At 43.3% G+C, this 60,948-nt stretch overlaps 3 protein-coding genes across 8 annotated transcripts; all 3 read left to right on the forward strand.

Moving 5' to 3' along the window:
* The first annotated feature begins 301 nt into the window (after nt 1-301).
* LOC131105271 (A disintegrin and metalloproteinase with thrombospondin motifs 16) lies at nt 302-40,251 on the forward strand. 5 transcript variants are annotated; one of them, XM_058053221.1, is made up of 24 exons: nt 302-487; nt 638-725; nt 3,998-4,353; nt 10,005-10,401; nt 11,470-11,672; nt 14,044-14,127; nt 14,513-14,672; nt 15,803-15,908; nt 15,991-16,128; nt 19,074-19,227; nt 22,171-22,266; nt 25,754-25,902; nt 26,875-27,047; nt 27,262-27,392; nt 27,576-27,699; nt 28,052-28,296; nt 28,441-28,576; nt 29,588-29,714; nt 36,329-36,533; nt 37,520-37,714; nt 37,789-37,845; nt 37,947-38,150; nt 38,540-38,687; nt 39,029-40,251. In XM_058053221.1, the coding sequence occupies exons 1-24, from the start codon at nt 395-397 to the stop codon at nt 39,142-39,144; spliced, it is 3,885 nt and encodes a 1,294-aa protein (XP_057909204.1). In that variant the 5' UTR covers nt 302-394; the 3' UTR covers nt 39,145-40,251. The 5 variants fall into 5 exon arrangements, with proteins under 5 accessions (XP_057909204.1, XP_057909207.1, XP_057909208.1 ...); XM_058053224.1 differs by lacking the exons at nt 302-487; nt 638-725 and having other exon boundaries at nt 4,218-4,353; nt 10,005-10,405; XM_058053225.1 differs by lacking the exons at nt 302-487; nt 638-725; nt 3,998-4,353 and adding an exon at nt 6,678-6,826 and having other exon boundaries at nt 10,005-10,405.
* A 1,981-nt stretch (nt 40,252-42,232) lies between these two features.
* ice1 (KIAA0947-like (H. sapiens)) lies at nt 42,233-50,808 on the forward strand. Of its 2 annotated transcripts, XM_058052765.1 has the most exons (20): nt 42,233-42,443; nt 42,576-42,634; nt 42,804-42,915; nt 43,166-43,242; nt 43,318-43,355; nt 43,427-43,509; nt 43,585-43,661; nt 43,997-44,034; nt 44,129-44,211; nt 44,530-44,566; nt 44,647-44,703; nt 44,790-44,873; nt 44,994-45,349; nt 45,436-47,763; nt 48,469-48,631; nt 48,893-49,053; nt 49,225-49,415; nt 49,662-49,762; nt 49,864-49,962; nt 50,031-50,808. In XM_058052765.1, the coding sequence occupies exons 1-20, from the start codon at nt 42,357-42,359 to the stop codon at nt 50,213-50,215; spliced, it is 4,416 nt and encodes a 1,471-aa protein (XP_057908748.1). In that variant the 5' UTR covers nt 42,233-42,356; the 3' UTR covers nt 50,216-50,808. The 2 variants fall into 2 exon arrangements, 1 of the variants encoding a protein (XP_057908748.1); XR_009119867.1 differs by lacking the exons at nt 48,893-49,053; nt 49,225-49,415; nt 49,662-49,762; nt 49,864-49,962; nt 50,031-50,808 and adding an exon at nt 48,251-48,374 and having other exon boundaries at nt 48,469-48,606.
* Nucleotides 50,809-51,285: 477 nt separating this feature from the next.
* Nucleotides 51,286-58,092, forward strand: LOC131105056 (terminal nucleotidyltransferase 4A-like). Its single transcript, XM_058052769.1, has 12 exons — nt 51,286-52,196; nt 52,632-52,755; nt 53,425-53,471; nt 53,738-53,858; nt 53,934-54,041; nt 54,312-54,440; nt 54,697-54,907; nt 55,002-55,128; nt 55,217-55,320; nt 55,542-55,732; nt 55,825-55,947; nt 56,068-58,092. The coding sequence occupies exons 1-12, from the start codon at nt 51,511-51,513 to the stop codon at nt 56,455-56,457; spliced, it is 2,361 nt and encodes a 786-aa protein (XP_057908752.1). The 5' UTR covers nt 51,286-51,510; the 3' UTR covers nt 56,458-58,092.
* The last annotated feature ends 2,856 nt before the right edge of the window (nt 58,093-60,948 follow it).

Genomic DNA, 60,948 nt, shown 5'->3' on the forward strand with positions numbered 1-60,948 from the left:
AGGTCACAAAAGGGGTCCCCTTGAAGTTTTCAGGAATAGATTGTGCTGGGTGAGCGCAGGTTGATGCCATATCTGGTAGAAGCAGTTAGTGGCTCAGTACTACGGAGGTGTGCTCATAGCAGTACTGACGACTGTTTAAGACCTTCACTGATTATAGTGGGAGTCAAAAGGGTGCGGGGATAGCAGGATAGAGAGAGAGAGGGTGGGGGGAGAGAGAGAGAGGGAGAGAGAGGCTTGCCGGGAGAGCTTGAGAATACAACTCTTGGAAATGAAAGGGGGGACAAAGTGGGACAGGGAGAAGAACTCTGCATGTGAAGGCTCTGCAGGTTTGTGTCATTCCTTGACACCTTGAAACATCTCATGAAGTGACAGGAAATTGGGGGCATCAGGAGACATGGTGGCTTTGTTCCGGACCTTTCCAAAGACAATGGCTCTGTTGAGGACGGTGTTCTTTTTCCATTTGGCTTGCAGTGCTGCACTGAGTCAAGTAAGTCACTTGAATGCACCATTTCTGCAGACGTATGCTGAGCTCCTAAAGTTGTCGACTCATCAATGACAAGGTGTCATGTTAGGATTAAACTGGCTGTGCTTACATTTCAGCCTAACATATTAAATCCTCATTTCTGTTGCTTTACAGGGTGTTCTTTTAAATGTTGGGGCGGCCAATGTTGAATCTCCCGGCACTTCAGCTGTACTTCACTCTCTCGGTTTACCTCAGGACACAGGTATGATACATTTTTCATTCGTATGGCTGGTATAATTAATATGATAGGAGGAACTTTACTTGCCCACATATTAATATAGATTTTTTTCATGGAACATGCATTGCATCCTTTTCAGTATCTAACGATGCTCACATATGTCATGTAGTGTCTCTCTTCGCCGCTGTGGGGCGCTATTCACACTGATTAGCTGCAGTCTGTAACTTTGATAGCATAATTGATTGTCCATGTTTGTCTTCTATCATACAATAGGAATGACGTCATATATTTGCACTGATGCTATTGACAGTCATCTGTTTTTGCTTCTTCATCGCAAACGGGTGGTTTGCTGCATCAGCAACTGTTTTGGCCATGCAGCCTCCATTCCATTAGTAGTTTATTTTCCAGTTGGCATGATAAGCAGAGCCTGTGCCAAGTAAGCCATTCAAAATGCTTCTCAATGCAAAAGTTGATGTGATTCAGGAACCTTCGGTCAGGGATGGTGTCTAACCCTCATACGAGATTGCTAAAGTGGGTTTTGAAAGAGGTCACATGTCGAGTGTGTTAAAACTAAACCAGGGTACCCACTAGTGAGACCTCGTATCAGCGGGCCCACTAATGGCACTCAGGAGCCACTAAACCAACAAACTAACCACTGCAGGATCTCGTCTCGGTCCATCAGACAAGATATGTGTGTGCTTGTGTGCTCAGTTCCCGCAGCTCTTTGTTTGTATACTGTCAGACACGGGTCACTGCAGATGGTTTTTGAGTTAAGGGCGGGTGTGGGACAAACAAGAGTGGACTTAAATGTGTTTGGGGGAAGGTGGATCAAGATAGGAAGGATATTCTGTGTTTTACCTAAGTGCCTTCATGTCTGCAAAGTAGACGCTTCAGACTTGAAGTATTTGATTGCTCCTTGGGGTCTTTGTGGTTAGATCACAGGGCGACAACACTTCAAGGGCTGGAGATGAGCTCCACGCTGTGACCACCCGTGTTCAAAATTTCAGTATAGCGCCCTGCTTAAAAATAAATGTAGCCATGAATAAGCATCGGTCATGCTGAGAGGATGTGCTTCATGTCAACATGAAGATGCACCTTCGTTCCAAACACGCTGATGACACGCTGTCGCTGCCCCTGCGCTATTTTTAATCAATATGTGGGCTTCTTCAAACAGGCCATAATTTGCAGTAACTGAGACCGGCTTTTGTTGACCGCCAAGTCCAAGGTTGCTGCCATATTTACGTTGGCTTTTAGCTGATAATTCTACTGTGTATCGCTTTCCTGTTGCATGACACTGGCACAGCAAGGCGACGGTGAAATTGAATATGTTTGCTTGTTGGTGACTCACAGGCCCAAAGTTCATCAAGTGCATGAAGGTTTTGATAGCTTCTACTACCAGACACACACCATTAACACTCCAGAATGGTTGATAGCATCTCCCCAGGCATCGGTCACATCAATCTTTGCATGTAAGCGTCTTAAAGACAAGGATTAAGTTACTGGCTGCCCGACTTACTGGCGAGCGCAAAGTTACTATACCATGGAGTGGAATGGTGTCCACCTCTGGAAAAGCCATTGTGGAGTGGTCCAAAAGGTTAACTACACTTTTGGTTCAATTACCGGGAGCCATTAGGGATGTAGCGGCCCTGCGAGGGCATGCCCGGGACCATCTGCCTTTATGACCTGCAGTTACTTGACCTCAGCTATGGTAAAAACTGTAGTAAAACAGGAGGTCAAACATGATCCACTTTCTGCTAAAGTGTCTCCATCCCTTCCGTTGCTTGTAACTCTTCTTTGACCCTCCCAGCAAAACTAGGCGAGACATGATGGGGAGAAGTCCTAGTGGCAATGTAGAGGTCTATGTCACTAAACTGATGAATGCCAGTAGATCCTCTTATTGTTTTGAAGACTTCACCTAATAGCATAGCGTTTTTTTATCCACTGGTACAGGTTTGCTTATTACGAGGACAAGAAGATAATATTTCACAATCATTGTTTGGGCATCTCTGCATGTTTTACCTGTGCTTGTGTTTTCTGTGGGTGCTCCGGTTCTCCTCCCCCATTCCAAAAACATTTTAGCTTCATCGGCCACTTCAAATTGTCCAAAGGTATGAATGTGGGTGTTACCGTTGTTTGTCTATATGTGCCCTGCCATTGGCCGACCACCAGTCCAGGGTCTACATTGCCTCCCGCCCAGTCGGCTGGGATAGGCTTTAGTGAGTATAAGCCGCATAGAAAATAGGCGTGGGGTGGTTCATCACCATTAAATATACCAAATTTGACTCTATGTATTGAACAGAAAGATCAATGCCAGGACAGGGTATCAATCTGGGTATGTATTAACATCTCCAAATGAACTGAATAGGCCAACCAGGCTAAAAGATACCACACAAGTCCAAAAATCCATTTGTCCAACACTTGTCTCTTTAATAGTAGCAGAACATTTGAATCACACAAGTTGCGTTCATAGACATCACGTAATTTAAGTAAAATTTTTTCAGTGTATTATTCCAGCATAGTACTTACATTTTGTAAATTGTACATCCGAATTACGAAAAGAGTAATAAAAATATTCACTTCATGTTTTTCTTCATCTTTGTGTTAATTTACTCACACGGACACGTGATAAAGCTGTTGTGGTGTTTTGAGTGTCCGTGAATGCATCTCATATGCGTGGAATGAGAATGACAAAGCGTCGTTCCCAGGATGAATGGACTGGAGATGTGTGTTTGTTGGCGATACATGCAGCACGACGTTGGGATGTCGCTGCTGCTGATGCGTTCAGGTCCGAAAGAAGCTATGAAACAGTGAAGACTGAGACGTTCACTGCCCTCCTCTCAGCTTTCTGTCCCATTGTCCCCATGAGTTGGAATTACTGTATGTGGCAGTTGTTCAAAACTGTAGCGATACGGGCTGTAAATGGCCGTAATGAGGTGAAAACCAAGACATATGAAAGAAAGACATTAAAAAAACCTTCAAGTGGAATAAGACGCCGACTCCCAAATATTCCAAACACCAAGGAAAGACTGTGATCTCTGGACCTTGACTATCTGAGCTAGTCAAGCGCATCGGGTCATTACAAAGCAGAGAACCATTGTGAATATATTCCGTAAGTATTTTGGCACACGCTTGGGCTCGATGTAAATCAATCTCAAATTCCCTTTCTACATCCAGTTCCTTGAATAGGTACTCAATAGGTACAACAATATACCATAGAAGGATGTAATATAATATATGTATAGAAGATTGTTGTTCTTGACTCAATTATGAAACTATTATTCTCTAATCCCGACCAGAATATGAGCTGGTATCTCCTTATGAGGTGGACCACCAAGGTGTGTACGTCTCCCACGAGATTGCCCACCACCAGCGCAGACGACGCAGATCCTTGTCTCCAGATGCATCCTCGTCAAACGCTGATGGCGGCAGCGAAACGACTTACTTCCGTGTGAGCGGCTTGGGGCAGGACTTCCACATGGAGCTGAAGGAGACCTGGAAGAGCTTGATTGCACCTGGCTTCACCGTCCAGGTCCTGGGAAACAACGGCACCAAGAGCCTGAGGGCTTACCACCAGGACGACCTCTGCTTTTACCAGGGGTCACTGAGGTTGAGGGTCAATTCGTCGGTGGCGCTGTCGACATGCATGGGGATGGTGAGTCTGAACGTGCCCGGGGTCGGATTGCAGGAGGGTCTGAATGAGTGGTGGGGGTCCAAGAGCCAGGTCTCTCGGTCACTCAGAACATTTCCGTACGCAAAGCATTTGATGTACGAGTGATTCATAAGCCAGCCATATTTGTTCAGTTTGTCAGTGACAGTGTAAACATTCGTTGGATGTTCGCTTTCAATCTCTGGATTCCCACAAAAATAGAAACTATTTGGAGATATTGAAGACTAAATTACAAATTAGCTGCTGATCTGATTTGGGATTAGGCAGGACAGATTAAGAAGGAAACCGGGTTTAGCCTTGATGATATAAATACTATATATCCAGAAGCTTTGGTTAAATAGGAAAAGAGTGAAAAGCTACGAATTGACTGCATTGAAATGGATGAAGGTGTACGTATGTGCGTGTCTTCATCTGACGCATTTGGCTTATTGCTGCTCAGGCAAATCCTAGCCTCCATCCCCTTGTTTTGTTCTGTGGAGACACCTGGCAGAGGTTCAGTTCTTTCCTTGGTGGTCCTGTTTGCTGCGTAAAAATAATGAGGGAATGACAATAATTGAGCTTAAGTGAAGCAGCTCCACCATAAGACCACAAGTTGCAATGCTAGTCCTCTTAGCATTGAAGGGAACAAAGGACTACATTAATACAAGTGTAATCCGCTCAGCATTGAACTGACATTCACAGTAGGCTGATCAATTCCACAATGTTATTTTTTTCAAGTTCAAGTTGAAGTACAAAGCAGAAGACATGTCATTCCAATTATTTCCAGACAGTGTGAAGCAGTCTGACCACATTTCCATTCATTCCCATTCTGTTGTTTTTTTTATTGACTTTATTTCACTGGATTTCAATAGATTCCATGCTGGCCTCTGCTAGTTTGGGATTATCGTTGGGAAAAACCACTGCCATGTCTGGGAATGACCCTCTATAACCCCGGAGAATGGCACTCCGGGGATGCTTCTTTGTGTGTGTCAGCATTGAAAACACTAAAGGATCCTTTCAAAAGGCAGATGCTGTAAATGCAGTTCAGGTGGTCCTCGGCTTACGTGTGAGTTCCGCTCCTGGACTGTGATGGAAATGGAGGTTTGGTGCAAATCGGATATTTGACCAAAATTGCCTAATAAATCCCACTGTACAAGGAATTAAGACCATAAGAACATACAATTCAGGAATATAAGCACAAATAATTAAATGAAAGAGGAGGACGGCTGCATACACAGAGGACAGTTAAGGTTTTTGATGTTTTGACAGAAGTAGTAGAAGTAGACGTTTTCTTTCTGCAATAACGAGATTGTTGATCGACTGCTTCCTCGCTATCCTTACAACACCCAGACAGATGTTAAAATACGATCTTTATCCTTAGTAATGGCGGCATGTATTATTCTGCTGTGCACCACACAAACTGATTCTCAAGCGAGTCCTGGGATTTCTGACCGATATTATCTTTTACATGAATGGGAACGTGGTTGAATTAATAATATGCAGTACTTTATACTGGTCACTAGGTGTCAGTGATGTTCAGATTCCATCGCTGGAACAAGAGGCTTTTAGTGTAGGTTTGACTTGCCTGACAACAGCCACAATAATCCCGAATATACGTATATATAAAACATATTAAGAAAACAGGTTTTCTTTGGTCTAACTACGACAACACTCAATTTATTGGTAAGGAATCTTGGCAGAAATCCACTTATCACGTTTTGCTGCAACAAATGAGATATTACTGTAGTACTAATAGCCCTGCATACTGTTTACTGTTTAGTAACAAAATGTTCACCAAAGAACTAAAAGAGGACCGTGAACTTTGGTTTGGTAAATATTGACCAGAGGGACCAAAACCAATATTGGTGTACGTGCAAGCCTGCACTTGCAAATACCAGGTGAGACCATTCAGGTATCTTTTCTGTAATTAACTATGGGAACTGCTTTACCATCGTTAGCATCAATTGATAATATGGTAGAAATGGAGGTCGTACAAAGAAAGTTGCATTAGATTGAAACCGTACACTGCACTTTGTTCATTCGTGTTTTGATTGGGTGCCTGATGGGGGGAGAATGGAGCCCCTTTTGGTCAGTACTTCCTGATGGGACTTTTAGTGCGGTTTTAGTGCTCTGCTGGGTGTCCACCGTTTGTTTATTTCAGCTTTTTTGAAACTAAGGACTTCAACCACAAAGGCTTTGACACTTTAAAGCAAAGAATGGTGAGAATAAAAGAGGCTGATGACTCCGCCCATGCTAGTCCAAGTCCCTGACTTAGACCTACTGTGATAATTGACTTGGGTAAAGAGGAGTAGGGACAGGATGGTGTTCCCATTCCCGTTCCCATTCCCAATCCTACCATCGTGTGTGATGAGTATGATGTGAGCCAATGTTCCCCACATGGTAGCCTTCATTTGACTGTGAACCCGCCTCCTTCATACATCGCTGCGGTTCTTGGAAGTCTTTGGTGTCTTTTAACAATGTGAGTCCAGAGTATTTGTTGATAATTTATTATTTCAACACAGCATGAATCAACAATCCATAAAGACAGGAAGCGGAGCATGCGTGCCTGAGGAATAACATAACTTTATGCCGAGTACATTTGATGCTGTGCAGTTTCTGAGATCACAGTGGCGTCCATATTGGCGTTTTACTCTCACCTCATAATTTTCAAATTTACTGGTCTGTCGTCCCGATATTCTCTGATCCTTTTGACACTCCGGAAAGATGAAAAGATGCTAAATGGCGTTCATCAGAGCCAACCTAATTATTTGCCTGAAAAGTGACGTAAAAATCTAAAATTTCCTCGTTTGTTCTTCTGGAAATCCACAAATCACGTGGAGGTCTTGTGCTTTCCTCTTGTAAAAGGATGGGTATGTTTCTTGCTGCAGGGCTCATATTGGTTGTAATGACAGATTGGTACGTACTCATCCAACGTCTGGGATTCCCAGGAATATCCATAATCAGCCTTATGATGTGACGGATGCAGCTTTGAAAAGCAGAGGACCGGTGGCCTCAGTCTTTTTGCAAAACGTGCAAGATCACTGAAATGATGAAAGTCAGTTGGAAACGTTAGATGATGGGTCTCCATGTGGTCTCATGTGTGTTCGAGGGTGAGCCAACATATGGCCAATTGCACTGACATCAGCAAGAATTGTGCGGCGTCAATGAGCCTTGTCAATGCAATGAATGCTTAAATTTAGCATTGTTAGCCCGACTTGGAGGGTACATCTGGGTTGCATAAATTATGCTCAAACAACGGCCGTTCTTTCGCTGCCAAATCAACAATTCAACGTGTTTTTGATATGTATATATATGCCGAGAGGAAGAAATGACTCCACACATGGTCAGGTGCACTTTTTAATGCACTAAATACTTCCTTACTGAGTTCCGTTTTTAAGCACCCCCCCCACCCCCTTCCTGTTGCTGCTTGTCTGGATGTGCCTGACTCCATAGAGTCCAGCTGTTTGTGCCCTCCCAAGTAGTGTTTCAGCATTTTATGACTGCTATTTGCACCTAGTACAGTGCAGCGTGTAATCTGATGACTTCGCCAGGAAAGGCAATGGAGTGACCTAATCTCTTAACATAGGGACTTGGTGGGCTCGGTGAAGGAGCGGATGCATGTTGTTTTGCGAAAGACAGTGCTTAAACATACAGTCTGAACAGAGGAAGGCATCATAACTATTGTCTTCGCCAAGAAAAATTGAATGGGACCTTTCAATTTGCAGTTGTTTACTGACGGTAGTAGACTCACTGGCCTCTGTGCAAACAAAAACAGGATTTATTTTAAAAACATACTGTGAAGTTTATGGAATTGTTTGTTATTAGTTAAAAATATGCATATTAAAGCAAATTGCATTTATTTTTTGCGTAGACTTCCTGTCTTTGTGAGAGTGATATAAGTTTTGCACTCTGCAAAATGTACATCAAAAAATGTCTCCATGCAGACACTATGCAGCACTTTTAGTGCAGGAGGAACTTTCGTTGTGTGCGGGGCTGCGTCGGATGACGTGTGACAGCGGGCCCAATGCAACCAGTTCGGACTCCATGGTGGGTGCACGTCAGTCTCGGCACTTCCCCGTTTCGGCTGTCCAGCTTACGTGAACAAGTGATCGTTTGCGCTGTGTTTGAAACCCGCATTGTGCACACGGATTTAAGAAGCGGTTTTGTTCATGTTCTGGTAAAACTAGCATATTGGATTGTTTGGCCTGAAATAAGCTATGAAAATAAATGTAGCTCTTGGCCATTTTCATTTTCTAAAAGTAGCTCTGACAAGAAAAAACCTTGGTGACGCCTAATTTAGTCAGTAGTACATTTAAACATTTACACTGCTTTACCAATACCGATCACATGCATGGAGTGTAAATGTTTAAATTTGTAAGGTCTTTACTCTTGAGGCACATGTATGCATTGTTGATGCACCCATTTTTGTTTTTTTTTATGCACATTAACCTACACGAATGAAAGAGCAATGCTACTTGTGAGGCTAATAAGTAACATGCAGTAAATACAGTGTGTATCAATGACTGTATCCTGTATTAGTATATTGGTATATGAGCTGCAGCCCTACACAACTGCAGCTTGTATTTTGAGGCAATTATTTTTACACACACAGCCAGACGCTGAGAGTCAATGTTCATTAAATGAGAGAAGTCAGGATCCAGATATAGCGATGCCCTGGCATGACTGCCTGGTATATATATATATATCATATACAGACACTAGTATGTATCCACACATAGTACATGCATACTATGCATACTAAGGTTTCTGCTGAACTGCAAACCCAGACGTGTCCGCTGGTTATATACTGCACTCTGTGGGTCAGCTGCTACTATGGAAGGCTGTTACGCTTTTGAAAAGCAATTCACACTTTATCCGCAGATGAAGGTGATGAAATGGGCGAGCATCCAAGTAAACAGTACGTTTGAGGAAACACTACCCACTGCAGTGGCAGATGGAATTCTATTTTTTTATTACAAAATATCCCAGAATAAGACATACTATGCTACCAGTACTGAGTATTTTTTGTGTGAGGTTATTTGAAGCAACAAAGTCCCGTGAACTGGGAGCATACAATAAGGGTATATACCATGCGTCCTCGCATCACTGTCTTTCAACTGACAACCTTATTTAGATTTTGAGATAAGGTCTAACTCTGAGCAGATGTTGAACACGAAGAAACATAGCCAGTAATTGTGGCGCGCCAAGTTGAATCTTGACTAATTGCCGCCAGAGACAGATAGGGAGGTTGGAGGAATAGCTGGAGAAGGTTGGGAGAAGGTTTGTGTGGAATATGTGACTGCTGCCCTGAGGGCTACTTTCCATGTCTGCTTGGAGACGACGGATGCTTCTGCTTCAGAAAGACAGAAAATCAAACAAAGATAAAGCTTTTGTTAAGACTGTGATATTCATATCGCTACACTATCGGGGGTGTCCAAAGTATAGCCTGGGTGTCATTCTCTATTAGTCCTCAGCATATTTAAAAAAGCTAATGAATGAAATATATGACTATATCTCCTATAACCAAACCTAATATCTCAATGTTTGCTCATATATCATATATATATATATATTATAGCATATACTGCCCTACCATGCATTGGTGGTAACTCAACTCGCTCATTTTAGAATAACTGGACTTTGCATGTTGCCTCCAGACAGGTTTGATCCGCACTCAGGATGCAGACTACTTCCTGAGGCCAGTATCCCGCCACTTTGCCCATGGAGAGAACTTCACGGCACCTTCCAGCCACCAGCCCCACATCCTGTACAAAGGTGACAGGGACGCCTGGGCAGGGGACGGCGGCCATCACCCTCGGGTGCTTCAGAAGAGATCGCCAGATTCGGCTCCTCACCAGTCTGAAAGGAGCTTGCAGGCAGATGAAGAAGACCCGCAGGGAAACCAGCGGAGTGAACCTGGCGGCAATAATGGCAGACGTGACGACCAGCGGGAGCATGACGCTGGAGGCTATTACCATAACAGCCATTGGCCAGATGATGACTACACACACAAGGACAGGCAGAGGCAGCACTTCTGCGGAAGACGGAAGAAATGTATGTAAGGGAATTTTTCCGTTTTATTATGTGACAATATTTTACCACAATTCCTATCATAGTCGTTATTACTGTTGTCATAAAATATGCTGCATATGCTTTTGTTAGTATTAACATGCTTCAGAATCATAGAATGGCGTTGTCACTTCTTCATAGAGACTGAGTCACCAAGGCGTCTATGTTTTGTTTGGGGACTTGATTCGGCAAAATGATACACAAGAAACAATGTTACCTTCTTTGTTCAATGCAATCCTTGGGAAAACCACCACCGCCACCATCGTATGTGGTGACAGCTTTCCACCAAGTCCAAGTATCTCCATTCATGTTTTGGTTGACATGACCTGCCTAGGGTTATGGGAACTACACGTATTTTTGAAATATTCACTTTACACCGTGATTCATGTTTTTACTGGAGCAACGACCTCAATATCAGTTAACATTGGCCGTGTCATAGAAGTCTGAACGGGTACCGCCGCCATTGACCTGCACAACTCCAGCTGCCGGTCCCTGGTGAAAACACGCCGCATGTTTTCATTCCCTCAGGGTGACATCAGTGAACACCTGCATGGTGTTTTAGTCACAAAGCCGCATCAGCTGCTCACCTGCCTACTGCCGACATCAGCAAATGTTGGAGACCATCCGATTAAGGAGGATCGTTTTGTATTAATAATTGCTGGAGTTGTGCTCATAATGTGGTGATGGGCACGGATTAAAATGAATGTTTTTCCTCAGATTTGAATTTGAAGCAGATGTCTCTCTTGAGTATTGTTGTTGCACAAACCTATTACCCGTTCACACCCGTAAAGATATAATGTGCAGCACCTTGCATACTGTACAATACATAACTGTAGGCTTCAACAAAGTTATAAAGTCAAATCAATGTTATCAACTCAATGAACGTTAAACATATTGTATCACAATTTTTCCAAACCTACAGAGATGTTTAGTATCTTCTATTTGGTTTGACAAATGTTATTTATTCTTACAACTTAGTCAAAGCTAAAACAAAATCATTTGGAAGGAACTTCCTCTTGCTTGGCTAATGGATGTCCGTCCATGTTTTTCCAGACATGCCCAAACCTCCAACTGAGGACCTCTTCCTATTTCCAGATGAGTACAAGTTCATTCCCAGGAACAGGAGGGCAGTTTTCATGAAGAACCAAAGCAACCAAAAGCTCAATGTGGAAACTCTGGTGGTAGTAGACAGAAAGATGATGGACAGCCATGGCCATGAGAACATTACCACCTATGTTCTAACTGTGCTCAATATGGTGAGAAGAAACCTTCTTGTCCCAACAAAAATGCATTGATTGAGTTGGAACTTTGTTACCAGGTTGCTAATGCGGCCCCTGGAGGACCTGACGCAGTTCATAGAGTTTTAGTTTAGTGACCGCAATTTTAGAAAAGAGTCATAGAAAAAAAAATACCATACCATCTCGTTTCTGAAAAGTCTTTTGATGCCTGGCACAATTTAAGGTACATTTGTTTGGGTAAATGTGGTGATGACAACAAAATAGCTAATTAGACTTTCATTTAAGAGTTGACATCTCGACATTTCTTTGTCTTGAGAAAAATCCAAATTACTAAACTTCTTTAATTGCGATAGAATTGTACGACCAAAAAATTTTTTTGTTGTCATTATTATATTTGTGGCTCAGGAGGTCATCCAGAAACTGTAAGGTTGGTGGTTTGATCCCCACTTCCTCCATCCTAGTCGCAGTTGTCCTTTGGCACGACACTTCTCCTTTGCTGTGCCTCTTGTGGTGCCCACGCTGGTGATTGAATGTGAACGAATGTTTGATGGAGGTCGGAGAGGTCGCAGGAACGAATTGACTGCCGCGTTTCCATCAGTCTATCCCAGGGCAGCTGTGGCTACAGATGGAGTTCATCACCATCGGCGTGAATGAATACCATGTTGGCTACCGTATAGAAATCTAATCCAAATGTACCTTTTGTTGTACCAGGCATTGCAATGGAGAAACAGGGTGGTCTCATCATTTTTTCCATGACTGTATTTACATACTTTTTGGGGTTTGTGGGTCAAAGGTCAAATCAGTTCATTGTCACCTCATGACAGCTCTTCAAATTGGTTGAAAGGATTTAGCTTCTGGTCTTCCCGATTTTGAATGTTGTCAGGTCCAACTTACTTGCGGTGGCTGGGGTCGGAGGTCAAAATGTTGCATGTTTCTTGTCAGCGCTCAAGCAGTTGCGACTTTCAAGAGATTGTCCTCACCGCTACTTGGAGATAGCGTCCTGTTGATGACAGGCTGTCATCTGCTAATTTTCTACTTGGGGGACACGGATATTGACTTTTTAGTAAAGTCAAGTTCTTTGGCTTTTCATCTTGGCGTAAACGTCGGTACGCAATTTCAAAATGAATTTTAACTTGTAGTTTGACATTAAAAAAAATGATACATGAAGTCATGCTAACTTTTGCTTGCTTTAAAGTTTGGTGCAAGGAGACAACCGTATGTACTATGACTCTAATTTGGGGTCAAGTGACTGCCATTCTCACTTATCAGAGAGAACCCATCTAAAAACACGACACTGATATCGGGTGAGCTCATGACGGCCGAGCTCAAAGTGTCATCTCGTCACTCTCAGCTGATCTGCAAGCAAATTCCATCACGCTCATTTGGCCCCTTAATGACTGACTGACAAACCCAAAGATAATCCATCTATTTTGAAAACATGGCTCCCACGTCCATACCCGGTTAGAGCAATCGCAGCCTGCCTCAACGCGGGATGGAGTTTCACAGACAGCAACTGACCCTGACCTCACCGATTCCCATTCGTCCATAAAAGTTCATCAATGTTTGATAATCCATTCCCTCGATTGCAAAGTTACATCATGATTGCTAGGACACAAATAAGATTTCATGTACATTTATTTTGGTAATCACCTTTAAAACAAGAACACGGTTAAAGGTAAACCTTGATTAGTCCCATAAAACGGCGGGCTGAGTGAAAACGATGTGATCCACTGGAGCTGTTTAGGAATTTGATGGTCTGTCTTGTGTTTCAGGAGATCTCAGCTTTAGGTAAATGGTTTTGATTGCCTCTTTGACCTCAGAGTTTTCGCTTCAATTCGGTAACAAAACACAGTCCTGAGTCAATCCATGTGTCAGTGCAAGAAGACTAGGAACGTAAGGAACATAAGGAAGGAATGAGTGTTTCCCATGAGATAAAGAAGAGTGACAGGTACCTGTGGTTTTCACTCAGCCTGACTGAAGGACAAGGTGAGGGACCGAGAGACCATTTAAGTGAGGGCCACATACAGTACCTGCACACTTAAGGGGCCACTGTAGTTTCCTTGTCAAATTTGCTGATTTTTGATTTGACAAAAGTGTATGAAATGTAGTATTTTACATTCGTCATTAGGTGTCAGTCATGTTACTGTAATGTTCGATGAGACACACAGTAGCCTTGACAGCCAGTCCAACAGGCTTTTATTGCAGATTTGCATTGGATGTACCCAATCCCAGAGTGATAGGACGTGACAACCTGTGGACCAATCGTAAGAATCCTACTTCACTGAAATTCACTTACGTATCAGATGGAAACAATAAACTTTTTGTTGTCTATGTCGGTAAACAGTCAGTGATTTACTTTTTTACTAGTATTTGTCTGCATGTCTTGTAGGTGTCCAGTCTCTTTAAAGACGGTACCATAGGAGGAAGCATCAACATCGTAATAGTGGGACTTGTGCTTCTCGATGAAGAGCAGGTGAGAACATTTTGAACACGTAACACAGAAGAAAACATTTTCTGGCACTGAGTACCAAAGCGGTGTCAGTGAAACATTTATTTAGTAAGTCTCGGAGGAAAGAAGCAGATTCAGGTTTTCATTCATAGAAGAAGTCTACAAGGATGCTAAGACAACGTTTTGTGATAGAAATACATTGAGGACACTGTTGGACGTCAACCTACTAAAAGGCGTCATGGGGTGGAACTCATTCATAGCGTACTCATCAATACATACGGTACTTTCTACCTCTGCATAGATAGCGTAAATAATGCAGGTTTACTGTCCTCCACTGGTGCTCTCATTCTCATTTCCAGTGTCTTCATGAAGAACTACTTCATTTCTCCTACCTCTGGTTATGTCACAGGACGGATTGGTGATCAGCCACCATGCAGACCACACACTGAACAGCTTTTGCCAGTGGCAGTCCACTCTTGGAGGCCGAGAGGGTCAACGTCATGACCACGCCATCCTTCTCACAGGACTGGACATCTGCTCCTGGAAGAATGAACCCTGTGACACCCTGGGTTCGTATTCTGGTCTACGATACATCACGTATATTTCCTTTATGTTCCAGACGTCAATGTAGAACAATGCAAAGGCTTGTTTTGATAAGGCAGCATGAATATCAACTCCTCTCATTGGATTGGTTTTATTGTTCTTGCACCACAAGCATTTATCCATTCTGCCCCCCCCCTTCTGGGAATATGCCCCTGTCCTTTGTCACACGGTGTGACACACAAAAACAGATGCTGAAAATAATTGCTGCGATTCAAAGAATCGGAATCTGAGTTTGACCTCAACTTCATGCTGGAGATAACTAATTAGTTCCAGACTTTTCCAGACTAATGTCTACGAGACGTGTTAAACCAAGACAGGGATCATAGAAATTGGAATTATTATCGCTTTTACTTGGATTAATGTTTTTTTTTATCTGCTATTCAATGTGTTCATACACAAACAATGGCTGAATGCAGCAGCTCCTTTGGCGGTCATGGCAATCCTACCACATTGTTGTTCTTCACACTGTCAGAAAAGCCGTTCATTTTGGGTTCCTGGGGGGCGGCCACACGTGTGTACACACACACACACACACACACACAGATTCAGTTTGGACTTGGAAGTGTTGAGGCTCAGAAGAAAAGTTCAAAGGTGTCTTTGACTCTTTGCATGTTCATTTGGACATATGATATTCTTAAATGCTGAAGGCCAATTACGGAAGGAGTTAGTAGCGTTGCAAAAAGGGAGAGAAGGGTCAAACGGTAGTTCTCATGATGAATGACCTGCTGATTTTAAATGTCCTGACCTGGGGCGATAGAACCTTGGTAGTTTTGCTGCCCCCACTGGTCTGAAAAGGCACCCGCCCGTAACTGCACTGACCTGTCCGCCTTCATTCGATAATTCTTTAAAGTCGCTTTTATGCTTCCATCCTCATCAACTATTCTCATTTTAACGCTAGAATTGATATTTTCTGCATTGTATTGTTTTATTGTATATTGTATTGATTTAATTTGCTTGTTTTATTGCAATAATTGGATTGATTTTCAATTATTGGTGGTTGTTGAAGTAGATGGTCAAAAATTACATGTTGCTTTTCAGAGGAGAATACATAGCAACGTGTAGCTATAATGCAATATTGTGTTCCTGTTCTTTGAAGGCTTTGCCCCCATAAGTGGAATGTGCAGCAAGTACAGGAGCTGCACCATTAATGAAGACACGGGTCTCGGCTTGGCGTTCACCATTGCCCACGAGTCTGGACACAAGTAAGAACGTCTCCCTGTCATGATGACGCCAATGATCATTTCCGGCTGCGTAGATGATCCGTCTTTTCTTTCAATTCCTCAGTTTTGGAATGGTCCATGACGGTGAAGGAAACATTTGCAAGAAATCAGAAGGAAACATCATGTCTCCCACATTAGCAGGGCACAATGGTATCTTCTCGTGGTCAGCGTGCAGCCGCCAGTACCTCAGCCGCTTTCTCAAGTAAGAAAGTATAGCTTGATTGGAATGCTTGACAGCTTTCACAAAATTCTATTTTTTATCTACTTATTCCTCTAAATCATCTCATTCTTATTCCGCCATATTTTGTCTGCTAATTCCCGCCATATTTCTCAATATTCTCAATATATCTAAAAAGGTAGCATTTAGTCAAAAATTCCACATTTACTCATATTTTCTGTGACAATACTTCTATTGAAAATGACAACCCGGTGGTTGCTGGTTCGATCCTCAATCCCACTGTAATTGTTCTGTCACGGTGTGGTGCAGGTCTGCATCCTCGACGTCGAGGCAGGCAAGTTTCCTTGCACAAATTATTCCGTCAAAAAGGCAATGGTCACTAAAAAGGTGCACCGTGGAACAAAGGAAAGAACAAAGGAAAGAACCCACGGTAATGGCTGAAGGCGGGAGCTGCTGAAGCACACGTGAAACGAAGCCAGCATGTAGAGAAAGAGAAGCGGCACATAAGTAGCAGGAGTCGAGAAGGAACAATCTGGCGTTCCCCGGCTGTCAGCAGTCAGCCTAAGTGGTGGGTGTGGACCATCAACCTCAGGTGCGTTCAGCAGCTCCGCCTCCAGCCAGTAACACGGCGTCTGCAACAGAAAGCCAAACAAGGAGGAGAAAAGGGAACCGAGCAAGGGCACGGAACTTAGTCATACATTTTCATTAAGGCTGCATTTTTTTCTTTTCAACATTTAAATTCTACGTTTTCAGTCTGTTGAACATCAAATCACGACCCAGCTGGTGACTAATTGTTCTCTATTTTCCATGACTGGAATATACCACTTAGTCTCCAGCGTGACATGGCTCAGGCAGTAGATGGGTCCTCTCCCGACCGGGTAGTTGCTGATTTGATCCTCAGTCATCGTGGAATCGTTCAACACATTTAGACATTTCAGCAATCATTCTCCATTTGTCTCCGTGCATGTGAGGCTTAAAAATCTCATGAAAAAAAACATTTCACAGGACTCAAATATACTGCCAAGATACTTGATGGCCAATTTGTACCAAAGCTGTCGCTGTGTTTGTGCAGTAACTTTTTCACGCATCCGAGCTAGACAGTCTGCATGGCAGGCATTGCGTTGGCGTGTCCGGCTGCGTGCACGTGTTTGTCTGAGGGAGAGAGAAGCTGGAAACCAGATCGCTACAGAAACGGCGTCCCTGCTAAATTTACCCGTGTGTGAACTCAACTCTTGCAGTGTTGGAGACGCACGCTGTTTGTCGCTGGGTTATTAGAGAGGGGTTGATGTCATCCTCATTAGGTCTGTCAGCCTTATATTAAGAAACCCAGTCATCAACACCCGAGCCCACGAGGCCCCGTGGCTCGGGCCGCTACTGATGCAACATGGGGTCATCGCCCGTTTGCGGTTTAATTCCCCAATTGAAATCCAGATATTCTGTCAGGTGCATTGACAGACACCTGGATGTCTCCACATCTTCAGTTCAAGGAATCTTTGAGCAATCGCACCCAACCTGACCCTTCTTCTAAAACCCTTCTTATCCTCAGTCAGCTATGACAGAGACGTCTGTGCCAACACAAGTCATGCCTAACTTTGACAGACAGCTTGCATGACAGATGAGGTCTACTTAAAGGACACTTACAAATGTTTTTGTTGGCACGGCCATCGCTTTTAATCCCCCAGTCGTTTACTGAAGATGTAAGGATTCTTCCCTCTCAGTTAGTATTGACGGAGACACTCATCTGACGCTTCATTAGGAACACGTGTACAGTCTAATGAGATTCACTACAGGGACTGGATCAGGAACTTGTTGTATTTGATCCTGTCGTGTTGGTCCTGCTAATATTTTACAAATACTTAGTAAGGTAGAGTCGGTGTGTGTACGAGAAGAAGGCAGTAAATCAGTGTTGCTGTTGCTGATTACCGTCCATATATAATCCCAATAAAGACATAATAAGTAGAATATAGACTCGGACTTAGCAAAGAGCAGCTGGTACAATGTGTACTGATAGAGTGTCATGTAAGTATGTAACAACTGTCTTTAAATACAGAACGAGGATGAGTGTCTGCACTCGTCTATCCTGTAATGTCTTTCTCAGAAACTTTATTACGTGAGCAATGAAGGATAGCTCGATGTTGAACAGCAATTGTTTTCAATTGGCATCAGCGCTGCTTTGCACACTTGTATCCTCTGCTAGAGCAACATGGCCAAAGTAGCGCACCTTTTCATGCTCTCTAAACCCCACAGTTCAACTATATTTGAGTTTTAAGTTCCCCGCATGAGAATGGGTGATATCACTTAATCGTGGAAATCCCCCACTGGTCCGTGGATGCAGGTGACATGGCTCTTTTGCTCAAAATTGAGTGCCGAGTACATTGAAATATACCGCTCAGGGTTAGAGTTTGTCAGAATGTTATGTTCCCATAGCAACACCCCACGTTGCTCTCAAATGTGGGGAACAATGGATCATCATTTGCGGTGCACGGTACTGTTTTATCCTGCTACACGTTAGACTTGCTCAACCTTCCATATGCTGTGCAACATCATTGCTGAATGACGTGGGTACACGACACAGCACCGAAGCTAATGTACAGTATCTGCTTTTTTGTTTTTACTTATTTTTATAGGAAGTCAATTAATTTTATGAACTGCACTGGTAAAAAAATGTCTTGAACTCAACGTTGTATAGTAACTCTAAGATATTTATTGTACCGCAAAACACAATCAAACAGTTGTAACTAGTGCTGGTCTGTCTTTACAATAAGGTGCTCAAAAATACAGTAGTTATTGAGAAGCTAATGACTAAGGTATATACATGTCATACATATTTGTTTGATGATTGAATCGCTACTCTGCAATACTTAAATATACTAAAGTATGGCTTAAAAGGAAGTTCCCAGGTTCTTTGATGACAGCCACACTTCCAAATGCATCATCCATTTATTCCACTCTTCTGTTCTACCCGCCAGCTCTGCCCAGGCTTTGTGCCTATCGGATGAACCCCAAGGAGTCAAGGAGTATCGCTACCCCGAGAAGCTGCCGGGCGAGCTCTACGATGCAGACACACAATGCAAATGGCAGTTTGGGGAAAAGGCCAAACTCTGCACCCTTGAGTTTAAGAAGGTACATTTCTAACAAAAGTCATGAAACCCCCTGCAGATTAAAAAAAAAAAAAAGAATTGTAAATGCCCTGCCATTGTTATATGATTCATTCACATTTTCTCAGCTCACTTCCTGGAACCTGAGAGCTTTGGGAATCTGTTTCTTTTTTCAAAAAGTATGGAAGTATGATTGAGGGAATGAGGTCAAGGAAAAAAGAAAGGATGGAGGAGGAAAGGAAGGGTGAAACTGATGTGGAATCTCAGGCTCGCTTGCTCTCGTCTAAATGCATGCATAGTCTCACTCACTCACTCACTCACTCACTCACTCACTCACTGGCGCTCACACGCACACACACGCATGCAAAACAAACATGGAGGGCTGCAACGCTGCCCATGAAATACTCACTGGGATCTATGACTAAATATACACTGGAGCTCTGCCAATGGGAATCGCTCCTTGTTACTCTCCCATTGTCTCATTACTGCTGATCGCTGTTGGACGTGCTGGGTCTCACTTTAGATTCTTTCATTTGTACGCTGACTAAATAGTTCACCAACAATATACTGCATGTTTTTGCAAAGGCGCAGGTTTTTGACACGGCTCTTGTATCGGATCGCATTAAACTGAAGATGGACCTCATGGAGGTGTCAATGACTTCATGTGCTTCAGGTTCCTTGTAGCCTGGCGGCATTATGGCACGGACAGCTAGACCATGTGAAATCCAACCATCCAATCCATCCAAAAACGTAGCAATAAGCAGGGCAAACCTTTGCCCCCAGCCAGTGCGCATCTGAATACAACCGACCCTGAGACAAAAACATTTGGCCATGTATTAATAACCACGCTTTTTTCATGTATATTTTCATATCTGACCCTTCAATAAACAGGATGTAAGAAAGATGGGTTGACTTAAAGGGGACGCTTTTAACATACAGCCGTTTATGTTGGATCCCAACGTTCAAAGACACCACGTCATTTAAGTTGAATTCAAACATTCTGAGTGAACCATATAACATATATAGCATTGATATCCTTATTAATAATATGAAGCTAATTATTGCAATTATTTGTAACATAAATGTCTATAATGACTATACTACCAGAATGTACTGGGATTTTAACTCGTCCCCTTCCGAGGGTTCCATCTGATTGTGTAGTTAAATAAAGTTAACATCCAGAACATGTTGATGAATGACAGAAACAACATGAATAAGTTTGGAAAAAGTCTTCAGACTCCCCCATTACATAAACACGCCATCCTCCCGAACATGCTAGTCTAAACCGCTAAACATGACAACACCAAGCCTGATTTCAGCTATAAAATATTCATCAAGTGCTCTCTCGTGGACTTGTCTTTTGTCATGACTAAATACATTTCTTCGCTTTTGCACCTGGTGGAATCGGACTGCACGACGGCTCAAAGTCTCTGGGCAGCACTTAAAGTCAGAGCCTTCCCAGATATTTGTCTCTAAACAAAACATGGCGAAGATCAACCTCTCAGCTGCAGTTTATTGTACGATGAGTTCATGCATAACCGTTCTGGCAGGCGCTTTGAAAATGTTCTCATGGAACGAGACTGTCGGGTTCGAAATTGCTGAGCTACCTTTGCAAAACACCGAAGATCAGATCTTGTAGGTTGTTGCCTCCATTGCAGTATCATGTCTTAACTGTCCGTCTGTATTTATTCAATTTCCTCCCCGTTGCAGTTTTATTTTTTTCTCCAACAGTCTCGAGCTAAACAGTTGGACAAATGGGTTTGGGGATGGCCTCCAAGGTGCCCCTTTTGGGGCAAGCGCCGACTCCAAGGTGCCTGTCAGCATCCGTGCTGCCTTGTCAAAGTCGCTCGGATCCAGCCGTTCAGATAGGAGGATGATGGAAACGCTTAAAAGTAGTAGGCTATGTTTTTCTGGCAACGTGATCGGGGAAACCACACGGTGCTCGCGTCCCAATCTTGCAGACCACTGCTGAGAATCACGGCTGTGAGATCATGTGAATTGAGTTTGGCAGTTGTGCCCTATTATTCTTGAGATTGCAGATTATTTTCATTTTTTTTCCTCTGCATATCTGTACCTGTCAGTTCAAATGAAAACACATAGGATGTTACCTTCCTAATTTACTCTTCTATTCCTATTCTAGGTGAATCATTTTATCTGCAGAAACGTGCAAAAACCTTCAGCCGCCCTGAATGTTTTTCTCCCACCAACACCGTATTGATCATACAACCGTATGCCATAAACAACCATAATGTCGCACTTGCTTGTCCGTCTGTTAGCTAGTAGGCAGGTTACTTCATGGTTCACGTAGAAGGACAAAGCAATTATCTGCTAGCCTAAACCACAGACAGCAATGTGTCTCGCCCAGGCCCCCCACAGTGCACGTCGGGGACGCTTTACAAGTCTTAAATGGCTCAAATAGAAAAACATAGTAATGCCAAAAAATTCTTAGCTCCGTAAGTAACATTCGTGTTGACCCAACGGGTCATGCATGGTTATGGGAATTTGGTCTGTTTGAAGAGAAGCGGTTCATTTGTCTCAGCTCCGTAAAAAGAGCCGGCTTCCAAATAGCTCAAATTGATACCAAAGTACACGAAATATTTATTTCTAAGGGTAAAATATTTCATTGCAGTGGAGTCACATGACTGTATGTTGTTGTATGTGCATCTTTTTAAACAGATGCTTATTTTTTTGCACAATCCTGCTAATTCTATACGTCAAATTTACAGTTTTACTGTGTAAAAAAGACTCCTGTGATAAAAGAATTAAAATAAGCAAAGTACTTCACATTTCACTGTACATTTCTCTTATTGTTTTTAGAAACTGCTAGATTCAACATTGTTGTCCTGACAGCAAATCTATTTTACTCGGTGTAAAGTACAGTCATTAGGTCGCAGTGGCAGTCGTGACCTTTATATTTGGAGAAGAAACAAGAAGGTAGCAGAAATATCATGAAATGTTTATCTTCCAGGATATCTGCAAGGCTCTTTGGTGCCACCGTGTTGGGAGGAAATGCGAAACCAAGTTCATGCCGGCAGCAGAAGGCTCGGCCTGTGGACCTGACATGGTGACTTATCATGGCTTTTGGTGTGTGTGTGTGTGTGTGTGTGTGTGTGTATCTGTGAGAGAAAGATAGAAAGATTCAAAGGGTATGGATGTCATCACATGACATGTTGGAGCTACTAAATATTTGGGGTCATTTAAACGTCTTGTTTGGATTCTGTTGTGGTCATGTGGAGGAAAAGGAGTCGTCCATTGTCGCCGATCCAGCAGTCAACAGGCAGTTACATGTGGAAAACAACATTTATGTGAGCATATCGGGTGGATTGATACGAGTATACGGCGCCATGGCAACCTCATAACCAGTAAACACAGTACAACATAGGTTTAAAAAATCCCCTCAACAAAACGCGACTAGAAATACCTCAGATTCAATCCACGGTTTTAAAGACTGAGGCAAGTGAGGGGGTTTCCCCTTTAACACGTCAGCGGTGCCAGACTTGCATTCCTCCTCCAAGGGATGTTACACATCACTGAGGGATTAAATGTCACATGAGACAAATAGTGAGCAGGATCCACAATGGAAATATAGACATGGACAAGGATGGACAGTTAACCTGCATGGTTCATTCTTCATGTTGACAACTTTAACCGTTTTGGAAAGGCTCTTTCTATTCCAGGATCGCTGTGCCGCAGTCCACAATGCTAGGTCCATGATGAGAACCTGAGATCCCATCAAATTGGGGACCCATCATTGGGCTGATTGACCCTGCAAGGGGTACTAAAAGTGTGACATAGCATGACATGGCAAGTTCACCAAAAGAGTCCTGGCTCCAGACGGTGATTCAGATAAACCCCAAAATTTGGCCAGTTCTTCCATATCCCATTTCCAAGAATTCCTGAAAATTTCATCCTAATCCATTCTGAACTTTTCAAGTTATTTCAAACACAAACAAACAGACAAATACTCACCAGCACAAACACAAAATATGGAGTTCCACGCCAAACAAGCGATGATAAAATATATTTAGACTGCGTAGTATGACTCAAGTTTTCTTACGTTTACTTGGGAATTCATCCAAAACACGAAACCGTAAGTAATGTTTACTTTATGTGAACCCAATAATGCATATGAGCAAATTAGGGATTCACATTAACCAGCAAAGTAGTCCATGCGTCAGGACCCTCACAGTGATGGCACCCTCTCTGGTAGCCTTTTCAGGAGACAGAACCATTGACCGTTTCCACAGAGACACTCCAAGATCTCGTGGAAAGTCCTGTGGAGAATGGCAGAACACTCAGTGGGGACCAACTCCATATTTCCTTTCCTGTTCTGCTTGTGTTGGTGCCAAGGCCCAATGTCCCAAGACTTTGTCGATGTAGAGCAACATCCATCGATCAGTTAAGCACCGAACGGCAGCTCATCCACTTCATGGAATTCCCTGACACAGCACTTCTGCTAAGTGCAGGCGGGCCTCATTTGAGTTTACAGCAAAGTGAAAAGTTTGGCTAATCTTGACTATAAATTAGATTTGAGATAATTCAAGTGCAGCGTCAATACAATATTCTTTATGATGGGGCGGGGGGAGCAGCTGCAACTGCTTTGTTGCCGATGTAGCAAAAAATGTATTCATGGGATCTCTGCCAGAAAGCAATCTGTTCGTTTTATTTATTGTTTCTTTCCTTCGTTCTTTTAAACGGATTCTCCCTAAGGGGCTCATTCTCTCTCCCAGCCTCTGGCCACCAACCCCCCCCGCTCCCCGGACAGCCCCTCATCGGCATTTGCTTCTCAATATATTGGACCTGATGGCTTAATCCCACCCTCTCCCTCGCCGGGACAATTAACAGAACCAAACATGATAAGCTTACTTGGAAATCTCGGTAGGGGAACAACCTGAGGGAGAAATCAGCTGTTGGCGTTCTGAGTGGAGAAGTACGAGATGAGGTTGAGACGGGAGATGTGTGTGGGGGGTGGGGGGGGGGGGGGGGGCATGAAAACAGCACATGTGCCCCAACTATCAACATGGATCATTCCAAAGGCCTGCAACATGTCTGATGTCATCTTAACACCAAGAGATCTGGTTCATGATAGAAACCGCTTGTCTGAGTTTCAGAATGTCCTCTCGCATGACATTCGGGATTTGGAGAGAGGTCACGGTCCCTTCAAGTCTTGGTTGGTCATTGGTTCATCAGCTGGTTGAATGCAGCTAGGAAATTAGGGCTGCCAGATAATTACAAATTGTATGCAGATGAATTAGTTTTGAATTAATTATGATTAATCACTATTAGCAACTGTGTTGAAATATGTCCATTGTTACTGTATTTAATTAACAGAACAGAAATATAAATACAATACAACAAAGTATTAACAGTGAATATGTGAATAAAGATAAAGGAGACAAACACAAGTCTAAAAATCAATCTTTCTAACACTAATCTCTTTAATAGTAGCACAACATCCTCATCATGCGTTAAACCGTGTTATTATGAGGACTGACGCTTGCGTTCCAATACAATAATAATAATTTTAAGGATAATGTACTCGTTTTCAGTGTATTTTCCAGCATGTTAAAATGCAGCCAATTAAGTGTTACGGAGTTAGCGATAAGAATATCCATTCATCTTGCTGTTTATTTACACACACAGGCATTATAAAGCCGTTTTTGTTCATAGTGTCCCTGAAGGCATCATTGTACTGAGAGTGAGGTAGTGTCATGGCCTAGAGACGAGTGTGACTTGGAGTCTATGGTGCTGCAATTGTGCTGCTGTGATGTGTTCAGGTCAGAATGACGTTATTAAATTGAGTCAGACTATGTGACCTGGGGGGGGGGGGACGCGCCACCGTGCTTCGCCTGCCATCAGAGAGGTGCGCTTGTGTTAATTGCACTAAAAAATGAATGTCATAAATGATTCATGTAATAAACGTGTTAGTTTTGACAGCCCTCAAAATTAGCCCTCACTTTCATTCGTTTTCCATCAGTTACACACTTTTGTTTTAGACCAGCAGCAACATAACGGACCATCCTCCATCGCATGTAAACGGGTCCCGTGCAGAGAATGGGGGTAATTGTGAACTCCAGTGAGACCTGACCTCACTTGCACTCCATCACTGTAAGCACAACACCACATGTATTCCTGACAAGTGCTGGAGTAAAACAGGAATTTGTCTTTTCGGTTGAAGAGACAAAAGACCCCCAAAGCAGCACTCAATGTTGTCTTTACTCAGGAAGAAAGTTCTAAATCACGCTTTAATTGATTTATGCATTGTGTTCAGTAGTATTTCTACTCGCAATGTTTGGAAAAGTATCAGTATCTATCTGGAGAATGTAATATAATTGTCAGGTATTTTCTCCTACCTCGGCTCCATGTGGGTTAGCATAGTTAATTCAACTGGAGCCGTGCACGTGTGTAAACAGGCTCGCATGTGGAAAGTTCACCTGTGCTTTGAAAGTATATTAAAAGTGAATAACATTTATTTGGAAGCCGATGGAGCACCTTTATGCTTCCGATGCTCGCCGGTCTGACCGTATGCACGTTGTCATTCTGTCATCCAGTGGTGTCGAAGGGGCCAGTGTGTGAAACAGGGAGATGAGGGCCCCAGGCCCCAGCACGGCCAGTGGTCACAGTGGTCTTCTTGGTCTGTCTGCTCGCGAAGCTGTGAGAGTGGGGTCACCTATCGGGAGCGGCACTGCAGTAACCCAAGGTAGGGAAGACACGATTCGCTACAAGTAGTTGAGAAAACGTGTTCAAAGTTTCATGTGATGACATCATAGATACGCCGCTATCCTTACATCATGGCAAAATGATGACGCAAGACGTGACAAAGACGTGTCCTAACGAGGACAATCCTAACGAGGACAATCTGCATACTCTATGTACTCTATGTACTCTATGGACTCTATGTACTCTATGGACTCTATGGACTCTATGGACTCTATGTACTCTATGTACTCTATGGACTCTATGGACTCTATGTACTCTATGTACTCGATGGATGCCAGTTGTATTCATTCATGCAAGCTTGCATGAATACTACCAAACAATAGATTCCACCTCTTTGGATGGTTATGTTCTATCTCATTTTACTATTACTATTAGCTACTGTGTAGGTCACGTGACTCAACTGCATCATCTCCTATCTGTTCACTTATCCCCTTCCTCATAAATCAAGAGGGAATATTTGCATAGCCAGTCAGCCTTGGTGCCTTCTATCAAAATCCGAGGCTCCTCTTTATCAGGTCTTGCCAAGTTTTTGACAAATGGTGGGCTAAAGTAGACAGACACGGGAGGGAAGGAGGGCAAAGGTGGCGTTGGAAAGAAGACAGAGATAGGCTGAGATAAGAGGGCCTTAGCGGGTGAGAAAAGGGCTAACAGAGAAATGTTTTTCTCAGATAGAAAAAGATGAAATGTCGACAACCACAGCAGGAAACACGAGAAGGAAATGCGAGAGTAAAGAAAATAGATAAGTACCAGCAGCTCATAGAGGGATCTCCTACCTGAGGATGCATACCTGTGATTGGAGAACCCCTCACATAAAGTAGTACCTCCCAGCCACATAAAGACTATCCAAGCATGTCATACACCCGAATATTGAATTAAACATAAAAGCTGGTCATCAGATGACACTGGCACGCTGTGTAGCAATGCTAACGGTGAGTTTGACTTCCTGTTGCAGACCTGCTTATGGAGGAAAGTTCTGTGAAGGCTCCACCAGGTTGTTTAAGCTGTGCAATACTCAGGATTGCCCCCCCAATGCCATGGACTACAGAATGCAGCAATGTGCTGAATTTAACAGCAAGCAGTTCAGAGGATGGCACTACACCTGGAGACCATACACAAGAGTTGATGGTGAGAATCCTGGGGACACACTTCTACATCATTGACAGTCGACCAGGCCTGGTGCTCAGTCCCTTAGTTCCCCTCCCTGGCCCCCTTGTGCAGCACCAGTGACCTTTCCCTCAGATTTAGCAGAAAATGCACTCCATATTTAGGAGATTCTTTAGAAGATAACAAAATAAAATGTGCAAAATGTCTAACAAGCTGACTTTGCCCTCCCATGCAGATCAGGATATATGCAAGCTTTACTGCTTTGCTGAAGGTTATGATTTCTTCTTTGCCCTTGCGAGCAAAGTCAAGGACGGGACCCTTTGCTCTCGGGACAGTCCTAATGTCTGTATTGATGGCCTTTGTGAGGTAATAATGTTTTACCTGAAAGTCAACAATGCTTTTCAACATGTTTGCATGCTTTGGATGTCAGCGTGGAAGGGACTTCTGGTCTCTGGTGAACTCAAGACAGCTGTCCTCTTTAAGGAATGAAAATGCAGCCAACAGGAAATAATGAGAGATGAACGTGCCATTGATCATTTTGTCGCACAGAGAGTGGGCTGTGACCGCGTGCTGGGCTCCACGGCTGGGCTCGATGTGTGCGGAGTGTGCAAAGGAGACAACTCCACCTGCAAGACCTACAAAGGGCAATACACCAAGCAGCATCATTCCAACCGTACGTCATCTTTGTCACATCGTGAAGTGTAGCATCGGTTTTTGAAATGGAATTCTCATACAGTCATTCAGTAATGGACAATGCACTGGACTCATGATGTTTCGCCTCTCATTCAAGCAAATGAACTGATGAAACCTGCTCAGATGAGTGGACTGGCCTAGTGGCCAGCCAATCCCAGGGCACATATAGACAACCAACCATTCCCACCCCCATTCATACCTATGGACAATTTGGAGTGGCCAGTGAAGCTAACATGTTTTAGGACTGGGGAGGAAACCCGAGTCCCGGAGAAAATCTAGCTTTAAATTATGACTTTTTTTGACTGCTCTACTGACCGTGTTTTTTCTTTCAGAGTACTACGGTGTGGTCATCATCCCAGCCGGTGCTCGGAGTATCCGGGTTCTCGAGCTGAATACGTCGAGCTCCTACTTGGCTGTCAGGGATACCCAGAGGCGATACTTCTTGAATGGACATTGGACGGTGGACTGGCCAGGCAGACATCCAATTGCCGGAGCCATTTTTGAATATAAGAGACCCTACAATAGACCAGAAAGCCTCCTATCAGTTGGCCCTACCAATGAGACGCTTGTTATTGAGGTATTGATTTGTCTCATTGATCTTTGCATGTTTTAATACATCATAAGAACCTTTTTGTAGCTAATGTACTTCACTTAATCACTGCATACGTTGTACATCCTATTATTAATCCCATCATTACCACTCGATTTCACTATATTTCAGATACTGCTGCAAGGTGTGAACCCGGGTGTGCTTTGGGAATACACCCTAAATAAAGCTGATGAAGGAAGGAATCAAATCAAACACAATTACACTTGGGCCGTCATACGCTCCAAGTGCTCAGCATCATGTGCCGGAGGTATGGTTGCTCATTTTCACCCTCTTGTCGAGTATTCCTATTTGTATTTAAACTGCCCGGTACGGTTGATTTGCGAAAGAAGACGAAGAAAGAAGAAGTTCTAGCACCTTCAACCTTCCATGTGAACCAAGTGAAGTGGGCTCCAGATGAAGAGGACAGGTTGGAGATGAAGGAACAAACACGCAGAGCTCACTCAAGCTTCTGTGGCCTCTAATGAGGTCTTCAGTTGCAGCGTCACCGTTCCCATCGTGACTCAGGACACATTAGCTGCTCTTGGTCGGGACTGATCGCGTCACACACACACACACACACACACACACACACACAAGCAAGCACACACATGCATGGCTTTGACCAGTGGCTTTAGTTCCACAGTGGCCCACTATTAACAACACACACACACATAAAGCCAGCTTTAATGACCGGGGCAGTCCCAGGCCAAGTGGTTTTGGGGCCGGAGGTCAGCGGGCTAAGTGTGCGTATGTGCGGCATATTTAGTTATACTACAGATTTCTCTGTGTTGGTGTTGCACGTGCACTTGCTTGCTCTCGTTGATGTGGACAAAGCCCCCCAGTGTCGAGTTCCTATTGATTGACCACAGAGGTTAAAGTTCCTCACCCTGGCCTGTCTCAGTCCGCCCTAAGCACCTCCACTTTTTGTGTCCTGATTGTAGACTACGGGGTTGCGGCCTTTGCCTGATGAAAGAGTGTGACTGACTAACTGACCCTTGTGGGCTGAACTCGCCTCAGGCCAAAAACCAAACCAGCGATCAGGTTGCAGATGAACCAAATCAATCGACACCAATACTGACAGATCTGCGGGCCAATTATCATTTTTCTGGGATGGCAAGCTATTGTTTTGAGTGTTGGTGGATAATTATACTGTTCATATTCATCTTTTCCATGTTATAAATGATCTATGCAATTTACAGCACCCCAAGCATGGCTTTCATTGTGTACAATGTTATGAGAATTATGTTATGAGAGATTATTGTTCATTGTCTCCACACAGGCCATATGAACACCAAGCCGGCATGTTACAAAGACATGCGATTACAAGTGAATACATCATACTGCAATGCCAGATCAAGACCGGCCACAGGAGTGATCCCCTGCAACACCCAACCCTGCCCTGCCAGGTAAGTTTTAACAGTTCATGACAAAAACACAACAAAGAAAAACAAGTTATCTTTATTCGGTCAAATATTGGATAATTGGCCTTCCATGATACGGTCGTCCCTCACCACTTTGCGCTTCTTCACGGCTTCAGTCTATTATGGTTTTCAAACTATATCCCTCGTCAGGATAAGCGCTATAGAAAATGGATGGATGGATATAAATGAATAAATCCTGCTGTTCTGTGGTTTAATATGGCCCATTATTAATCAAAACATAAGTATATCTAACATAATGTTACATATTCGTTGCCTAAATTAAGCATCGTCAAGCATAAAAATGGCTACATGAACTAGAATACAAATATATAGCATTCAAAAGATGCATTCAAAGACGCTGATGTAGTATTCTACACCGGTCACTAGGTGTCAGTAATGTTACTGTAATGTACGCCTGACTGCTTGAACCACAGCCGGTTGGAATGGTCTCACAACAGGCACAGTGATCCCTAGTAACAACACAGACTACTGTGGCAGCCGTAAGCCACGCCAAGCTAAAACTCACCTCTGAACCCCTGACATCACTTCCTGTCTGCCATTTATACACACGAGCAGGAGTTTTATTTACGTCTTCTTTACTCTTATTATAATGTCTACTATATCGGGTAATACGGCTCCAAAGGTTACTATAGGGGTGTTGGTTTATGCCTAGAGAGCTCTAATAATGATTTAAAAAAACACATTTCCAAGGTCGTACACAGGTTTTCTATGCTCCAGCTACAAAACATTCCATTTATTAATAACGGTGCGGAACCAATTAGCCACAATGAATGAGGGATTGGTGTTTAAAAATAGCCATGTTGATCGTTATTGTCCCTTTTCACTCCCTTTCAGTCATGCTGTTGGTTCGGTAAAAAGGGTTGTTATCCAAGCACGAGAGGTCAAAATCATATAATATGAATGCAACACTTGGCATGTGTGTTTGTCCTTTCTCACGGTGACGTCTTTGTTATTGTGTAGTTTTGTCCTTACTTCACTGACCTTCTGTCCCGTTGTAATTTGAAATGGAGTACATTTACTTGGTGTCGTTGGCCTACAATGGCCACACATCTGTACAACACACACATGCAAGGTCAAGGTGTTTATTGCTTGAACATTTTTTCCAAAAGTCTCACACAGTAAAGAGAATAGAGTATGTCAGGCGGAGGCCGTATTCCCCACCCTTTCCCAGTCCAGTAACGCACCTGTCGGAGGGTGACACAATCGTTCCTCTCACATAATATAACAATAATTTGTATTTTGGCCAAAACATGCGTGTGAGGAACAGCGAGGAGGGGGACTTGAACTGGATGTTATGTTTTTGGTGTCATCCATTTCACTACGATACTTCACAAACTGTCAGGACTTGTTAGCTTCTGTGTTTGTTTACAACAACAGAGTGAGGACTAAGTCACATGTGGACCCAAGCTGAAGACTAAACAATGGATCCACCAGAGACATCTTTTTATGGTTTATGTTCTATGCTAATGAAAGGATGAGGTTAGCTCAAAATGTACAAAATCCTCCATAGTGGAACTGCTGAGATTGCAAAAAGGCTGTTCCAGAACAACAACAGTTTCATACAAAGAGTTGTGCACTGTAACGAACAAATCATGTACTTACTTGTTTACACAAGCGGTGACAACCATGGTGCAAGAAAAGGTTTTATCACTTTATGCCTTTACGTCTTTTTTTACTTCAATCATACAAAAACATGTTTACGCTTATGAAATGCACCCGATGGCTTGTATGCTAAGCTGGTCCAGTCACGGTCTTTGGAATCCAGTATGTAGAATCCACATGCACATACAGACACAGCGCCACTGGCCTGCATCCCTCGCTTTGTCAGTGCTGCTCTGCACAGCGTCATAAAGGGCCAGACTAGAAAGGAAATCAGTCAATGACACACTTGGGAGAACATGAATGAGGAAAATAACTTTAGGTTATGTCAATGATTAACATGTTTTTCAAGACCCATGCATAGGACATTTACAGCAACACGCAATCAGTCATTGCAAAATCAGAAATTACAGAAATTATGCTGCACTGCTTTTAATATTTTTAATATTTTGTGGAGCTGTGGTGCTCGTGTTGCTCACCATTCAACCTGTTTGTTTGTTTACGACAATGACTCCAATAAAGATATAAGACAGCCATCCCATAAGGAATAACAACAGCATCCATCCAGAATCTTTTTACAGCTTTTTTTTGAAGCGTGAGTTCCCACTCGAGCCTAAACTCTTTCGCTGTGGGATGTGGTAAATTAGCCAAATACCGCTGACAGGCTGTTCTTTTATACGCTTCGAGGGATTTCACTGATACACTGATACACGTTGCCTGTGGATGTCTGGAAAAGAGTCCTTCCACCTCGGCTGCAATTTTTATACCAAAGTCACCCGCATGGAAAAAGCTTGTTGACATCACCTGTTTCAAATCAGGTTGGGATTTCATTGTTTTACTTGATTGTTATCGCCAGGGAGGTAACGCCCCAACCATTGTTCACTGTTTTGAAGAACTAATAGCAGTTGTCTACGTATATTCTCCAAATAAATTAGGCCGACTAGACGAAACATAGATCATTTCCAATGATGCTGTCTGCTATGGTGCATGAGTCAAGTTAAATACGGGTTTTATGAACGTCATAAATGTAATTCATAAACATATTTGACTATATTGTGAGAAATTGTTGACGTTTAAGTTATTGTTTCATGTGTGTTAAATAATTAATTACTAGATATTAATTAAAATTAACGACTCTTCATTATATGAAGTTAAAATGTGAATTTTAAATAAAGAATACTAATGACTGACAATCCTTATTTCCACGTGAAGCTTCCAGGCTGCTTTGACGTTGATGTTATTTGCATCAGATGTTGGATTTGGTTACGTAATTGTTTGCGTTGAGATTTGTTTGGTGTTATGGTTTTCCTTGTGATTGCATTTTGTATACCACGCTTCACTTTCCATCTGCCGGAATGTAAACTCGGAATCGGAAACACGCCTCAGTGTTTCTATGGAAAATGTTGAAATCTATTCCCTACCACTTGCCCGTAAGTTTTTTTTGCGGGCCCTCTTTGTCCTTAAACTGGCAGCTGAGGCGAAGCATGTGTTGAAAAATGTTCACAATGGTTATCCTGCTATTGGCGTTAGTCGATCTCTTGCGGTTCTGCTAATCCGAGGCCTGCAGGTACTGCGCTTGAAATTGCTCATTGGATGAAGGTGAGATTACATCATGGGAAAGAATCTCTGATGTCTGCTCACTTTTAGACAATGATATCATTCTGTCTTGCAGTGTGAAATATTAACCGAGATACACACACTGACACTAACGCACTCACTTCCACACACGTATGGGGCTTCCCAACCTCGCGTCCCACCCATTCATGTTAGTCAGGGGTTATTTAATGCCCCCCGTGAGAATATAGACTGTCATTGAGACCAGAGGATATTTGAGGCTTCATATGCAGGGAGGGTAACTGACTTGCTCGTCTGATCTCCATTTGGTTCTCCTTATTATTATTCTCCTTATCATTATATTAGTAGTATTTCATTGTGATCTATAGTACTATTTCTGAGCCAGACTGCTATACTGTAGTCATGTTGTGTGCAAATAATCATCATGTTTGATTTTTCAAACACCAACAACCACGATTCTCATTCAGTCACTGATCCTGCAAACGTGAGGTTTGCATTGTTCAGATGCACGGGTCACTTGGGTAGGTTGACGCTTGGGCCGGTGCCCAAGTCAAGGTGTCCTGCCTCGTATGTACGCGTCTGGCACGGGGCCGTGGCACGGTGTTATTGGCTGGATAAGCGCCGTAATAGGACCCAACAACTGTCAGTCACAAGTTCACATGGACATGGGGGGGGGGGGGTCAAACCAAAGGTGCTATCTTCTAGCTTGTGCCTAAGACAGAGTTTTAGGGCCGCATTGGAAAAAAATTAAGATTTCAAGAATAAAGTTTTAAATTTATGTGAAAAAAATCCAAAATTTCCTAGAAAAAATGCTGTAAATTTCCGAGAATAAAACGATAAATGTATGAGAATAAGGTGATGATATTACATGTCAGACGTGTCAGAGGAAAATAGAGCATAGCTCTTCGGGAAGGAAGGAAACATTTGACTTTATTCTCATAATATTCCGACTTTTTTACCCGAGATGTACAAGTTGTTTTCTCCAAACCTCAAATTATTATTTTCCGTTGTGGTCCTACAATCCTGTTGTATGATCCAGACGTAGTTACCTGGAAAGAAAAGCCAAACTCTCGTATTTTTCTTTTGATGTCGAACCCAAACAGCAAAACTAAGACATTGACTTCACTCTTCCAATTGTTTTGGAGGACACCGCAGACGGAGCTTGTTTTTAATAGGTCACCGAACAAGGATTAGGCCAGCGAAATATACGACCGTAATAAAAGGCTGCGCCTCGTGTGACATGATGTTGACCCAATAAGCGACGGTTTGGGTCTAAGAACACTAAGACTGCACAGCTTGCAACACATTTGTTAAGAGGCTTAACGAAATATGAAGTACGGTAATGAAAGCCACATGTGATGATGTTTGCTTCGAGTGGAGATGAGTGCAGAGATGAAGCAAGAAGCATTTCAAGCTTTTTGTGGATTTGAGTTACAGTCAAAGCACCGACTTTGGGTTGTTCTAACTTGCTCTGAAGCCAGTCATCCGTGAGTAAATGCCTAGCGCCTTCGCAAGTCGAGCCTGAGGGCCATGCTGCTCGCAGTTTGTCAGGTGTCGATGATAAAAGGGGACCCCCAAAGGTCTGGCAGTTATAGTAATGGATTATCATTCTTGTCTCTGCTCTGCCATTTTTCTTTCAACTTTCACGGGATTGTTGTTCAGTGTTGAGGGAAGAAGGTGTGGTTTGAGATCCGGGTTCTACTCTGTGTTGATTCTGCCGACGTTTCCTTCCCATAGTGCGAAAACATTTCAGTGATGATTCCACATTGTCTGTAGGTGGGAATGGGTCGGTCCAGGGTGGACACTGGCTCTCGTGGATGGATGGATGAACTCGGAATGATGGTTGACACAAGATGGCAAAGGTTGTACCAGTTGTACCAGTTGTACCAGTCCCATCAGCAATGTGTTCCAACATGCAGTATTTCCATTCCACCAAATGAGTTAGATGACTGAAATAGTCCGGTTGACCTGTCACGTCACAAAGCAGCTTGGCCAGCGATGCCAACTTCTCCTTGGAAGCAACTTTGGCCTGGGTTTTAGGAAAGATGCTTGCAAATTCCCAAGTTCCTTGTTGCTTTTGGGTGTTTTCAGAAAGTTAGATAGTTGCTTGTTCATCTCACGAGAGCTGGCAACCATGCTGCTGTGTGATGGATGGATGGATGGATGGATGGGTGGATGGATGGATGGGTGGTTGTGGATAGATGGATGGGTGGTTGGGTGGCTGGGCGGTTGGATGGATGGGTGGTTGTGGATAGATGGATTGGTGGGTGGATGAATGGATGGATGGATGGATGGGTGAATGGATGGATGGATGGATGGATGGATGGATGGATAGGTGGTTGTAGATGGATGGATTGGTGGATGGATGGATGTGTGTGTTGTATGGATGGATGGGTGGGTGGTTGTGGACGGATGGGTGGGTGGGTGGATGGATGGGTGGTTGTGGATGAATGGATGGGTGGGTGGATGGATGGGAGGGTGGATGGATGGATGAATAGATGGATGGATGGGTGGTTGTGGATGGATGGATTGGTGGGTGGATGGATGGGTGAGCGGGTGGACGGGTTGGATGGATGGATGGGTGGGTGGTTGTGGATGGATGGGTGGTTGGGCGGTTGGATGGATGGCAGGCAATTTGCACAGAAACAAATCAGCTTGATGCAATGATGGCTCCTTTTTTAAATTACAAAAGTACCAGCGTTTGACTGTTTCCATTCACATTGGCTCTACTTGAGGTATTTATCAACAGTAGACGCAGCGGTCTGTGTTTCTGTGCCCACCCTCACCCACTTGAACGCGAGCTGCCCTCCAATATCACAGACATATAAGAGCTAGAACTGGTCATCTAGCTATGTTAATCCGAGCTCTAAAAGGCAAAGACAAGCTAATGAAGTTTACGTTTAGAAGCGAGTGTAGTTTTCCACCAATTCATGCGATAACCAGTTTGTTTCCTTTCCTGCATGTCAGCATCCAGATGGATGTTTTAAATGAATATTATATTTCATTAAATGAGTATTGCCATTTTAAGTTTGCCTTTCTCAAGCTTGCGTTTTCAATCTGTCTGCAGAGACAACATTTGTGTAACGTTTTATGTAGGAACGGTGAAAACAACATGATGTTGTGCCGCGTACACACTTGCCAATCATGGTTTCATCAGATGATTGGAGTAAAAGTAAAATCCAACCATGCCAGTAATTCTTCCTTCATGCGGCTACTACGTATGTTCTGTTTTCGTTCTGTGAGAGAGGAACCTTCATCACTCAAGCAAGGAGCAAAGTTGTGATAAGGGAAGGTCTTAAAAACTGGTACGGTTATCATACTGTCATTTGTGAACTCCAGCCATGAGAAGAAGGGCTTGGGAGGCCGAGCTTGTTGACTCAGCAGGCTGTGTTGTGTTTTCCCAGCTGGTCTGTCGGGGGATGGGGGGCGTGCAGTCAGAGCTGCGGAGGCGGGGAGCAGACACGGCAGGTCCGCTGCGTCCAAAGAAGCAGTCGGACCAAAGAAGACACCACCGCCGACTCGCACTGTTCTCAGCCGGCCCCAGCGAGGAGGCAGACCTGCAGCCCCCACAGCTGTCCGCCAGTTTGGACTTTGGGGCCGTGGTCCCAGGTGAGTCCTAAGTCCTTTGATGCAGGAGCTTTACCTGTGTGTACACAAACGTACAAGGAAAAACATGACGTAACAGTGAAAACGAACAAAAACATTTTGATAAGCAGAAACACATTTCCTGTACGAGTGACCCGGGTCCTGGTCTTAAGACTTCTAACGTTGTTACATTTTATGACAATGATCTCAACAGCTTTAAAATCTCAATGAGCCCACTGAGATGCATCCTATTGGCTTCTCTGTCCTACACAGTACTCTGTAACCCCAACTAGGGTACTCGCCACAAGTAGTAGTCTTCCACTCTGATGTCCTCCGCCACTGCAGTGACTACTTTACCAAAACCCCTTCAAGATGTTGATAAAGGCCACATAACTTGACTCGCAGGATGAGTGGGGGTTGTTGCCTGAAGGCCTGCACAAGACAATCAAATATGGTGGGACAGGGTGTGTTTGTCTTAAAGCAGCGGCTCGCTCTAAGACCTCCACTAAGACCGACGGACTCTCTACTGCTCACAACATCCCAGGTCTCTTCAACTTTTGAAATGAACTGGCAGACGTCCTCATCAGTAGTGCAGTAGTGCATCAACGGTGACTTACCCCCACTTGGTCCCTAAGTGGGAGGGCGAGCGTGGCAGGGAGGCGGCCATGTTTTCTTTCCCTTCATGGGAATGATTATTATTGACCGGTGATCTTTTTTATATTTAGTAACAGCAGGACAAGGGCTGCAGCTATCGAACATTTAAAAACTCTTTTAAATCATCAGATAAAACATATTTTTGTTTGTTTAAAGAGCAATTATGAATACATAACCAAAACTAAGACATTTCACTTGACTGATTGAGTTCATTTTTTAGATAATTAACAGTTCCTTAAAACTACGGCAATCGGATACTGACGCTGACATGTGTGAAGTACTTTCATATAAAGTAAATTATACTGTTTTTGGACAAACCTGACTATTAATAATTGGTATTATTTTACATGCGGCAGTGTTCTCGCAAGTGTGGCAATGGTTTGAGGAAGCGGACGGTGCTGTGCACCAGACCCAACACAGACCAACGGTCGCAGACTTTGGCCGACAGTTTGTGTGCAGGCCTGCCGAAACCTGCCAGTCAAGAATCCTGCTTCATCAAACGCTGCCAGAAACAACGTAAAGTCCAGTGGTTTGTCTCAACGTGGCAAGAGGTATGGTGCCTCTTGACGAGCCTGTTTGTGCGCCGCATATGTATCAATAAAGTTCATTTGTATTGATTTTGCAGTGTTCAGTAACATGTGGCAGCGGCTATCAAGCACGTTTCATCAAGTGTGCAGAAAAGGTCAGTATAATAATACGTATTTGTACATGTCTATGTAGGTGTCTCAAGCTGTAGCTACTGCCATTTGAGAATTTGAGAACTTTGTGGTTCCCCAACAAAAGGACACAGCGGGCAAATACAGAGAGCTTGCCGCCAAAAAGTGCCACCACATCCCCCGACCCATCGTGGAGCTGCAGCGGCACTGCATCTTAGTCGAGTGTCCGCTTCGAACAACGCCGTCAGTCCAGCGATGGAATGTTCATCACTTCACTCGTGCTCCGCTACCGCTACCACGGCCAGAATGGCACGCGTCACCTTGGTCTCAGGTAAGGACGGCAGGAAGGACCATCATCTTTCTCTCTTTGTCAGTTACATCGTAAATAGAGCTGCAGAAATTAATTAATGAGTCACTGATTCATCAATTATACAATTAATTGTTTATTTCGGTATTCGATTTTAATCTTTGTTTTATTTCAAAATGTAAATATCCTCACATGTGAATATTTTTACCTTCCCGTCATCTTCCATATTCTTCTTTCCTGATATGCCGTGGACCAAACCACTAGATGTTTCTGTCTGGTTCATAACCGGCTGCCGGATTCATGGAATCAGCAAGCCTCAGATTAATCAACTAAGCAAATAATCGTAGTCGCAAGCCTAAATTGAGCCAATCCAGGACCTGTCATGATGAAGCTGACTTCTTTATGCTCTCCAGTGTACCGTGACTTGTGGAGGTGGCGTGCAAGCCAGGATGGTCCAGTGTCTTGCGCAGGGGAAGCCTTTTTCCGGCTGTGCCCACCATTTGAAACCCTCAATGTCGCAAGCCTGCAATACCAACTTCTGCCCCCAACCTGACAAAAAAGGTACTGAACCTCATCGATGACTTGAAGGCGTCCAATGAGATCTGATAGTAAAACCGAATTCATCTAGCACCACACCGAGAGGTCTCTCCAGCATTTTCTCCTCACATATGACGAAATACAGTTTAGAAAATATCACAAACATCTCATGTCTCATGTGGGGTGGGTTCAGGCACCTGCAACCAGTCCAGAGCAGAACCCACCTTTGGTCTAAATGGGACTTCTCTAGTAGAGGGGTAGATGGTGCAAGTGACTAAAGCATTGTTGGTGTTTGTACGCACTTCAATTAAATTGTAAATATTTCACGACATCATTGAAATGTAACCAACTGTTTCCTCCGACAGACCTGGCGTGCCGGGATTACTTCAACTGGTGCTACTTGGTGCCCCAGCATGGCGTGTGCAACCACAAGTTTTACGGCAAGCAGTGCTGTCAGTCCTGTTCCAGATCAAACCTGTAATCACAGAGGAGGGACTCTGTCTGCCGCACAGACAGGAAGGTAGTTCCCAAGTTCAAATACCGTACTTGACAAGCTGTGTTTGTGCGTTCCGTGCGTGGAAAGCTCCAAAACACAGAGGACATTTCAGCCTCCATGCTTGTTACTCTCTTTGAGATGCGGGACATCCCAATACATGACCTTCATGCTGAGAGCGCTCCACGGGAATGTGAGCAGGAAGTTTGGAAGGACTGACAATCCAGGGAGGTTGGTTGGAATGACTGAATGCCCAAAACAATTTATCTCTGCTAATTGCCACGGAAACCAGCACCTCCCAGTCAAACAAAGGAGAGCTTCCAACCGATGATGCATCTTGTTGGCACGACGATGCGACCATGATTTAGGAAGAATGAAAAGGGATGCAGCGACGTTCATTTTACTGTAAAACTTGAAGAAAAATCCGAAATGGATTTTGCAAGAACATGATCCTTTGTATTGGCAAGGTTGGAAAAAACAACAACCCTTGAATGACTGAGTACACGAGGTCTTTACTCAGCGGTGCTAGTGTTGTTTGTCACCACTGCAATGGGACATCCTCGAGGGTCATGATTGGACAAAGTCATTTTGGGACCCATGTACACTACTGTTTGCTATTTATTGGCTTTACAATACAGCATTGATGGAAGGCTGTATTAATAAGCAGTATAACTGTGACCTTGTATTACTCTACGCTTAGCCCATTTATATTTTCTACTTTGGTTCACAAATGGCTCCATTTACATTGAAAAGAAATGTTTTTGGTGAATAAAAAAGTGAGACAGTATATGGATGTGCTAGCATGAACGGTAACATTTTTATGATTTACTTCGTGATTTCAAGTCCCACAGTTCCAGACAGAAAGTAAAGCACGTACTGTACCGTGTGAAGGCGTATTACAGGCCCACAAATAGGGTACTATACCACGGCCATGTTTTTCAAGAACTGACCGCTAAAGGTTTGTGCAATGCTAGTCATGTTTACAATGTCAATAAAATAAACGTGCACCGTGTCTGCATGCCAATTGTTCCAGTCGCCGTGCCCGCCTCCTTGTAACATGTAAACATTCAAATGTATGACACAGTACTTCCTCAATCAGCATATTTAATACCACGTTTGCATGGTGGTGCTGTGAGGTTTTCCTCACTCCAAAGTGGATGCATCTGTGTGTGCTGTGTCTTTATGATGTTCATAGAAAAAGCTTAATTCATGCCATCTGCTAAGAAATAAACCACACACACTGTCAGATTGAAGTTTGTGGAATGTCCTGTCTGCACCCCAGTCAAGTCAAAACTTGATTTAATTGTACACGGCGAGGGGAAAGAACAATGAAGTGGCGGTGATACTGCTCAAAGATCATATTGTTTAGCTTTCAAAAGGGGATTCTCTGGTGCAAAAGTCCTTTAAGACGAAAAGTAGGGACAAGGTTGTGAATGAAGTATTTATGTTTACATACATCCCAATGGCTCTCAGACAGCGGCTTCCTGTAAACACGGCCGTGTGATTAAGATCAATCTGGTAGCTGGCAAAGTGTCACTTAAACCAGGTCTTACTTAGCCCAGTTCCAAACTGGACTATCGCTGACTGCATCTGTTTAGACGGCTTCGGCCTCCTCTGCCTGGAAGCTACACTCAGGTGGTCTTCTTGGAGTCACAGCGTTATCTTTTCATCAGGATGGGCCGGCGGCGGTCACAGCACTTTGCTGTGGGAGCCCCACCGACGACCACACCCATACTGGTGACAGGACTGGGAACCTGCTCATTGTGTGTCTGATCTCATTACGAAACACTGGTCCCATCATCAGGGGGCAATTTGATCATCAGTTTAGAGGGTTCTTGGCCGTGATTCCCCCCTATGGTATATAAAATAGTATATATATATATATATATATATATATATATATATATATATATATATATATATATATATATATATATATATATATATATATATATATATATATATATATATATATATATATTGGCATATAATGGTACATAAATTAACTATTTTGTATTTATATTGGCATATAATGGTATATAAATTAACTAAACTAACTAAGCCACTGTAGCTGTATTTAGGGGAGTATTCAGACTTATCTGGTGACTTTTTCAATGAACAATGGTGATAAAAGAGAGTCAGGGAGTGCAATTGAACCTGAAACTAATCATTAATGCAAATGTCCAAAATCAGATTAAGTGTTTGTGTTTGGTGTGCTGTACGTCCACGGAACGTACTTAGAACCTCCTCATGATCCAATACTGCAAAATTTAAATTATTGCAATGTACATCAGGGTATACACCCGGTAAATGACCAATTATGCCAAATAGATTATGACATTATTTAGAAACCACTAGAACAGCCAATTATTGAGAAGCTTAGGTGAACATGAAACAGAGACAAGTGCTGTAATGTAACCAACAGCGCCATCTTCTGGTAATACCAACACAAAAATGGCGACATGAATGAACGAATACAATTCAGTCACCAATTTTGTATTTCGGAGACTGTAATCATTAATAAATAAATATTTTTTATCTGTCGGCATTATTAGCAATAAAGGTTTTGTGAAAGCAGCGGTAGCGACTCCGAAATCATGAAAAAGCCGAAAGAAACAAAAACAAAAAGGTCTCCGTTAGGCAGGTGAAGTGTAAAATCTTTACCATCAGGAGGCGCTGTTGAATAAGGGTCGTCTCTTAGCGTACAGACGTATGCCACATTGCCACCCGTAACATTTCTGTAAGTCAAATAAATTCTGTATAGCTTATTTTCAATTTCCAAATCAGACAGTTATCAGAAAAACATCATACGTCTTGATTTGAATGGGCACACTTGAAGTGGAGTAGATGTCGTAGTAGTAGTAGTCTTAAATGACTGCCTGAACAAAATTATTTTAGAACTGACAAAAATATATCCACATCATACCTATATAGCAGATTAATCACTAACAGGTTACTATGTTATATGGGCTTGAATTATATTTAGTTTTGGAATAGTGTTGGGCCAAAAGTGTGATTCAATTGAGACCGGCAATCCCGGAAGTTTTTTCTGATGGGTCCTAACTTGGGTCCTTGGTCAACGTGGAGTACACGAAATGTGTTTTGAATCTGCACAGCCAGTCAGGATCCCTATACATGGCTGCCATTCGTTGTATAAAACCTTATAGGTCGTGAGATTGGTGTTTGTTTTTAGGACCACGATGCCAGGAGACAGCCAGCCCAAAACTGTTGCAATCGCTGCCGACGCGACTTCTGGAAACTGTCAAAATTGCTCTGTTTTGCATCAGGTCTGAAAGGACACTCTGCTAGTTTATTTACAGGCGTTGTTTTACATGTCTTATCTTACCCGCGTTATCTGATGGAAATTAATTGTCATGTGTAACGATTGATTGTTAATCTATGTTATTTTTGTTATACAGAGTTTGACGGAATATGTGTCATCATTCCTGGCACTCAAGCAAAAGATCATCGTTTCGGAGTGAGTATTGCCTAATGCAACTTCCGACATGTCATTTGTTTACTAAACGTTGTTTATGTTTTATGCCACAGTAAGAATGTACAAGTAATGCATACAAAACAAAACAATGCTTTATATGTAATATTAACATGCTTGTTTATTAATCGCTCGTTTGGCATGTCTGCTTCAGTGACTCAATCCGGCTGAAACAACAACTGGAGGAGCTTCAGATTCAATTGGTTACTTTGAAGAAAAGGACCGAAGATTATGAATCTGTGCAAGATGAGTTGGAAGAAAAAAAGGTACGTGATCTCCAGATCTCCTTAATGTGGCCAACCTGTGATATACACTCCAGAGTTGTGAATGATAGCTTGTTAGGAATACTACGTTTTACATAACAGTCAGAATAAAGATATATGTAGCTATAGAAGATAACCATTGAAAGCAGTGTGATGCAATTAAATATGTTGAGCATGTCTAAGAAATGTGGATGTTAAGTATACAAAGCAAAATACTGTATAAAGTGTAATAATTCAACTTTGATTACTACAGAGGATTCTTCGCGGCTATGAACAAATGTCTGAGGAAGTTGAGAAGTTGAAGCAGGAAAACAATAATACACTGGCTGAGTAAGTCGTCAGCAGGTATTAACAATACTCTTAATTTTTATATATATTTATATAAATATATTTCTTGTCCCTCAGGAAACGGAACCTTGATAACCACCTAAAGGATACTAAAGGTACTTAGTACTAACACTTGAAGGCACACACAGGGCAATTTGTGAATTCTTTCTTTGTTTGAAATGTGTAGAGCGCATGGAAAACCAGTGTCTTGAAAATGCCCGACTGAAGAGGGAAAAGGCCACGTTGGAAAATGATTTACTGACAGCACGAGTAAGTGAAATGTAACTACCTAGTGTCCTACTGTATCCGGCAAAGACTAAATGAAAGTCTGTCTGCACTCCGCAGCTGTCCTTGCAGAAATCCCAAGAAAAGGCTGATCAACTGGAACAACTGAAAGAGGATCATGCCAAGATGACAAGCATGTAAGAAAAAGTCATTATTTGATTGATGTGCTTTGATTGTACATGTCTTCAAAGCCGTCAAAGAAAATGGAAATTACTGGTAAAACAAAACGGCTTGCTTTTATATTTTATTTCGCCCGACGATTGACTGGCGACCAGTCCAGGGTGTACCCCGCTTCTCGCCCAAATTCAGATGGGGTAGACTCCAGCATATCCCTGTGACCCTAGTGAGGATTAAGCGGCATAGAAAATGAATGTTTATTTCAGATAACAAATGTTTTGGCTGTTTTTATTCATGAACCTTTAAGTTGCTCTAAAAACATGTTATGCTAGCGTGTTTTTTTTTTCTTTAACAGAAAGGACAACCTTGCAAATAAGCTTGCACGGCTAGAAGGTTTGGATTTCCTTTCTATGTCTATATAGATAAATAAACATGCCTTAGATTGGTATAGCACTATTATAATAGCTCTATTTTCCCTCATTTTCAGAATCATTTTCTCAAAAGAATAATCAAATAACCCAGCTTACTAAAGAGAAGCGGCTGCTGGAAATAAACATTGATGGCGTCCAGGTAAGGTACCCTTTTATGAATGGTTAACGCTTTCAATCAAAATGAATGAATGAATGTTTACTTGATCTCGGCTAAGCTCTGATCAAATGCACTTATGCCACCTTGTGGCCGTTTTCAAAAGTGAACTGCATTAGTGGAGAGTTTGACCTCATCAATCATAATAAAAATGTATAAATTAATAAAAGACGTGTAAATGCATTGTTGGCATCGGACATTCGGTATTCTAAAAATGTCTTTGATGTTGAATGACTTCATAGGAAGTTGCTATGGTCATTCCATTTGTTCATTAATTTCACTTTCATGTTGTAATAATTCCAGGCAAGACTTTTAAAACTTGAGAAAGAAAGAAAGAAAGGTAAGCACTTTTAAAATTGGGATTTTGTTGTATGAAATGTGTCTTTACTAAATACTGTATAACGTGTTTCCCCCCTCCAGAATATAGGAGTGCGTCAACTCAAGCAACACCACCTCCAGAACATAAAGTTGACAAAGGTGAGCTATTACTATAAATGACTAAGATTAGTTTGAAGTTTCAAAGGTGAATATATTTAGTGGATGTTTTCTGGTGTTTTTTGCAGTAAAGGTTCAGATGCTTCTCCAACATTTGTGGGCTTGTGTAGAACCGCAACACCAGCAACCAGCAAACGTCTTGCACTTACATGGTGAGTCCACTAAGTTAAACCTATTGACTTTTACAACTGCTTTTATTTAGAATACTGGCTTCAGGCTACTTCCGAGGTGTGCTTTCTGAATGCATCCTTATTTTTCTCTTGAATTTTCAGAATTCAACTCCAATGCCAAGCAATTATTGAGCACTTCTCCCCAAAGCACGCACATTCCTCAGAAGGTTGAATCCCAGTTCCCTGTCAACAGCATCAGGGAAGTCCAAAAATCCACCACTCAGACCAAAATGACTAACACAAAGTTGAAAGCCTCTCCATGCGCAAAGACCACCAAGGAACCAGCACCTCCACAACCAACTAGGGGCACAAAGCAAAAACAAAAACCCAGTCCAACAACCAACAAGCACTTCTCCCGGGAAGACAAACCAAAGGAGCCTTGTGACACCTCCAGTCCGTATGAGATATTGGAATGGTTTAAGCCGTTGCGTCCTTGCCTATCTCCACTATCAGACACTGTAAGGATGTCTAATATTACACAGTGACAACATTTCACAGTTTTACTCACATGAATCAATACGTTTTCTTGTTTTGTTTCTTGCAGGAAAAAGGAGCAGAGCTTATGGAGACTGAGCACAGAGAAACACCCAAGAGTGTCCCACTTGGCGAACACAGCTTTCATCTTAATGAAGTGGACTTGGTCCTTTCAACCGTAAAACCTCCTTCACCAATAGTTAAGGAAAGTGCAGGCTTATGTGATGTCACAACACATGAAATGGAATGCTGTTCCAGTGAACATATTAACACAGAGCTGAAAGATGAAAGGCTCAATACGGAGGGTGAGAACATGCAGAGTACTTTGGAGCAGTCGGTATTCTTCTCTTCATCAGAAACCGCAGTTCCGGTTCAGAATGCCCCATCAAGCACAGTTGGAAAGGAGCCAAGCTGTGCGGAAGGTATCATCCAAGAAAGCGTCCACTGTAACGCTACAGATTCACGAGAAGAAGACAAAGTAAACAATGGTGAGTCAACAGTTATTAGCAAGGTGAACATTAGCGAAATCCAAGCCAATGTTTGTGAGGAATCTCCCAAAGCAAGCAACTTGGTGGTCAAGGAGGAAGAAATGGATGTCCAGTCAATTAGTTTGATCAACTCCGGGCAGACCACAGATAATTCCAGTAAGGAACATGCATCTGAAAGTAAGAGTAACAATCAGGACTCAAGCTGTGTTGCACAGGGAGCTCAGGATGGCAAAGTCTTAAATTGCCAGGAGAATGCAGAGCACCAAGGAGAAGACGTAGAAATGCGACAAGACAAACGTTGTATATCAGCCTGTGACACCAGCGGTAATGTCGCCAGGACAGAACGTGTCGGCGGGGAAGAAAAGAAGGCAGTCTCTTTTGCTGACAAAATGGAGGAAGAAGCACAGGAGACTGTCGGCGGTAAGGGAACGATTTCTCCCAGCGATCCGAGTAGCATTACATTGTCACCTCCAATGTCGAGGATTAATAATACAGATGGAAGCAATGTGTGCCATATACCTTGTGTTATAACAACTCCAATGCCGGAAGACGCATTGCATGAAAAACACAAAAAATCTGATCTTGGGATTTGTCTTCCAGACACAACATTCAACACTTCAAAAGAAAATACACATATGCTATGCAGTCAGTTGAGTCTTTCTCATCTGAAACCTCATGCAAACAAGGATTGCGCAGCTAAACTAAAACCACAAGAAATTCACCTCAGTGGAATTGACAAACACCTTTCAAACAGCAAACAACCCACACAGGCATCAGCGGCTTTAGAGGAGGACGTGCTTGCAGTCAAAGACTCAACTCAAGACATTTCATGTGATGGTCAAGCAGTCGGCACTATGAAACTGACTGCTACAGAAGTGAATGGACAGGACAAATCTGACCGGTCTACTGAAGTGCTGGATGAACCACATCATGACATAATCATAGGAGGGGCCTCCACAGCTGGCTCGGTGACATCCGAGTCATCTGAGTCCATAGGCCAAGTTCGCACAGAAATGGGTCCTCCGCTCCCTCCTGTCATCACCCCTTTGATGACGCCTCCAAAAGCAGGAAAACCAATCAGTCCACGGCAAGCCATCGAAAAGCTTTCATTTCCCTCCCCAGTGGGTAGACTAGCTTCTCCTACCTCTCCCGTTCAGACTCTTGTGACTCCCAGTAATCCGAATGTGAGGTCATCGTCATCTCTCGGCAGTCCCGTTCCCACTAATGGAGTCCCCTCCTCACCTCTTCAGTTTGGCTCTGCCACCCCAAAGCATGCTGTGCCTGTCCCAGGTCGCCTGCCTGCTGCAGTCACTTCCTCACCTTCTGCAGCCGCCTGTCCATCCCAGGAAAGTTCAATGAGGATTCTGGATAGCATGTACCCAGAACTCTCTGCACGTGCCCGCACGCTGAGCATCCTTAGGGGGAATCTCGGTATCAGTTCTTCAGAAAGCAGAGCCTCACCCCAAACGACTGACAGTCAGACATCGAGTTTTAAAAGCATCTCTTCGGCGTCAACTGTTTTCATCAAGGCTGAGACGAGAGGAGAAAAACGACCTGCCACTGACTTGCCTCAGCCTAAAAACAGCAAGTTTCCCCGGGTGGACAGCAGCTCTCCAGATGACATCCACAAAGCGGCGCCTCCCTTCCCGACCAACAGTGGAGAGGAGTCCACATCGCCTCAGACTCCAAAGCTCAGTCAAATTGAAAATACGAAAAACGATCCATCAATCGAGGATGAAGAACCTGTTGAGGAAAATACTATTGTTTGCTTTTTGAAGAGAATTGAACACCAGGTCTTTGACCTGATGCCTGTACTCCAGAGCTACCTGTTTGTTCGTAAACTGCCTCAAAAACCTATCCTGAGAGAAGAGGAGAAGGAAGTCGTCTCAGAGATTTGTCACAAGAGCTTGGTTAGTATGCCTGTTTGCTGTTTTGTTTTGATATCAGGAAAAACACTCAGTCAAAACCAAAAAGGTCCTGTGCCGTATTTAACATGCTCCCCCCAATGGAATAGTAGAGGAAACACTGACATATACTCTGTATTATATGCATATATATATATATATATATATATAAAAATGCTCTTTTATGAGTTTATTCTGACCTGAACACGTCAGCAGCAGTGCAGTTCCAACGTCATATACCGTATGTATCTCCAACTCACAAAACACAAAGGATACGTCTTCATTCACAGAAACACAAAACAGCCTGCAAGACATCATCAGAAACGTCAAGGAGCCATTACTCAACATCACAGTCTGAATCACAGTGCCATAAAAGAAATTACCATGACCATCACACTGTGACATGTAGATCTCCCATGCGCAAGGCATATTTTATATATTGTAAGTGGAGGATGATAAACAGCAACTTTGTTCATTCTCTTTTGGCATGCAGGGAGCCGGCATCAGTCCACTCAAGTAGTTTGAGAATCCTGTCATAGACAAAGCTCGTTTTCAGCTATGTTCTTGTTGTTGGAAACATAACTATTCCACATCCTTGTGGTATTAAATGGAAAATGGTATGTAAACTATATACTGTACTCTGCAGGGTAAATTACTACACTGTGTCCATGTGAACTTATTGGTACGTGTGTGTTTTCTTCTCACCTGAAGGCAGATGATATGATGTCGGCCATCTTGAACAAACTCAAGACAGAGAAGAGTGACCTGTGCAAAAAATATATGCAGGCCCTCTGCAGAGTCTACACAGCCATCTGTCGACAGAAGACAGACTTTGAAAAGGCTCATATCCTGGCTTACAGCTTGCTACTAGAAGGTTTGTGGTATTCGTCATATTTTTGTTTGCAATATTTTGGATGCCATCTGATGATACCAAATTGTTGAGATATTGTCTCTTCAGGTGCTCTGTTCACTTTCAGACTGAATGTATTTCACATACACACACATGAATACTGACGCAAAAGACCAACATTGGCTTTAATAAAAAATACACTTTGAAACATTGGACCACAATTGGCACCACTTGTACTTTAAATTGGATCCATGCATTTTAATATCCTGTCTTTCCTGTTTGCAGATTTCCCGGATTGCTCCAAGCTGATTTTGTTTATGGTGACAACATGGCCCGGTGTTTTGTCTCATAGCAGCTTCCTCTGCCAAGCCATACACACAGTCACCAAACTTAAAGCGACCCCTGATCTCTCCAAGTGCCTCTCAGAATACCTTGGATGGGAAAAGGTTAGAGTGGAGGCTTCGGTCATTCATGTTGACTGTACCTGCAGAAGAGTCATAGATGCCTTTAAAAAATATTAGAATGCTTACTTTTATTTTGTGTCACTGTCTTCCTGATCTTTCTGTGGGTTTCCACTTGCAAGATTACTAACACCAAAACATCCTCTGTCCATTCAGAGTCCCCCTTGTGACATTGACGTGCTAATTGCCAGGACGCTGTCTGAGATGCGCTCAAGTTCAACGTTGTCCTTCACGAAAAACAGTCGATACGGTGAAGACCTGGGAACTGAGGCTTGGGAGCACGTCTTCACTATGCAGCTCCTCTGTGCACACAAGTCATGGAAGTGGAGCTATGATAATATCTTGAGGTACTAAACACACTTTGAAAAGCTAAAATTGTATTCCATTTTGTTAAAGAAGTCTTTGAAGCCATCCAAAACTTTTCATGCTCACGACCGCAAAGCTCATCATCTGATGTTTTGGCATGAGAATACAACATTGTAACATTTATAGGCCAGAAAAGTGGAACCGTATTAGGTCCCCTTTAATTATACTCTCTTTGTGATTGTTTATGATAAAATGACAAGTCATGTATGTTTGTTGTGCACCGACAGTAAAGAGTTATGGCCAATAATGAACACTTGGGTGTCACAGTCCAGAGACCAGCAAGTGCCCATCTCAAACGTGACTGTGGCAACTGTCCTCCGTCTCATAGGTCAGTTGGTTTTGTTCATGTATTTTCTATTTGCCTTTTTTTCCCTCTATGAACGAGAGCACAACTGAATTTTTAATTGCCTTTTTGGTTTTTCAAAACAGGCCGCCTTGGCCAACTGGGAATCAAAGAGAAGAGCATGTCTTCAGTGTTAACAATCGCCAATGTCATCAATACATTTGGTAGGCACGGCCAGATTGAAGGTATGTAATGGAGACGGTATTATCTGTTAAAGCCGTATGGGTGATTTGACAGTGTTTGTACTGTCCAGGTGTGCCCTGGCCGGTGCAGTTAGCAGCCGTGTACTGCATCCATGACCTGTCTCCATGCAACCCCAAAGAAGCCCTGGAAGCTCTTGCAGAGTGGCGAGGAGAAGCATCACAGAGCGTTCCCTCTGCTGTCACCAGCAGCATGAACCAGCTGGCCTCGGTCTGCAGGCGAGCCAACAACAAGTGATGCGTGCTTCAGGAAGTTCAAGTGTGTTGCACCTCTACCAAAATATGATTTCCACTACTGCCTATTTCAAACAGCTTCTGTTGGAAGAGGTCATTTAAGCTACATAGTAACTTCAATGGCATCCCTGGGGGAGCTAGAAAAAAGCACTTGCGAACTGACCCTTACTGTGCCAGTTTACTCACTCAAGACCTCCTAAGAGCTATTTTGAGCTATTTTGAGAAGTTGTACACTAGTCCAGTCATGTCTGGACATTTTGTTGATTTAAAAATGTATTATGTCTACTTTGGGGGGAATGGAGAAATTGAAATGGCAAATGCGTAATATTTTTTATAATTATTTTGGCTTAACTATTTTAACTCTTCACTCTTTGTTGCAAATAAATGTACATACAGCCATTATGTTATGCTCGGGTAATATTTTTAAATACGGGTAATGGTTGTGTTTTGGTTTGACTGGGGTGTTGTTGCAAATGTAGCTTGTACATATAAATTGTGTCTCCGTCAAAGAAAAACAAGACCACCCCATACTAAATGTTTGCACTGTTTCAGAGAATATTTACTTTTACTATTAAAATTTCTACATATTGAACATAATCTCTGCCTTGTAGTGTCCTTGTTGTGCAATATGTTCCAAGTCAAATATCTGTCATACCTGAAGCTGATGGATTCAAATATGATGTTAAATGGGTACTGATATCTAAATATTACTGTAGTTCTAATTACTACACCAGTAATTTGGCCACACAAATGTGGCAGAGTACAGCAAGAGTTTTTGTACTTTTTTGGACTATACATTCCCAAAGATTTATAATATGCATCACATTTGCTGTACTGTGCTGACGGTTTGGAACATATTATGCGCCATAGACATACATTGAATGCGTCAACCATTTTGTGTGAATGTATTTGTATATTTATTTGTAAAATGCATCGCGGATACCGCCAAAGATTTCAAGCGACCAACGTGACCTAACTTCCGGTAACGGTGAATGCCGTTGGCTTGACGGCCCTCGCCGTGTGGAGGGGGTGTGTTTTCAAAGATTTAAATCCCCCACACATGCGCAGACAGCGGAGAGTGCTGCTGGGTGCGCCATTTTTGCTGGCTTACATGGGGAGCGGAGTTGGGAAAGCCGTGTTTTAAAAAACCACACCAGTTTCCGGACATGAAGCACTTCGAGGATAACAAGTAAACCAGAGCGGTAGGAAATCATTTGTTTGCTCAAGTGAAAAGTCTTCCATTTGCATTCTTGCTCGCCAATTTTCCCGCTGAGAGGTTGTCGGTCAAACTCGAGTCCAATGGATCCCAGGACCGCTTGGATCCAACCGGAGCAGAAGGGACCTGCCAATTCCCTATGGATGCACATTTGGGAAACGTCTCAGGGATTCGCCGCAAATTCCGCCATCGACAACCACATCCAGTACCAACGCAGCCACGTAACATTAAACGTTATCCCAACCGACTCCAACAGCGAGTGCCGTGAAAGTGTGGAGGCGCCGCTCGGTGCCGTGTTCGGGAAACTGTCGAAGCGAGACGGCGGTGGAGAGAGGGGGAGCGCCCGGAGGAAGGGTTCCTTGTCGCCGTCGTCGTCCTCTCTGGACTCGGAGGCCGAGAGCTCGTCTCCTTCCGGCTCCTCTCTCCAAATAGACAATTTAAACGTCGCCGAAGAGGCCGGTCGGTTTTTACACTACGGCGAACACGAGCTGAACGAGAACGTGAGGCGGCAACACCCCCCTCCGCCGCTCCACGCTGCTCCCCAACATTGTCGCAGCACGCAACAATCTGGCGGCCACACCCCCGCCAGGATGAAGAACCAGCACGGGAATAAGCAGCACCATTACCAGTCGTCGGGCCGCAGGAGGTGTTTGAACCGTGCCAACACTTTCCACGGCGTCAACCCGCTGCTGGCCCACGGATGCAGCGGACACCGCGCAGACTCTTGCAGCCTGTGGAAGACCAGGCGCTACAGCCCAGGTGTCAATGGGTAGGTGGAGGACTCACAGGATCCCTCGATACTTTATTTGTTTAACATGCATCTTTTATGCACTCACCGTCCGCAACATTAGCTACACCTGCACCATCATTAGAATGTTAATCATTTACGCTGTCATGTATTAACACATTGGAGGAATATTAGAAATTGCTCTAAATATTCACAACTATAAACTACATGGATACTCCTATAGCAGCTCAATGCCCTCAAAACATTTCCTTGCAAGGGCAGAGTACTTTTTTGTATAGTGCATATGCAGCTCTTCTTCAGGCAGGATCTCATTAAATCATGCAGGTGTGTGGAATGGATGTCCTGTGAATGCCAATTGCAATCATGTTTTGTTTTCAACAACTGCCAAGTATGGGCTTAATACACTATCTCCATATCTCTACTGTATATTAAACATGCTCCTTTGCTACCATGCAGTCTCCACGAAGAGATAGTGGACTTTTTCAACTTCATGTCACCGCGCCCCGAAGAGGAGGCCATGCGAAGAGATGTTGTGAAACGGATCGAGACCGTCATCACGGAACTCTGGCCTACAGCTCGGGTGAGCTCGTGCAAGGTTTTCATGAGTTTCACTGCAACGGATGAGTCTAGGATCATCTCATTTTTTAGTTGTGCCACCAACCGATGATGTCCTGGATCACACGTGTTGTATCTTTATCCGTTCATTCATCAGTGATACTATACTGCTTGTCCTGGAGCTGAGACCTGCTGGTCGCCAGTCAATCACCAGACAGATAGCATATAGACAAATGGCCAATCATTCAGTAGTTTTTCGAAGGTTTCAGAGGAACATGTTCCTTTCATGCTCTTATCATCTATTCAATAAATTGGCATACTAATATCCACTAGGTTAATCCCTCACTCTCATATTGTGTTTGGGGCACATGAATAACATGACACTTGCAATAAAGTTAATATTTCCTGCTCTTGAGCATGGTAATTCGCACCAACTGGGTAGGATGTGCAAATGTTTCACTGGCTTCTTGTCGCCTATTATAATGTAAGTCAACCCACACACCAGTCAGCGCTGATATAAAAATATCTCCCGTGTCTTTTGATTTGCTATTACCAGTAAGAGTGTGATGGTTGTGGAATACACTGTCTTGTAGCAGCATTTGCCCCCCCCCCCCGTCCCCCCCAACCCTCCTCCATATTGCTAAGGGTGCATATTAGAACTGTACAGTAAGTATTGTGTGAATGTGTTCTGTAGGTGGAGATATTTGGCAGCTTCAGTACGGGACTCTATCTTCCAACCAGGTAATGCCTGCTTTTGTCTGTACAACTCGTTTTTTCGTACTCATACAATGCATGCATGCTATTAAGTAGGGAAACGTTTTCCAATGATTGTGACTACAAAATGTCCATTTCTGTTGAGGTTTGTGTCGGGTCCAGCTTAATCTGTTCACCTATTTGTGAAGTGCTGAAGCTGTAATTGGGGTCATTGTGAAGTTTGCATAGTCTTGATTCTGTAAAAAAAAAAAGAAGAAAAATTGAGCTAAATGACATCTTGCTTGTGTTGTCAGTGACATTGACCTGGTGGTGTTTGGAAAGTGGGACCATCCACCACTGCAGGAGCTGGAACAAGCACTGAAGAGACACAACGTGTCAGGCCCACATCCCATCAAAGTCCTTGACAAAGCTACTGTGAGTCACTCGGACCTCCATGGGATTTTTGTCCTTTTTTGTGAATATGCATTGATTGTCGAAGTCCTCCCCCAGGTGCCCATTATCAAGCTGACTGACCATGAAACAGAGGTCAAAGTTGACATCAGCTTCAACGTGGAGACTGCCGTCAAAGCAGCGCAGTTCATTAAGAGCTACCTTAAGGTAAGAGTCACCACTTCTTTTTGTCATGGCCGTGGTCAACCAGGATGCCTCGAGGAAGGGAAGGCCCAGCACATGTGGGAGTGACTATGGCTACCTTCACACTGCAGGGTGTAATGCCCAATTTGGATTTTTTTTTTTGTGAACGCAAAGCGTCCGGGAAGTAACGTGCAGTAAATATTACAGCACTGTGTGCGTTGCTCGACGCGTTTGTGGAAATTTCAAGGATTTTGTACAGTGGGAGTCAATATTTTTTTAATTTTTTTTTTGTAGAAATACACTGTTCTTCCACCACTGATCTTCGTTCTGAAGCAGTTCCTACTCCAGAGGGATCTGAATGAAGTCTTTACCGGAGGCATCAGTTCCTACAGTCTCATACTGATGGCCATCAGTTTCCTACAGGTACATGTTAACACGAGGTTCATGTATTGAATCTAATTAGATCGTGGAAGTGCCCAGTGTGTGCGTGTGGTCTTGTGGTTTAAATGTAAACCTTGAAATGGATGTTTGCAGCATGGTGGCACGTGTTGGTTGTTTATATATACTACGTATATGGTGCACCCTGCACCGTCAACCTGACCAGGATAAGCCGTAGAAAGTGAACGAGGTTGATGTTTGTCATGAAGCTACCGGGAGCTTTCCATGATCTGTCCATCAGCTGCACCCTCGCATTGACACGCGGCGCACCAACATCAACTTGGGCATCCTTCTGATTGAGTTCTTCGAGCTGTACGGTCGCGATTTCAACTACATGAAGACGGGCATCCGAGTGACCGGTGGGGCGTACCTGTCTAAGGAGGAGATGCTCAAAGCCATGGGGAACGGGAACCGGCCATCCATGCTTTGTATTGAAGACCCAATTCAGCCAGGTCAGGACTGGTTTTAGGATTGGTGTGGACTGTTTGTTTTCTTTTCATCACATGAGACTGAGCCATAGAGTTTCTGGTCGCTTATTGTGCACAGGTAACGATGTGGGCCGAAGTTCATACGGTGTCTTGAAAGTCAAGCAGGTGTTTGACTTTGCTTACATGGTGCTCAGTCATGGTGTGTCTCCTCTTGCCCGGGCATACCCCAACAAAGAGTACGAAAGGTGGGCATCCATTTGAACTTGTGTACGTGTTTTAAGGCCAACGGCCCAGTGTGTGTACTAAAGATGAACAATATCCACTCTCTTGCAGTACTTTGGGGCGGATTATCAAGGTTTTCCCAGAGGTGCTGGCCTACAGAGACTGGACCATTAAGAAGTGGGGAGCCAAGCAGTATGCCAACCGTGAGAATCCTGGTGTGTAGTTAATATACGGTCTTGTAGGAATACAAATGTCAAGTTTAAGTGGAAGACAATGGCCAATTTTTCAAGAAACATAATATATATAAATATATTATTAAATATTTTGCACCAAAAAGTGTTTATTGATGGGTCACAAGTATGCAGGGATCACTTTGAGCACTTGGCAGTATTCTGGCCAGTAGTTGTTGCCTGAGCAGTATTCTGTTGGCTCCCAGATGTACAGACCTGTGAGCAGGACTTTGCCAGGCTGATGCTAGTGTCAGTGGAGGACCAGCGAGACACTTCCTCCCCCCTCAGTGCGGACTCCCCCTCTCCATCTCCAGTCTTCCTCAACAGCCCTCAGCACCATTCATCATCGTCATCATCATCCCCCTGCTCGAACTCTTCCTCCTCTGGAAGTGATATTGTAAGGCCAGCTGATGGGTTTGTCTTAAAATATTTACCTCATTGTTTTTGCAGACTTGCATATGATAAAACTATGTTTAATTTCCCCCCCAGGAGTCTGATCCTCCTCCAAGCAGCCACGATGCCATCCATCTTCACTCCCTCAACCTGGCATCAGTCCATTCCTTAATGCACATGGCTACACATCCAACAGGCTTCATCCACGCTGCACCCCAGGTTGGTCTTTTCCTGAAACGTATCAAACTTTGTAAGCCAATAAGACTCATTGCTCCCCTTGTTTTGCAACCACTACAATGAACCTAAAAGCTAACCGTACCCGTTCTGTCTGATTGCCAGTTCTACCATGAATATCTGCCATCTATCGACGTGGTGCACCGGAACTTGACACAAGCCTCCGTCTCCCAGCACTCCAACGCCACAAGCCCCATACTCAGCCCCCTCCACCAGCTCCACCGCCCCCGGATGGGAGGGCAGCACCAGCACACGTACGCTGTGCGACCTGACGCCCAAGGCCCCTTTGAGCCTCACAAATTTGGCTTCAAGCACAACCAAGGCAGTGGCCCGCGTGGCCAAAGTCACTCTCAAGGTAGCTTCAGTCCCCAGCGGCGGGTCGTTCCTCAGGGCCACAGTACAGCGCCAGGCTTGAGGAACCAGCAGGAATATAACCGCAACACCTGGCGACGCAGGAAGAGGGACAATCTCCCGGCTCTGAATCAGAGCAGATGAAGGACCGACACTGTACCACTCGACACTCTACTGCGCTTTGAGGCTCTTGTCTGGCTGTCAAACTGTCTTGGAACACACGCTCACCCTGGAAGACATTTCACATTGTCTCCATTGTTCAAGTGACCAGTGCCCCATCTGTGCTTCTGTACTACAAGCACAAGGCCACGTTACGCAGGGGAAGGACGACTGCCTTTAACGTCTCAGCTGTGCTTCTACAGCCATCTTTGTTTGGCCCTCAGAAACACTCCCACGTATGAAGCACACCAGCACTATTTGAGGAGTTGCCAACCGAGGTGGGGGTCTCTGCCTGTGCCACTCCCATAAATCCTCTCAGAAAGCAAAGTCATGTGCCATAGTACTGAATGGGTTCATGAAGTTTTAACTCCTATTGGGCCTTTTGGATCTGTTTTTCTCCTGACTAATTTGTTACTATGAATGCATCATTCCTTTTGCCATGCTCTTACAGCTTGGACTCCAGTCTTTTGGACTGAAGTGACGCACTACCTTTCTAGCTATGCAGCACAGCGCTGACTCAATGTTTTTGGTGTGATGGCACAAAAACTGACCCTGTCTCAAGTGCTTAAACTGTGATGACTTGTTTGAATGTACTGAGTGTTTATTTTTGTGTGTCGAACTTTATTTTGTTTGCTTGTGTTTGTCACTGAGGGATTTTTTTTCCATTCACATTGGCACTTTATTTTTGTTGCATTCAAATGCAATAATAGGTTGCTTTTATTTAATTTATTTCACATTTTTGTATTTTTCTTTTAGCATTTTGCCCCCCCCCCACACCCACTTTGTCCCCCCCCTACCCAAGTCCCATTGACCTGTGCAATATACGGATTTGTAAGGGCCTTGAAGGAATGTTCCACTTTCCAACTGAGGGGGAGCTGTAGTATAGCGACATGAGAAATGTGCCAGAAAAATCTTGTGACGTTTTGCGGTTGAAATTACGGTCACATGATCATGACATTGTGATGATCATGTGACCGTCATGACATAAATTTCACCAGTCCAAATATCGTCATACTGTGGAAAGATCACTTTTTGGCACCCTTTCCTATTGTCATTTCAGAAATATTTGGTGCTACTTCTCACCAGCCAAGTGCTTATGTTCTGCCTTATATCTGCTTTAATTGTGTGAAAGCAGAAGGTCCACTGCCTTCTCCAATGACCAAATTCTCCCATACAGCCTGCATCTTTCATGTGTACTGTAGTTTCTTGTTGTCATGAGCATCATGACGTGTCAGTCGACATGGTGTCCATCCATCACTTGCTTTTTCCTTTTTATATTTCAAGTATGTCAAGGAATCCATCTGATGGCTAGGTCTATGTGATGTACATGTCCAATGTTGGAGGTTTAAAAGCCAAACAAACGTTTGTGAAGTCGTTTCAGCATTTAGTCCATCCAAACTGATGAATCAGACTTGATACTGAAAAGCAGGTTTTTGTTAAGCTCTTCAAGATAATCAATGAGTGGTTACATCTTTAGACACCAAACCAAATCCCCAGCTCGTATCTATGTAAGGAAGTGTAAATGACTGAGCTATAGATGTATTCTCTTTTTTTAAGTCTTAAGTTTTTCTATTTTTTTAATAAACATTTTAAATGCCACTTTATTGTGATGTGTGTTAGTACTTGTTCTGCATGTTGGGGCCTCACAACAAGGGGTTATACAAGGGTGATACGGAGCTGCCTGTAAGCTGTTAGAACCATGACGTACAGTGAAGTTCATGGCTGGTGAGGCATTGGCTGAAAATTTTGTTTTTAAATTCTTTTTCACATTAATTTTAACTGCAAAGTATTTGCGGTCTTGTTCTTTGTACCTAAAGTACACGCACCCTTCTCCGGGAAAGGTTCTGATCTTTTTTTTGCTGAGATTGGATCTATTTAATCGTCCATATTTGCAGTCATATTTATTCAGCATAGCATAAAATATATTCAATGCATTCGACCTGCTGCTGTCTATAGAAGGATGGCAGTGACAAGCACCTGGAGCTCCCGCCTGCCCCAACCCTTCATGATGAAGGGAGTATGCAAGCTCCTGTATGATATTTGGGTGATTATCTTGACACTTGAGGGCCATGCCAAACAGGCTACTGTGGTTTGAAGCGATAGCCAGATTAAACGTATACTTCAAACACAGGGTAAACAAATTACAGCATTTTTTTCTGTAAATGCAATTGAGATTTCAGCCAACAGTTCTCTGCATATGAAATATTTTTTTCAGTGTATTTTCCATTTTCCACTGTACTTAAATGTAGCAAAGTGTATATCCAAATTAAAAGTTATAAAGTGAGTGATAAGAATATCCACTTAAGATATGATAAAATAAGATATGCCTATTGATAAGATATTAGTACCTCGAAGAGGAAATGTCCTTATCTTGTTTTTCCTTATCGTTCTGTTAATTATTTTACACACACACGCGTGATAAAGCCGTTTGTGTGATGTTCTGATTGTCCCTGAATGCAACTCGCGTTCTTGAAACGACAGGAAGTGTGGTGTCCTTCCCAGGATGAACGGCCTAGCGACATACGTGAGTTGGAACTCCATCCAGTGTCCGGTGTTGGACTTGGACTGCTGTTAATGTGGTCAGGGCACAATTACGTTTGAAGACCGCGTCAGACTGTGTGACTGCGTGGGAACTCAATCGCTAACTCGAGGCGTGCTTGCTCTGGTGCGCATGCGTCAACTACCCTTAAAAACCACTACTACTATGCAATTCCAAATGAGTACTGTAGTACTTAGTACGTGTGGAGTAAAACAAAGCAGAACCGTTTGTCACCTGTAAAAATAGCTTCACTACTGTCAATGACGTGATTGGATTGTAAAAAAAATGTGTGTCAAATTGCACAATAAAATTAACTGTATTAACTGCGAGTATGTCCTGTAATACCGGCGGCTTCCAGAGGAGGGCGCTGCTCGACCATTGTTTCGCTCTGCTGAGTGTAAATCATTTCCAGCTGCCAGCACAATGGAAGTCAATCCATCAGTTTGGTGTTTCAGCTGTCGTTTTATTGGAGCTGAAACCAAGGAAATGCATATATAAGGAAGTACTCTGGACCCTGTTTACCTTCTCCTGACATAAATCAGCCGACTAAGCTATGTTGCCATCCATTTTCTAGAATCTGTCATCACTTTGTCATCACTTCATCAGTACAGTGTGTTATTATTTACAGTATTCCCTTTAAACATACTGTACCTGTCCACTAATTATGTCTCATTTTTGAAACCATCTTCAGTTTCCCAATGAAGGAAACATCTTTTGTTCTCCACCACGTGCCAGTGTGTTTTGTCTTGTGTATAAAGAAAGCCCGTTACTGAGCTCTGAGGTCCCCCGGGGGTGTTGCTGCTGCCCACCTTTATCAGTATGATTATGGTTCTCTGTCACAGTCACAGACCAATAAAAAATCGTTTGAAAAGTGGAATATACTCATTATTAGATATTATTCCTTTGGAAGGAAATATGCATTGGGGGCTGGGGCGGAGCATGGAGGTCCAGTGGGCGGAGCACAGAGGCCCAGTGGGCGGATGCTCTCTGCAATTAGTGCCATTCTAAAACCCTGTGCCCACATTTCCATGCTGTGACTATTACCGTTTTTCTGCTCATGCATATTTGACAGCCATCGTTCCAGGTCGCTTTTTGTTTGAAGTGTTCCCTTTTCTTCCTGGGCTGCCTCGCTCTTTTGCTACTCGTTATTCTTTTTTTCCTGCCGTTCAGCTGTCATTTACCTAGTTGGACACTTTTTTCCCATATTCCTAGTTGTAGTACATATGTTCAAATCATACAGTATTAAAGATGTTGATATATACTATGGATATTCTACACTGGTCAGTGATGCTAACGTAATGTTTGGTGAGACTCATGTCAGACATCATCGCTGGAACAACAAGCTTTTATTGCAGGTTGGAATTATCTCACGACAGGCACAATAATCCCTAGCGCCAGCTACTGTTAGCCCACAAACTCAACTTTAAACCCTCCACGTCACTTCCTGTCCGCCACTCCGCCACAAATGAGTGAATGTATGTTGATAGCAACATACATGACATAACAAGTCTTATTTAAGTCTTATTATATCTACTATATTGGCTAATATGAGTGTACAGGTGACTCTAGGGTTGTTAGTTCATGTCTAGAAGGCTCTATTAATGTTATCCAATGGTTAATGGTTGTCATTAACAATGCTTGTTAATGCATTTTAGGGTGCCCCGCCTTTGGTAAAGGTACTTACCTGGGTGACAACAATGATAGCGGCTGATGATGATGATGATGATGGTTTGACGGTTGACAAAAGCTTTTGTGACTGGCAGTGAAATGGAAAGTGCCTGCTACCAAGGTCAGTGGTTTTACCTTCTGGATCCAGTAGCATTTCTTTGACAGCATAATCATCTGCGTCCATCTTCGGTTCCCGGCACATCCAGCCGTGCTGTGACGTGTGTTGGCTACCAGTGTGATGATACCAGTGGATGTACGCCTGTATTGTC

Source organism: Doryrhamphus excisus, chromosome 17, assembly GCF_030265055.1.
Source record: "Doryrhamphus excisus isolate RoL2022-K1 chromosome 17, RoL_Dexc_1.0, whole genome shotgun sequence".
In the NCBI taxonomy this organism is placed as follows: Eukaryota; Metazoa; Chordata; class Actinopteri; order Syngnathiformes; family Syngnathidae; genus Doryrhamphus; species Doryrhamphus excisus.

Excerpts from the sequence above, each read along its gene's own strand:
- LOC131105271 (XM_058053221.1), top strand. The coding sequence starts at position 395 with ATGGTGGCTTTGTTCCGGACCTTTCCAAAGACAATGGCTCTGTTGAGG. Across the intron at positions 488-637 it reads GCAGTGCTGCACTGAGTCAA|GGTGTTCTTTTAAATGTTGG; the intron begins GTAAGTCACTTG and ends GTTGCTTTACAG. Across the intron at positions 22,267-25,753 it reads CGGCCTGTGGACCTGACATG|TGGTGTCGAAGGGGCCAGTG; the intron begins GTGACTTATCAT and ends TCTGTCATCCAG.
- LOC131105056 (XM_058052769.1), top strand. The coding sequence starts at position 51,511 with ATGGATCCCAGGACCGCTTGGATCCAACCGGAGCAGAAGGGACCTGCC. Across the intron at positions 52,197-52,631 it reads TACAGCCCAGGTGTCAATGG|TCTCCACGAAGAGATAGTGG; the intron begins GTAGGTGGAGGA and ends GCTACCATGCAG. Across the intron at positions 55,733-55,824 it reads CCTCCTCTGGAAGTGATATT|GAGTCTGATCCTCCTCCAAG; the intron begins GTAAGGCCAGCT and ends TTTCCCCCCCAG.
- ice1 (XM_058052765.1), top strand. The coding sequence starts at position 42,357 with ATGCCAGGAGACAGCCAGCCCAAAACTGTTGCAATCGCTGCCGACGCG. Across the intron at positions 44,874-44,993 it reads AAACGTCTTGCACTTACATG|AATTCAACTCCAATGCCAAG; the intron begins GTGAGTCCACTA and ends TTGAATTTTCAG. Across the intron at positions 47,764-48,468 it reads AGATTTGTCACAAGAGCTTG|GCAGATGATATGATGTCGGC; the intron begins GTTAGTATGCCT and ends TCTCACCTGAAG.